At 41.1% G+C, this 63767-nt stretch overlaps 2 protein-coding genes across 4 annotated transcripts; both read left to right on the forward strand.

Moving 5' to 3' along the window:
- The first annotated feature begins 5817 nt into the window (after positions 1-5817).
- Positions 5818-53817, forward strand: LOC138748377 (heterogeneous nuclear ribonucleoprotein L-like). 3 transcript variants are annotated; one of them, XM_069908465.1, is made up of 14 exons: positions 5819-5922; positions 10320-10441; positions 13185-13416; positions 15891-15976; positions 17896-17992; positions 20042-20114; positions 31113-31172; positions 34680-35005; positions 36864-36988; positions 40105-40306; positions 41464-41521; positions 49235-49258; positions 52139-52234; positions 53454-53817. In XM_069908465.1, the coding sequence occupies exons 1-14, from the start codon at positions 5881-5883 to the stop codon at positions 53498-53500; spliced, it is 1590 nt and encodes a 529-aa protein (XP_069764566.1). In that variant the 5' UTR covers positions 5819-5880; the 3' UTR covers positions 53501-53817. The 3 variants fall into 3 exon arrangements, with proteins under 3 accessions (XP_069764568.1, XP_069764566.1, XP_069764567.1); XM_069908466.1 differs by having other exon boundaries at positions 49238-49258; XM_069908467.1 differs by lacking the exon at positions 49235-49258 and having other exon boundaries at positions 5818-5922.
- LOC138748378 (uncharacterized) lies at positions 21566-24142 on the forward strand. The gene has a single exon (XM_069908468.1). The coding sequence runs from the start codon at positions 21644-21646 to the stop codon at positions 22196-22198; it is 555 nt and encodes a 184-aa protein (XP_069764569.1). The 5' UTR covers positions 21566-21643; the 3' UTR covers positions 22199-24142.
- Positions 53818-63767: the final 9950 nt, after the last annotated feature.

Consider the following 63767-nt stretch of genomic DNA (forward strand, 5'->3'; position numbering starts at 1 on the left):
GTTTGGGGCATTGGGAGCTTGGTTGGGCGGGCGACCGGAACTGGGTGGTAAATCTGGGTTCGGGGCGCCGGGAGCTCGGATGGTCAGGTGGCCAGGGCCTAGGCGAATGTCTGTGGTCGGGGTGTCAGGAGTTTGGATGGGCGGGTGGTTGGGACTAGGTAGTAAGTCTGCAGCTGGGGCATCAGGAGCTTGGATAAGTTGGCAGCCAGGGCCTGGGTGAGAGTCCACTGCTGGGGCATTTTGAACTCAGATGGGCAGGTGGCCAGGGCCCGGGGGAGGGTCCCCAGTCACATGTCGTTCTTTGACATATAATATATATGTATTGGGAAGGGTTGTGGCTGTCATGTGTCAGCACTGCCCCTACCAGTCAGAGGACACACCAGCTGCCAATCAAGGTTTGGTTCCGCCCCACCCATTAGTGTCCATCTTGCTGTTGGATCCATGTAAATTACCTGGTCTGCACTCTCCAGCCTGCCTGTACTTGGCCTTGGGCCATTGGCTGTTGTAATTAGTTTAACCCTCCTGCCACTGAGCTATTGGTCCCCAGTAAATGATGTGGGCTTGTCCCTCCAGCTCTATAAAAGTTCCATGTGCTCTTTGTTCTTCCTCTTTGCCAGCTTGGGACCACCCTGCTTCACTCCAGGCCTAGAAATGTGGAAGGGTGCTGGAGAAACTGTTGGTAAGATGTGCACTGTTAAAAGGGTTGGGAGCATTTAATTAGTGTCCCTTGTAGCTTAGAGCTGTTCTGGCACTGAGTCAAGGGGTGGTGGGGTGTCATAGTGATTTTTCCTGATCATTACATGTACTAGTTCTGTGTGTGTGTGTGTGTGTGTGTGTGTGTGTGTGTGTGTGTGTGTGTGTGTGTGTGTGTGTGTGTGTGTGTGTGTGTGTGTGTGTGTGTGTGTGTGTGTGTGTGTGCGCGTGCGTGCATCAAATGCCATTTTCCGAGACTTGCCTTCACACCATCCTCTGAGTGAAGAAATTCTCCCTCATGTGTCCCCTAAACTTTTCCCCCTTCAATCTTAATCCATGTTCTCTTGTTTTCATTTTCAATGGAAAAAGCCTGTCCACATTGACTCTATCTGTCCCCCTCATAATTTTAAATACCTCTATCAAATCTCTCCTCAATCTTCTACACTCCAGGGAATAAAGTTCCAGCCTGTTCAACCTCAACCTTTCCATGCAACTAAAACCCAGAAATCCAGGCAACATTCTTATAAATCTCCTCTGCACTCTCTCTATTCTGTTTATATCTTTCCTATAATTCGACGACCAAAACTGCAAAACAATATTCCAAATTTGGCCTTACCAATGCGTTATACAACATAAACATGATATCCCAACTCCTGTACCAAATGCTTTCTTCACCACCCTATCTACGTGTGACTTTGCTTTCCGGGAATTATGTCCGTGTCTCCTAAATACTTTTGTTCTACTGCACTCCTCAATTGTCTACCTTTAACGTGCATGACCTTTTCTGATTAGTTCTACAAAAATGCAACACCTCACATTTATCAGTATTAAACTCCATCTGCCATCTTTCAGCCTACTCTTCTGATATATATCCCACTGCAAGCTTTGAAACCCTCCTTCACTGTCCACAACACCACCAATCTACCTGCATACTTACTAATCTAATTTACCACCCTATCATCCAGATCATTTATATATATATGACAAACAACAATGGACCCAGTACCGATCCCTGAGGCACTCCAATTATCGGCCTCCAATTTGACAAACAATTTTCCACCACTACTCTCTGGCATCTCCCATCAATCCATTTCACTACTTCAACATTAATACCTAATGTTTGAACCTCCCTAACTAACCTCTTATGCAGAACCTTGTCAAAAGCCTTTACTAAAGTCCATATAAACAATATCCACAGTCTTTCCTTCATCAACCTTTTCGTAACCTCCACGAAAACCTTTATAAGATCCGTTACCCATGATCTACCACTACTCCTAATCAATCCTTGTCTTTCCAAATAATTGTATATTCCATCTCTAAGAACACTTTCCATTAATTTACCCATCACCGACGTCAGACTCACAGGCCTATATTAATTTTGGAGCCTTTTTTAAATAGCGGAACAATATGAGCACCTCCGGCACCTCCCTCGTGGTCAGTGACATTTTAAATATTTCCGTCAGAGCCCCCACTATTTGTACACTAACCTCCCTCAGAGTCCCAGGGAATACCTTGTCAGGACCCAGAGATTTATCCACCTTAATTCTCTAGCCAATACTACCTCCTCATTAATCCTTATTATTCATGACCTCACGACCAGATTTCATTACTTCACCTGCCTCAATATTCCTTTCCTTTGTGAATACTGAAGAAAAAAATCATTTAAAATTTCCCCCATCTCTCCGACTTCTCACATAACCTACCCCTCTGATCCTCAAGGGGCCTAATTTTTATCCTTTTCTTTTTAATGTACCTGTAGAAACCCTTTGGATTTATTTTTACCAAAGCAGCCTCGTATCTCCTTTTGGCCTTTATAATTCTTTCTTAAGATTTTTTTTGACACTCCTTATATTCCTCAAGTACCTCATCTATTCCCTGATGTTTATACCTGGTGTCCACATCCCTCTTCCTCCGAACCAAATTCCCAATATCCCTTGAAAGCCAAGGCTCCCTTTATTTTCTAACCTTTCCTTTAATCCTCACAGGGACACACTGACTCTGTACTCCCAAAATTTCTTCTTTGTATATCCTCCATTTATCTGTTACATCCTTGCCAGAAAATAAATTCTCCCAAATGACACCTTCTAAATCCTTTCGCAAATTTGCCTTGTTCCAGTTAAGAATCTCAACCTTAGGCCCAGCCCTATCCTTCTCCATTATTAACCTAAAACTAATAGTATTATGATAACTAGACCTAAAGTGTTCCCCAACACAAACCTCTGTCACCTGACCTATCTTGTTCTCTAATAGGAGATCCAATACTGCCCCCTCTCTAGTCGGTTCTTCTATGTATTGATTTAGAAAACTTTCCTAAGCACATGTGACAAACAACCCCTTTTACAGTATGGGCGTCCCAGTCAATGTGTGGAAAGTTAAAATCTCCTGCAATCACCACCTTATGTTTACTAATGTGCAGCTTGTACGAGTCCTGTCTCAGCCAACATAATTCCACAAGCCACACCTTCATGTCAGAGAGCCGCACGTGGGTCGCGAGCTGTGATTTGGCCACCCCTGAGTAAGATGCTTCAAAATTACTTACTGACTGCAAGGTGCCTTAGGACAGCTATTCTCAGCAGGGGCCATACCCCACCCAGGGGGCACTGCACATCATTTATATGTATGTTACCTCACGTAACTTAAATATTTTAATTTTAAAAAAAAATGTAGTTGGAAGGAGAAATGTACGGAATAAACCATCTAAACTTTATTGCTTCACAGGGAAGGGGACCCATAAACTTTGAGCAGACTCCCAAAAAGGGTTGAGAATGGCTGCTTTAGTATATCTTGGAAGGGATGTGAAGGGCAGTTTGGGAATAAACATACCTTTTTATGAAAACGTTTTACTTTTTCTTCAGATGCCTGATTCACTTTACAGACATAATATATTAATGAGAACGTTATTCTCGCTGGGCTCTTGAGGTGTCTATCAGATTTCTGCCCACAGGTCTCTAGAGTGAGACTCGAACAAAGAACCAGCTGAGCAATGACAACACTACCGAATACAGTAAAACCCCTGGTATCCGGCACCTACAGGAACTAGGAGATGCCGGATATACACATTTTCCATTTGCTTGAGACTCACTCTTACAATGCCTAACTAAGACACCAGTATTAAGAATAAACAGTTAAAAGACAAGATTGTGTGAAATGTAAAGTAATTTCAAAAATAATCAGTATTGTCGTCCTTAATTAGTAAGTCTGCATTCACTTTAATCAGGTAATTCCCAAAACTTAAAAAAATTTAAATTTAAGTTCGAACACAAGAGAGTGGTTTGATCCTTATCTAGCTCTGTTGAGTTACTGGAGCTTCACCACTTGAACATAGCTTGTCACCTGCTGAGCTCCTGATGGGACGTAGACTACACACCACACTTCTCTCCTCTGCAGACCCAAACAAGAACAGAAACAAAACAGAAACAAGTCAGGAAGAAGCTTTGGGCTGCATTTCCATGTCTTTACTTTAGTCACTAACCTGGTTTTCAAGAGACATCAGAGCAGTAGGCTTTCCTATCATTCAACCATGAGCTGATCCATTCTCCCACTCAGCCCCACTGCCCGGCCTTCTCCCCATCTTTGATGCCTTGGCTAATCTCTGCCTTAAATATAACCAATGACCCAGCCTTCACAACTGCCCGAGGCAACACATTCTACAGATTTACCACCCTCTGGCTGAAGAAATTTCTTCCCATCTCTGTTCCACGCAGACGCCTTTCAACCCTGAAGTTGTGACCTCTTGTCCTAGGCTCTCCCACCATGGGAAATAACCTTTCTACATGACTCTGTCTTTTTGATTTTTCATGTACTATTTTTATTTATTTTGTAAGGTGGTTTATATGAAAGTTTGCCCAGTGATGCTGCCACAAAACAAAGAATTTTGTGACTTGTGACAATAAAATCTGATTCTGAAATGTATGTAGGCGCCCGAACAACGTTTTGGGCTTGAGACTGAAACATTGGTTCTGTCTCTTTATCTTTGTTATATAAAGGACATCATTTTACCTGCTGAATTTCTCCAGCATCGGGTTTCTCCTAAAATGTTGACTGACCATTTCTACCTATGAGTGCTGACCTGCTGAGTCCTCCAGTGATATTTTGATCCCAGCAGGTGTTGTGCTCAAGTTTATTGTCATTTGATGGTACAAATACAACCCGAGGGAACAGTGTTCTCCAGTCCTCGGTGCAAAAACATGCAAACAGACATACAAATGATGCATATGCAGAACATACATAATAAATAAATAAATAGTAGTGTAAAAAAGGGTTTGTATGATCATTCAGTCGTTCAGCATTCTCACTGCCCGTGGGGAGCTTCTGTTCCTCAGCCTGGAGGTCCTGGCTCGGATACTCCTGCGCCTCTTCTCCAGCGGGCGCAGCTGAAAGATTCTGCGTGCAGGGTGGAAGGGGTCCTCAATGATCTCGTCTTCAGACAAGGATCCCAGTCGATCGCATCGACGGGGACGGGGACACTGCAACCATACCACACTGCGATGCCGCCTGCCAGGACGCTCTTGCTGGAGCTGCTGTAGACAGTTGACGGGATGGTGGCCAGTGGCCTCGCCCCCTTTAGTCTCCTCAGGAAGTGTTGCGCCTTCCTGACAAGTGAGGAGATGTTGAGGGTCCGCGATAGGTGACTGGTTAAGTGAAGTCCAGGGAACCTGGAAAACGACATGATAATTAATGTGTTCTCTTTCATGCCAGTTGCCCATGGGCCTCAATTCTCACCCCTGTTCCAATATCTAAGCCTATGCTGGAATGGTTCCAGGGAGAGATGGAGGAGAGGAGGAAGGTGTCCTCCAGCCCAGGTGAACACAGGTCCAGGCACCTGCCCAGATTTTGCTCATTCCTTGCTGAGGAAAGGTGGGCTTTGCCCGCAGAGGACCCTCTGCGACCGGCTGAGTTGCTCTAGGGTGGTGCATTTCGATTCTCTGCAGATCCTCCTCGACTCCACGTTGACTCCCATTGACTTCAGCGCCAGATTTTCATGAATGAAAACCCGCGCCCTCCAGGGTCCGGCCGGCGGGCAGGCGGGCGACGCTGATTGGAGGGCGCGCCCTGACGGACGTGGCCTCTTCCTCTGAGGGGGGGGAGGAAGGGGCGGGACCGGCGGCGGAAGTGGGGTTGGCGCCGGCGCCATCTTTTTTTCGTCCTCTCCTCGTCGTCGGCGTGTGCGAGGAAGGGAGCGGCGCGATGGCGGGCAGGCACCAGGCCAAGCGCTTCAGGCTGGACAGGGTGAGCGGGCTCCCCTCCCCTTTCTCCCCACCCTCTCACGTGGCTGCAGCGCGCGCGGGGGGGGGGGGGCGCCGGGGGAGGCCTTCCCCCCCCTCCCCGGGGAAGGGGCTGAACAAAGGGGCTGTGAGGCCTAGTGGTGGTCCTGAAGCCTGGGCCTGTCCCGTGGGAAGAGACGGGGCCCGCCCGCGGCCGGTTTGTGCCCCCCCCCTTAAATATTGAGAGTTTGGTTATTAAACTGATTGCTCTGCTTTAATAGAGAGAGAGAGAAGCCCCACAACTGGAACTTTGTGGCAGAATAATTTGAGGACTCCTAGAGCATGGACTAGATTAGTGCCCCCCCCCCCCCCAACTCTAATCTCAAAGACCATCCATCCTATGCCACAGGTGCTCTGTGGTTGGTTAGGGTTAATTAAGTGGGAGTGGGGGGGGGGGTCCACTGGGATGGACCCATGAGCGTGAAAGGGCTGCAGGCATCTCTTGTCTGGCGCAGGCAGCGGGGTTAGTTGAGAGATGTGGGCCGAAGGGCCTGTTCCTATGGCCATAACTGCTCTGGGGTTAGTAAGAGATTACTTCAAGGTGGAATGTGAGTGGGCGGTCAAGACAGGATGTAGATTGTTGGGACGTTGTTGGATCACAAGAGACAGGACCAGGAGGCGGCCATCCGGCCCGTCAAGCCTGCTCCACCATTCATTGTGATCAGGGCTGATCTGATGCGACCTGCCTTTTCCCCTATATCCCTTAATTCCACTAAGATGTAAAAATCTATTCAACCTTGGACTTAAATATAGTTACTCCACTGCTTCATTGGGCAGCGAATTCCACAAATTCACCACCCTCCTCATCTCTGTCTTAAACCGACAGCCTAAATCTTGAGGCTCTGTGTCCTAGTTCTGGTTTTCCCCCACCAGTAGGAACAACTTGTCTTATCTATTCCTATCGTAGTTTCACGTTTCTATAAGATCAAGATAATCTTAACTGTAGCTGGAGATAAGCCGATCATCAGATCAGCCATGATTTCATTGAGTGGCGGAGCAGGCTTGACAGGGAGGCAAAAGAGATGGGGGCGTTGCACTGTTGATCAGAGTGTCACAGCTGCAGAAAAGGTGGACATCGTGGAGGGAGTGTCTACGGAGACCCTGTGGGTGGAGGTGAATAGGAACAGGGATATCGAGGAACAGATAGGGAAATAGATCCTGGACAGGTGTAGTAATAACAGAATTATCGTGAAAGGAAATTTTAATTTTTCAAATATCAATTGGCATCTCCCTAGAGCAAGGGATTTAGATGGGGTGGAGTTGATTAGGAATGTTCTGGAAGCTTTCTTGACACAATACGTAGATAATCCTACAAGAGGAAGGATTTGGAATTGGGAAATGAACCTGGTCTGGTGGCAGATCATAATAGTGATCATAATTCTACCTCCTTTATTGGAGAGAGTTAGGTACAGATGACTTAGAAAAGTGTTTAATTGGAGTAAGGAATTATGAGGCTGTCAGGCAGGAAATGGGAAGCTTAAATTGGGAACAGATGTTCTAAGGGAAAAGTATGGAAGAAATGTGGCGAATGTTCAGGGGATATTGGTGTGGAGTTCTGCACGGGGATATTATGGTAGGGTACGGGAACCGTGATGTACAAAGGCTGTAATAAATCTTAGTCAAAAAGAAAAGAAAAACATAAATGATTCAGAGAGCTAGGTAACGTTAGAGATCTAGAAGATTATAAGGCTAACAGGAAGGAGCTTAAAAAGGAAATTAGGAGAGCCATAACGGCCATGAGAAGGCCTTGGCAGGCAGGATTAAGGAAAACCCCAAGGCATTCTACAAGGATGTGAAGAGCAAGAGGATAAGATGTGAAAGAATAGGACCTATCAAGTGTGACAGTGGGAAAGTGTGCATGGAACAGGAGGAAATAGCAGAGGGACTTAATGAATACTCAGTATTTACTTTGGAGAAGGACTTTGGTGATTGTAGTGATGACGTGCAACAGACTGAAAATCTTGAGCATGTAGATATTAAGAGAGAGGATGTGCTGGAGCTTTTGGAAAGCATCAAGTTGGATGTCACCGGGACCAGGTGGGATGTACCCCAGGCCACTGTGGGAGGGGAGGGCTGAATCTCTGGTGATGATCTTTGAGTCATCACTGGGGACGGGAGAGGTTCTGGAGGATTGGAGAGTTGCAGATGTTTTTTTTTATTCAAGAAAGGGAGCAAATATAGCCCAAGAAATTATAGACCAGTGGTCTTAATTGAGTGGTTGGTAAGTTGATGGAGAAGATCCTGAGAGGCAGGATTTATGAACATTTGGAGAGGTGTAATATGATTAGGAATAGACAACATGACTTTATCAAAGGCAGGTCGTGCTTTATGAACCTGATTGAATGTTTTGAGGATGTCACTAAACACATTGAAGGAAGAGGGGTGGATGTAGTGTATATGGGTTTCAGCAAGGCATTTGATAGGAGCCCCATGCAAGGCCTATTGAGAAAGTAAGGAGAAATGCAATCCAAGAGGACATTGCTTTGTGGATCTGGAACTGGCTTGACCACAGAAGGTAAAGAGTGGTTGTAGACAGGTAATTTTCTGCATGGAGGTCAGTGACCAGTGGTGTTCCTCGGGGATCTTCTAGGACCCTTACTCTTTACGATTTTTATAAATGACCTGGATGAGGAAGTAGAAGGATGGGTTAGTAAGTTGACTGATGACACAGGTTGGGGTTGTTGTGGATAGTGTGGAGGGCTGACAGAGGTTACAGCGGGTCATTTATAGGATGTAAAATTGGGCTGAGAAGTGGCAGATAGAGTTCAACCCAGATAAATGTCAAGTGGTTCATTTTGGTAGGTCATTTATGATGGCAGATTATAGTATTAATGGTAAGACTCTTGGCCGTGTGGAGGATCGGCGAGATCTTGGGGTCTGAGTCCATAGGACGGTCAAAGCATGGGTTGATTCAATGGATAAGAAAGCAGACGGTGTATAGGCCTTCATTAATCATGAAATTGAATTTAGGAGCTGAGAGGTAATGTTGCAGTTACATGGGGCCCTGGTCAGACACCACACGGAGTACTGTGCTCAGTTCTGGTTGCCTCACTACCATAGAAAGGGTGCAGAGGAGATTTACAAGGATGTTGCCTGGATTAGGGAGCAGACCTTATGAAAGCAGGTTGTGTGAACTTGGCCTTTTCTCCTTGGAACAACGGAGGATGAGAGACTTGGCCTTTTCTCCTTGGAGCGACAGAGGATGAGAGACTTGGCCTTTTCTCCTTGGAGCGACGGAGGATGAGAGACTTGGCCTTTTCTCCTTGGAGCGACGGAGGATGAGAGACTTGGCCTTTTCTCCTTGGAGCGACGGAGGATGAGAGACTTGGCCTTTTCTCCTTGGAGCGACGGCGGATGAGAGGTGACCTGATAGAGGTGCTTATGATAAGAGCCATTGGTCGTGTGGATGGTCAGAGGCTTTTTCCCAGGGCTGAAATGGTTGCCATAAGAGGACAGGGGCCGGGGAATAGCTACAGAGCAGATGTCGGTTAAGTTTTTTTAACGCAGAGAGTGGTGGGTCCATGGAATGGGCTTCTGGCAACTGTGGTGAAGGCAGATACGATAGGATCTTTTAAGAGACTTTTGGATAAGTGCATGGAGCTTAGAAAAATAGAGGGCTATGGGTAAGCCTAGTAATTTCTAAGGGATGTGTTCGCCACAACTTTGTGGGCTGAAGGGCCTGTATTGTGCTGTAACTTTTCTAAGTTAAGATCGCCTCTCGTTCTTCTAAATTCCAGTGAGTACAGTCCCAGACGACTCAATCTCAACCCCTTCATCCCTGGAATCAATCTGGTGAACTTCCTCTACCACTTACTTTTCACTTGGGTGTTGATGACATGGCATCTTGGCTGAATTTCTTCACAGCCAATTCAGGATTCAGGAACTGTACTTTTCTATTTTTTTTTTTGCCAGTGGATTTTTCTTTGCTTTTGGATTGAATGAAAATGTACTTTTGACTACGTCTTTTATCATCAGTTTAATAGCTAAATGTTGAGTCTATTGCAAATGTCATCGGTTACTTAGTTTAGATAGACTTGCAGTAATTAAAATATCTTTATTCACATGGAACTCTTCAGACACTGATTGTGGTAAAGACAAAAATTCTGGGGAATCTCAGCAGATCCTACAGCATCGAAACTTGGTAAAGATGTATAATTGATGTTTCTGGCCTGAGCCATTCATGATATCTTTATTTTTGGGCAGTGAATATTTGTTAATCTCAGGTGACCATTCTGGAGTGGTTTTAATTATGTAAGCACACCTGATAGTGTGAACATGCACGTAGATTGTTGGAAGTCCTGTCAATTTACAACTAGAATTAGCTGGTTTGATCTGGCAATAGTTGTGTCCTTTTCGTTTCAGGATGGTGGAGCAGAAAACCACAATAAGATTCTGCCATCTGCTGTGGTCCATGTTCGGGGCCTCTTGGATGGAGTAGTAGAAGTGGACCTCATGGAAGCTCTTCAGGATTTTGGCAACATCAGGTATGTTGAGGTGATAGAAATATGATGCAAGGTGTCTTTTGCTAAAAATTAAGAATATTTTAATTATTGGTGAAAAGGTCATTTCTTCAATTCACTCTTGCAAATGCTGATTGTTTTGTGCATTACATAATAAAAAGAGGAAATAAAATTAAAATAAATAAGAATAAATTAAAGTGGGCATTAGAGTCCTGAAGTTAACAAAATCTGCTGATGCTGGGGTGTTCCTTCATCACCTTTGTGTATTGCATTAGAATCGTGAAAAGAGCTTGCACTTTTCTGGCTCGGAGATCAGCTTGTCCCTTTTGGGAATTGGCTATGTATCAGGAGATTGATGGGCCTAAGTGGTTAGTGGCTGGTGGTTCTGGCATCCACCATGAAGTGCTTTGAGGGATTGGTCTTGGCTGACGTTAACTCTGGTCTACCAGCCAGCTTCACTGCCACAATAGATCCACAGCTGATGTAATCTCCATGGCTCTATACTCAGCCGTGGAATACCTGGGCAACAAGGCCACCTATGTCAGACTGCTACTTGTCAACTATAGCTGTCTTCACATTAGTACCAAACATCCTTAAACTGGGATCTTGGCCTCAGCATCTCACTTCCACCTTTGGACTTTCTATTTGGTAGGCCACAATCAGTGAGGGTGGGTAAACAATGCCTCCTCTGCAATCATCGTCAACTCTGGGCTCCTGCAAAGCTGTGTACTCAGCCCCCTGTTGTGCTCCTTGAACACCCGTAACTGCAGGGCCAAACCCCACTATCGTAGGCAGGATCTCTAACAATGACAAGTTGGAGTACAGAAGAGGTAGAAGGCTTCGTGCTTAGACAACAACCTCTCCCTCAATGTCAACAAGACCAATGATCTGGTTTATAGATTCAGAAGAGTGGTAGAACATTCTACATTATCCTGGCCAACTGTGATGAGATAGCTTTAGTGCTCAGTGTAATGTCTCCAGTGAACTTGTACTGGCCAAGAAAGTACACCTGTGCCCGTGCTTCCTCGAACCTGATGAAATGTGGCATGTTACCTGCACCCCCTTAACAACCAATGTAGGTTTCCTGTCAGGGGGCATCGCTGTGTGGTGCAGGAACTGCTCTGCCTGAGGCTGCGAGAACCTGCATAGCCCCATCAGGAAAAGCTGTGAGTGAGTGAGAGAGTGTGTGTGTGTGTTGATATAAATATATTCTTGGTATAGACCTGCTGAGTGGGGTATGCGACATTAAATCAAGAGTTTCCTAATGTTTTGGAATCTCCAAGGTGCTTTCAAAAGCCAAGCATGGGTATTATCCCAGTATTTCGACTAACCTATTGTCCAAATTGATCTTGTGGTTTATCTGATGGTGTTTGTGGAACTTTGCGTGTATTTCGTCCATCTTCCTCTAGGCCAAATCTTGTGATGAACAGTTTAAATCTATACCTCACTTGAAATTGCATCTCAGTAGATTTGTGAAAATTCCTAGCTCCTTTTCAATTAGTTTTTAAAACAAATGTAGCGATTAAAACATTGTGCAGTGGAGTTCAACTGTGCAATTTCTTTAGTTGTGGATGTTGCTGATGTGATTTTCCACGTCGTTTGAGGCAGCAGGTAGCTACTGCTTTTGACAGCTGCATTCTCTTTCACCGTGCTGCTTAGGAGGGAGTACCAACATTTGTGCCACGTGACGAGTGCTGTTCCGTTTTCAAATTGGATGCAGTTAGGAGGGAATCAGATTGTTGTTGCCATGTGACTTTTCCATATTGGCTTTGAGGTGCTCCTGCAGTGCTTTCTTCCAAATGATGAACACTAGCTATGGTGTAACCGAGGTAGAGGGAGTAATTATTTAGTTAATGGGTGCTCTATAGTTGTTTTTGTTGGAGTTACATTGGTCCAGGTAAGTGCTGTGTGATTGATGGAAAGGGAAGGCATCTAGCCGTGTTAGCCTTCTATCATTCTGAACACGGCTTGGTTGAGACTGTTGCTAACACCCACCAATCAGCCCCAGACACAGTCATCCAATCACAGTGTATATTGGGTTACCCCAGTTTAGGTTTCGGTCAGTGGTGAATCATCACATGGTGGGGGATTTGGAAATGGTAAAACCATTGAATGCCAGAGATGGGTGGTTGGAGATGGTCTTTGTCTTGTGCTTCTGGGCTGCTTCCTGTATGAATTTTGTGATAATTTATCGCAAAGTGCAAGACTACTGACTAAACTGATTCATCTTAGTTTCTTAGTCTGTGCACCAGTTCACACCAGAAAATTCTATTTAAATCAGTTCAAATTGAATTACTCCTTTGAACTCTGTGTCACTGTTTCCGGGACTGGTTTTATACCAAACCACCAGCTGGATCATACTGATTTTTTTTTTACCTTTCGTACCCATGGGCCCAGTTAGGGGTATATATTAACAACACGGCTAGATGTCTTAGAACTGGGTTGCCCAATTAAACCATAAACCCTTTCCATCAATCACAAAGGGTTAAACCACAAGAGAATGAACACAAGCTTTGAGAATCTTAAGAGGATGAGGGCTGGACACTAATGGATGATGGTGTTAGTCTTGTTCTAGCAATGTTCAGTGTGGGTGTATGAGCTAGTACTGGAATGATTGAACGTTTTTAGTCCCAAGACGTGTTGATTGTGCTATTGTGTGTTTTACTTAAAGCTATGAATTAGGAATGTGCTCCATGGATGATTCAGAATGTTAGTAAAGAAAACTCCAGTCCTCTGGTTTTATGATCTTTGTGTATTTGGATTACAGTTGCGTAATGCTGATGCCAAGGAGAAAGCAAGCGTTGGTGGAGTTTGAAGACATCGGTGGAGCATGTAGCTGTGTCAACTATGCGGCTGATAACCCCATTTATGTGGCTGGGCAGCTGGCCTATATTTGCTTTTCCACAAGTCAGAAAATTGCCAGGCCAGATGATGATGACTCCAAATGCAATAATGTCTTGTTGATCAACATTGCTAATCCTATTTATCCCATCAATACAGTAAGTTGAACAGAAGATGGATAGAATGTGAAAAATGTGTTCCTTCATCTCCCTCTCCACCCTCTAGCCCGGAATATCGAGGCAGCCTTTTACCAATCTTGATAACAGATTATGTTCAAGATGACAAGCACTGTATGATTGTTGCTAGAAACTGTCGCAGCCCTTGGTTCATTCCCACATCCTAAAGAGCCCAGCTACAGCTGGAACGTGACAATATGTTGAGCTTCACATCCCACACTTTCTCAACGCCACAGAGCTTTGCCTAGTTTTCAGATGATCGTGTGGGAGCTTGGTTTTTTGATTTGTTGGAGGTTAGAATCTGACCAATTCCAGGCTTTGCTTTTGAACCTCCAGGGCATTGCATGTATGTGACCAAAAATAGACTCTCTGCTATCATGTGTCTTTTAGAGAAAAGATCATTTTTCATTCATCAGTGTAGAATTGCTGGCTTTTAACAATTGTATTCCCAGCACACTTAAAGGGCAGAAACTGCGTCAGTTTCTTTCAATTTAATTTCTTCCTGGCACGTTACAAAGTATTTTAAATGAATGGGTTCTGGTATTAAACACCCACGGGTTGAGTGTAGCTCTCATATTTGGATGATGTGGGGTTCATCTATTCGACATCTCTCTCTTCCTCATTAGTTGGAGTGGATTCCACATCACAAGAAAACATGATGTGGTCCATTGAGGCTTTTGGAGCAATCCTATTCCCTCCTATCTCAATTCCAGCAATGGATGAGGGGACAAGAGCACACATGAGAAACCCACACTGTCACAAGGGGAAAAAAACCAAATTCCAAATATCACCATTTAGGGCTGAACCTGGGTTGTTGAAGATCTAGATGCAGCTCAGCTCCATAATTTTACTTTCAGATGAAAAAATTGATGCTCAGAATACTTCCATAGATATTAATGTGAGTTTAAAGCTTGTACAATAAAATCCCCGGTATCTAGGATTCAAGCAACTAGCAATAAAAAGAGGAAATAAAATAAATAAGAATAAATTAAAGTTTAGAATTGTAAAAGTATTGTTCTCCGAAACAACACACAACCCCTTTGTGAAAATGAGAGCAAAGATTCAACCAGCGGAGAACCACGGTCAAGCCCTCGCCCAGCAGCAGCTGTTTGAATAAAATGGCAGCACCCAAGATGAAGAGCCAGTTGATGCTGCTCGTCGCTGGGGTGACTCCCCCAAAGTATCTCCCTAACCCTGCCTAGTAAAGACTTTTAGTATAAAGTATATTAATTATTAAAGCTCTATCTGTAAACTGGGGGGGGGGGGGGTTTTAATTATGTCGGAGATGTGGTTAGCGCAACGCTGTTACAGTGCCAGCGACTGGGAATCGAATTTAAATTTTGTGTGTTACGGGAATTACCTGATTAAAGTGATCTTTACATAGTTAAGGACTACAATATTGATTTTCCAAAATGCTTTACATTTTTAACTTTTTTTTTGTCTTAAACTGTTTATTTTTTTTTTTTTTTTTTTTTTTTAAATTTTTTATTTTTCACACCATAAATCACAAGATCAAAAGTTTATGCAAGATATCTTTTTGAAGGTAGCTAATACGCAAGGGAACATACTAATAGGAGGGGATTTCAACCTTAATTTGGATTCAAACATGGATAAAACTGGGAAAAAAATTAACAAGAAGAACAAAGTAACCAAATTTATAATTAAATCGATGCAAGAAATGCAACTTTTGGATATATGGAGGAAACAACACCCAAAGGAAAATGAATATTCATATTATTCGGGTAGACATAAAACATACTCAAGAATAGACCTATTCCTGTTATCAGCCCACATACAAGGGAGAGTTAGGAAAACGGAATATAAAGCTAGACTATTATCGGACCACTCACCCCTGTTATTGGCAATAGAGCTAGAAGACATCCCTCCAAGAATGTATAGATGGAGATTAAACCCCATGCTACTTAAAAGACAGGATTTTAGAGAATTTATTGAAAAACAATTAAAAATGTACTTTGAAGTAAATACGGAATCAGTGGAAGATAAGTTTATACTATGGGACGCAATGAAAGCATTCATTAGAGGGCAAATAATAAGTTATGCAACCAAGATGAAGAAGGACTATAATCAGGAAACAGAGCAGTTGGAAAGGGAAATAATAAACATAGAAAAAAAATTAGCAATAAAGGAAGATACAACCAAAAGAAGAGAATTGGCGGATAAAAAAATAAAATATGAAACATTACAAACTGTTTATTTTTATGCAGATGTATTTGTTAGACACTAAGTGTGTGTCTCAGGCAACCAGAAAATTATTATATCAGGCATCTGCAATCCTGTAGATGCTTGATACCGGTCATTTTATTTATTTGATGTGGGGCTTCATTAGTATTTATGCCCTCAGATTTTTATAGACAGTTTTACGTGTCTGCTTTGTGGGTGCTAATGTGTTTAATTGCAATCTATGGAGTGAGTGTTTGTTTACTGCTGTTTTGCAGGATGTTCTGTATACAATCTGCAATCCCTGTGGGCCTGTTCAAAGGATTGTGATCTTTAGAAAGAATGGAATTCAGGCAATGGTGGAATATCCTTTGCAAACTTGAAATGCATTTTTTATTTGCCTTTTTGTTCCTTTAAAACACTCCTAAAGGAAAACTTAAATAGGCTTAGAAGCTAATCAGCTCTTGTGCAGACAGAGTTGCTGGAAGAACTTGACAGTTCAGACAGCATCTGTTGGTAGAAATGGTCAGTCAACATTTTGGGTATTGTTAGGTCTGCTTTGTTCATGAATGAGTGAGACAAACACCAGACTGAGTCGAAATCAGGGTTCTTTGTTCTTTATTACCGGATTGTAACACTTGCGACTAAACATGTTAGTCGGAGAATGCATTCTGCCGTTATCAGCAAAATGGTGATTTTTTATACCCTTGGATATGTGCTTAGAACATCATCATATCATTACTTGTCCAATGACTAAAACTGTTGCTATCCTTTCCCTGCTAGCTTCCTGCCTCTCAATCCATCAATGTCTCTCTTATCTTGTAAGTACAAGGATGCATTCACATCTTGTTACAGCCCTGTACATTCCCATCTCATGATGTTTTACCTAACAGTATGAACCCTTGATTGAGACAAGAGGGATGAGTAACCTTCTGTATGTAAATAGGAAAGAAGCTGGGGAAAGACCCAGAGGTGATGGGACAGAATTTTAAACTTGCTACATCTCCATTGCAAGGGTATAATTTTTTGTTAGCATTTCCAATGACACCTGACTCAATCTTTCTGTCATTTTCTAATCTTATTGTAGGATTGTATTTTTTAATGTAAAAAATAAATTAGACATGTAGCCCATGCTGCCCAATCGACCTATATTCCCCGTAAGTTTCGAAAGGGAGGAACCTAGAGCACACGCAAGAAACCCATGCAGACATGGGGAGAACATACAAACTCTTTACAGTGCAAGATTTGAACCCAGGTGGCTGGTGGTGTTAACACCGTTGTGCTAACTGGTGCTGCCCTTTTGGTCAAAAGGCCAAGAGATTTCTTCAGAGGGATCTGGAATAACATCATTGGGGTGCAACTATTGAAATTGCCGGGCCATGAAAAATCTGTGGAAATGCTTAAAATTTCCGCTACCTGACTCTTAATTGGGGAACATTGGAGATGTAGCAAGTTTAAAATGTAGGAGGAACCATTGGATGATAGAGAAATGATTAAAAAGGTTAATGATGCAAGCTATGAAGATGGTAACGTGGCGAGAAACGAACGTGATCTTGAATAAATGGGAATGTGGAGTCATCAGAAATGGTTTAGAATTTTGAAATGCAGAAAATGAGTGTGGCTTTGATGTAAAGTGTCTCATTAATTGGTTAATATAGAAACCTCCTTTGAAGAAGACCGCAGAGCCCACCTCACTGACAAAAGACGAAGGAGGAAAAACCCAACACCCAACCCCAACCAACCAATTTACCGCTGCAACCGTGTCTGCCTGTCCCGCATCGGACTTGTCAGCCACAAACGACCTGGAGCTGACGTGGACATTTACCCCTCCATAAATCTTCATCCGCGAAGCCAAGCCAAAGAGAGATAGAAATAAATACAAACTGGAAAAGTAATCAGATGAAACGATTAGTGTACTTTTGTAACTGTTTTAAACTCTTATTTCTCCATCCTACATTACAAATGGAATACAAAGTTGGTGATTTTTTTTCATGTTCCATTGCTAATTTGGTAGTTTTTCAGTCAACTTGAAATTTAGCTTTGTCTTGTTTGACTTCTGTGACCCTGCTTTCAGCCAGTTTTGGTAAACAATGCATCTTTTTGTTGATTATTCACCAATTATAGGCCTCCCTTGTACTCCGTAATTGATGTAGTGTCAGGTAGGAATTGTTTTACAATGCTGCATTTACCCAAAAAACACATTCAGTTTTTGAGCACTTGGTGAAACTATTGTTGTTTGTTTTGCATAACGTGTGTAATGGCATTTTTCTTAATTCACCATACATTTGACTCTATTCAAAGTGCGCAGAAGGCCAAAGCATCTCTGAATGGTGCTGATATTTATTCTGGATGTTGTACTTTGAAAATAGAATATGCAAAGGTAAGTTTGCCACCACTCTTTTCTGCAGTTATAAATAATGTACCTTTGTTCCTTTCTCTCCTGTGACGTCTAAATTCCTCTGACGTGGATATGGTTCTAATGGAAATTCTCAGCTTCCTTACACAAATAGGATATTCTATTCTCATAAACCTAAACAATGAGGATTGACAATCTATTTGACTGTTGGCCAAAGTCAACTATTGAAGCTCTATCCTTCCTTCCAGCACCCACGTTTGTTTTGCAATTGGTTGCTGGAGTAAACTTTTCAAAATGTCCTTGAAAACACTAATGCCAAGTAACATTCTGAAAGGCCTACATTTGTTAAATGCTATTGTTTATTCGTTTGCAAGATTTGATTATTGCTGCCAAGGCTAGCGTCTATCTCTCGTTCTAATAGCAGCAATAGTTCTTCCTGGACTGCCGTAGTTGGGCGGTGAAATTACTTTGAATAGTGCCAGTGGTCAGGGTCCTCCAGTATTTAGAGCTGGTGATAATGGAGAAACAGCAGTGTGTTTTTAAATGGGATGTTATTGACTTTTGAATTTAGTGATCTTCACCTACTCTTGGTACCTTGGTCCTTCCATTTGTATAAACGAGGGCAGAATTGTTAAAGCCATTGTGATTTGCAGTGATGTAAATAATAGGATGATGGACTGCAGACATGGACAGACGACGAAGTGATTACAAATGCTTCAATATTAGCCCCAGAAATGGGCCCTTCAGCCGTCTATGTCCATCCACACTGATCTTTTTCTATTCCCATATGCTAATCCCATTTGCCTATATATCATGCCTATTTAAATGCCTCTCCAAATGTCTAAAAATTGCATCTGATTCTTTCACCTCCTGGCAGCATCTATAAATTTTAAAAAATCCCTTGGATCCTTTTTAAAACTCCTTCCTCTCATTAACATATGCCCTCCTGTTTTTGATACCTCTATCATAGCAAAAAGATTTTAACTATCAGCCTTCACTCCAGGGAAAGCTCGTCCAGACAGTCCACTCTCTCCCGACATCTCATCCTCTAATCCAGAAGAATCTCCTTTGCTCTGTCCAGTGCAATTACATCCTTTCTATAGTGTGGCCACCAGAACTCCACAGAATACTTCAAGGGCAAGAGTCCATAAATAAGTCATGGCCGATGACAGCAATTGAATATCATTTGATGTGTTGCCAATTGACTGGTGAGGCCTCACTTGGAGTACTTTGTGCAGTTTTGCTTATTTAAGAAAGTATGTTCTGGAATTGGAGAGGGTTCAGAAAAGATTCACAAGGGTGATTCCTGGAATGAAGGGAGTAGCAGAGGAAGAACATTTGATGGCTCTTGGACTGTATTCCTTGGAGTTCAGAAGAATGAGGGAGGAACCTCATAGAACCATTTTGAATATTGAAAGGCCTGGACAGTAGATGGGACAAAGTTGTTTCCAATGGTAGGGGAGTCTAGGACGAGAGGACACAACTTTAGGATTGAAGGGCACCCATTTAAAACATACGGAGGAATTTCTTTTGTCAGAGAGTGGTGAACTTCTGGAATTTGCTAAATTCTACATTACAAATGTATGGCCTGTGGAGGCTAAGTCATTGGGGGTATTTAAAGCCAAGATTGACAGCTGTCTGAATAATAATCAGGGTATCAAGGGTTATGGGGAGAAGGCAGGAGAGGGGCTGAGAGAGAGAATGGATCAGCTCATTATGGAATGGTGGGGCGGAGCGGATTGATGGGCTGAGTTACCTACTTCTGTTCTGATGTGGACTATAATGCTTAGCAAGTAAGGATCTTCCTGTCTTTGAAGGAGGGCTCCATGAATTGTGGTTCTTGTGGAAAAAATTATCTCACACACGCACAGTCTCAATTCCATCGAAAACTGCATTGAGCATTGAACCATTTGCTTCAATTAAACCTGAATGTTGTGTTGTTGGGTTCTCTTGGGATTTGGTCACTGGAGTGCTTTTGATGTTACAAAATTTGTAAATTGGCTCAGTAAATGTCGAACTATTGTCATTCCAATGTACTTAGTGCAGGTGAAAATGACTTGTATTCCATTGCAGCCAACCCGTCTGAATGTTTTTAAGAATGATGCAGATACTTGGGATTATGTAAACCCTAACCCTGGAAGACCAGGTAGGATCATATATGCACGTTGCTGCTATTTCTTCTTGCACAACCTGTCTTTGCTTCTTTTATTCAATTTTATTTTCTCTTGCAAACCTATACTGGAACCTCTGACCTTCAGCCATTGTCAATTAGTGTGCAGGGCAAGGAAGTCTTTATATAAGAAAAAAATTAAATTGGGTTTGTGCATAAAAATTGTCACTTTTTTTTTTAAGCAAAATTTGACGTTAGTATGTCTTTAACCTTTTAAAGGTTAAGTTTTCCAATTTATGGTCTTCTGCCATTGCTGGGTCTAAATGAACAGATTTACATTGCAATTCCTCAGTGGTTTGTCTATTGCTGCATTCCTAGGAAAACTATATAACTGCCTCTGGGATCTTTTGTATCCCCAACCTCCTTATCCCTACCAATTGCAGATAAACTTTCAGCTCTAAGTAAGCTCTGGAATGTTCTTCTTGTATAAATGTTCTACATCGGAACTGGGGAAATCTCTTGTATTCCAATGTGATGCAGAATCTATGGAAACTCCATTTAACCGAGGTTTTATCTCTGGTTAAATATAACCAATACATTAAATCAGTTAAGAGATGTTTTCTTTTTCCCTTCCTAAATTGTAACTAGTATTGCTTTTTGGTATCTCTGGTGTGTTAGTGGGTTCCAATCTTTCATAGAACATTACCAAGCTCTTCAGTCCACAATGCCTATGTTGAACATGATTCCAAAATTAAACTAAATTTATTCTGCCTGCACAAGATTCATAACTCTCCATTCCTGGATATTCGTGGGTCTATCTAAAAGCCTTAAATGCTGCTATCATATCTGTTTCCACCACTACCCTGCATTCTCTTCCAGCACACTTGACCCAGCACAGCTTTAAACTTCCTCCTCACCTTAAATGCACATTAAGATTCTTTTTTTTTAAATTGTCATGTCATAAGACAGATGTAATGTCACACAAAATTTCATTTAGTCTGCTCTAAGGCATAGATTTGGCATCAGCAGAAATTACCCAGTGCCTCTTGCAGTCAGGGAAGGAGAAGAAAAAGACAGTCCCTTATGAGTTGCCGAGTGCCCATAGGTTCGTTTCCAGGGCTCCTGCAGCCTCTGCCAACTGCACAAACTTCAGTCCAAATCATCGGCCACCCGAGCTCCAGATCCAAGCCTCCAACGGAATCTGGAAACCCTCAGCCCCTTCTCATAGCCTGTTTCTGGTACCAGGTGCCCTTTTAGCCAGTCCTCTAATATTTGCTGATTTTATCCTGGGGGAAAAAGAACCTCTTGCCCGCATGCTTCCAGGCATCAAAATATAGTCACACAAAGTGATGGGTTTACAGAGGAAATTGGAACTGACAAAACTGTGGCTGCTGTGGGAGTTCTTCGGTCTTAAGTAATTTAAAAAAAAATCACCTTCACTGGGAGAAAATGTTTTCTTATTCACTTGCTCTTTTTGATTTGAAGAATCTCGTCTTTGCCGACATAGCTGATTATGCAATGGGAGAACAATAAAAACCACGACTGCAATAAAAACCACGACTGCAATGAAATCCACGACTGCAATGAAATCCACGACTGCTATAAAAACCACGACTGCAATAAAAACCACGACTGCAATGAAATCCACGACTGCAATGAAATCCACGACTGCAATGAAATCCACGACTGCAATGAAATCCACGACTGCAATGAAATCCACGACTGCTATAAAAACCACGACTGCAATGAAAACCACGACTGCTATAAAAACCACGACTGCAATAAAAACCACGACTGCAATAAAAACCACGACTGCAATAAAAACCACGACTGTAACGAAATCCACGACTGCTATAAAAACCACGACTGCAATAAAAACCACGACTGCAATAAAAACCACGACTGTAACGAAATCCACGACTGCTATAAAATCCACGACTCCAATGAAATCCACGACTGCTATAAAAACTACGACTGCTATAAAAACCACGACTGCAATAAAATCCACGACTGCAATAAAATCCACGACTGCAATAAAATCCACGACTGCTATAAAAACCACGACTGCAATAAAAACCACGACTGCAATAAAAACCACGACTAACGAAATCCACGACTAACAAAAACCACGACTGCAATAAAATCCACGACTGCAATAAAACCACGATTGCTATAAAAACCACGACTGCAATAAAAACCACGACTGTAACGAAATCCACGACTTAACAAAAACCACGACTGCAATAAAATCCACGACTGCAATAAAATCCACGACTAATAAAACCACGACTGTAATAAAAACCACGACTAATAAAAACCACAACTGCAATAAAAACCACGACTGCAATAAAATCCACAACTAATAAAATCCACGACTGCAATGAAATCCACGACTGCAATGAAAACCACGACTGCAATGAAAACCACAACTAATAAAATCCACGATTAATAAAATCCACGACTGTAATACTGGTACTTCCATTATCATTCTTGTTATTTTGCTTCTCCTTGGAATTCAAATTCTGTAAAGTGAAGAATCTCCACAAAGATGCACTGTTCAGCTAAGTACCAGGGAGCCTGAATGACATTTTTTTTGAGCCATTAAATTTTTATCACTTGATAATTTTGGCTCTTAAGCTTTTTCATTTGTCCTAGCTGAGTTTTGACCTCAAGCCTGTTAACTCATCAGTCTTGATAATCATTTCACAGGCATTCATTAGTAATTGTATTTTCTCCTGAGCCCCCTACATGTCGTGTAAAAGTTGAAATTATTTCCTTCACTCAGAATCCATCCTGTAATTTGGTTTCATTTGGATATATTATTGGTAGAATGTAAATTGAGTAACAAGTAATATTGATCTTTTTTTGAAGGTCTTGTCCCTGGTTTGCAGGTTATCACTATAATTGGTTAAAGATTTTATAAACTTTGGCCCTAATCTCTTAGATAATGGTTGAAGGTCAAAGGTTAAATCTAGAATCTTCACTGAGGTAAGCTTCCAGCACTGGTGATATTGGTTGTCTGGTCCTGCCACATTTGGGAGGGGGGGGGGGGGGATTGGTGGAAATAGCTTAATATTTGTGTGAGCAAGGTGATAATCTAGCAGGTAGCCACAACACAACTTCAGGTTCTTTCCTTTAAAGCCTTTTGTTTGTGGGCACACACTTGAACTTTAATACTTCGATTCACAAAAATATCTAAATACATAAACTGCACTGTAAATTCTTGCACTGAATTGTTCTTGTCATACTTGGAATTGCCCTGCCCAGAAATAAAGCATCGGTCTCTGCACAACAATATTTGATTCCTTGGATGTTGTCACTCGAGACAATTTGCGATTAGCGTTCAAACCACCATAATTTAATATTTGGCTCAGACTTGTTACATTTAATTCACAATTTCAAATGTTTCCAAACAGTGACAGGTCAATATCACAAATCTTTAACTCAAAATGTTCTGTTGAGGCAACTGAATATTGGCAAGAATTGGAAACATTTTTCAGTTTAAAGTTCGATTTTACAACATTTTGCACTCAATATATTCGACAGGAACTTGAGTGACAACACTACACTTGGAATGGTGTAACTGGGAATTGATTAATAAGATTCAGCTTAACGACTGAATCTGTTTGGTTTCATTTCTGAAAGGATTTGTCTCTTGAAATTCAAGGTTTTATAAACACACCTCAATGGACTTTCTGATTATTGAGATCTTTTAGTATATCTGTGGAGGCTTGATGAAAACTTGTACATTTCCATGTAGGAATGCATTACTAAATACATTTGTCATATTTATTCCCTACAACCAATTGATTAACCCTTTTCATTTAACAAAGTTACAAATGAATGAGTTTTCAGATGTTAGCATAATGCACATGTTATTACCTTGCCACCAACTTATTGTTTAAAAGATCTCTCCGCTATTTCATTAGTTTGATATAATGTTGATTTGTAGGCTTAAGATAACAATGAAATACACTTGGTATTTGCATCTGTCATTTCCTGTTTCTTGCTTTGTAAACATCCCCTATGAATTAAAAAGCTTTGAAGCCATAGAATGGTCAATAGCAATGTGTTCCTTAATTGATTCATGATTTAAGACCTACTCACTTTAGGGACAGCAACCAATATGTTGTTCTGAGATTCAAGTCTCTTGCATTTGATTACAGTTACAGACACCTCCACAATATCTCAACATGGTTATTGTACCTAGATGTACTTCGTGACTTGCAACCTAACTTTGTTCTCTATTTTTAACCATTCACTGGTTCAGTGAATTGAGAGAATTCATTTTGTGGTCACCTCAGTTCTTCGAATATTTATTCTCATTAAACCTGAATATGGAATTCAACAAAGACTCCAGACTACTGTCAAATTTTCTGCTTATTCGTCGGAGCATTAAATTCTCACCTCATTGCTAATCAGAGCAGAGCTGCACTTTGTTGCAATTTCTTTTTCATATATTGCTCTGTTCACCTGAGATCTTCAAGAATCCTGAAGGGTGAAAAGTCTACGTTAATGTATGTATATTTCTGTCCTATGTTACCATGTCAAAGTGGGGGAGTTACAGAGCCATATCTTTAATTCTGCTTCTTGCCCAGTTGTTTAGTTTCTCAAGTTTTCCTCACCTGCACCCTGCCCTTCTCAGTTTTCCCAACAGCAAGTTTGATGTAAAAATGGCTCTAGGTTGAACAAAATCATCAGATTTAATGCCTAGGAGTTTTGAATGTTTCTTTGCAGAATGGAATCTGCCAAATACTCTGTTTGGATCACCTTGTTTACACTGCCCATTGAATCATCTCCTATTAGAGGTAGCCTCAAGATTGGAAAGACTAATCTAAATGGGGATTAAGCAACTGTTGTCTTCATTTAGTGTTATCACCTTCAACTGTTCACTTCCAGTAATCCAGTAGTAGTATCCTCTTAATATTGTTGATTCTTTACTGTAATGAAAATCTCCCTAGCAATTGGAATGTGGTCCCGGAATTGTTTCTAGATTTTTTAATTGTGTTGAAGCTTGGATTTCTTTGAGGTGCCAGCCAATGCCAGTGTGCTAACCAGAAATTGAAGGTTGCTGGAAGCTTATCCTCTTCGTACAGTGAACCTTCAGCCTTTCCTCAGCAGCCTCTATTCACTGACTACAATACAAGACGCTCATTTGTATATACATTTGCAACGGTGGGCGTTGCCAACGCTGGACGTCGGCAGCACGCACAGCTGTCACGTAGCTAGCACTGCGCAAGAGGGGAGAAATAATCCATGGGAACAACACTACTCACAAGAAAACACATGAGGATGTTCTTCAAGTTGACAAGACCATGAAATACCTGAATAATTCACCTCAAATATTTCCCCTCTTGTAAATCTACCTCACGAATCTCTAGCAAGGCGAAGACACTGAAATAATTCATCTGCAAAACCTCCTATCCCTATTAGCTGCAGAAAAATGGGACACTCTCTCATGAGCACAGAAACGTTGTAGGTTTTTTCCACCGGTACAGATGCTATTTTGCATTAAAAATACTCCAGTCATACAGAATCAATGAAGGTTCCTTCCACTTGGCAGACAATTCTACAGCCAGAGAGCCAGTCAGTTCTGCAGAAGAAGTCTTTCTGATACCATCTGTGAGCAGGTACATTCAATTCTAAGGGTATACAAGGAGAGCATGAGGGCAACTAAACATTTATTTATTTTTTTAAAAATGAATGATCGATACTTTTGGCATTTCAAGTGTTTTGTCAACCTTTTGAAACGCACGGAACAGCATGTCACAATTCATTTGTTGTAGTTTGAGTATCAAGTTTTGATGGGACTGTCCAAATGCTCTTGAGAGGGTACACAATTGTGCCTATGAGTTCATTTGAAACAGAAAGCAACTTTTCACTCTATTTCAGTTTAAAAATAAAATAGGGCAGAACATGGAAAAGGGAATAGAATAAATATAAAATGCAAGAGTTATAATCCTGGAGAGAGTGGAAAGTGTAATAGAAATTAAGAATTAGAATGGAGAAATAGTTCTACACATGGTTAAGCAGGACAGAGTGTTCCAGATTAATAAACAATAAGGATCTGGAGCAGAGGTGACCTGTGCAAGAGAGATTACACCTGAACTGGAGGGGGTGAACAGTATTCTGGCAAGGAGATTTACCAGGTACACTCAGGAGAAGCTTTAAACTGGTCTGGCAAGGGTTGGCATCTAAAATGGAGAGGGAGGAGCAAAGCGAGGAAGGCAAAAGGAGTGAATTGAAGCAGAACAGGATGGCGGAGGGCAAGTGTCGAGGGAAGATGGATAAGCTTCATTGTTTAACGCAAGAAGTTGACTGGAAAAGCTGTCAAGCTTGGGATTGGACAGTGGGATGTTGAGGCCATGACGGTGCTGTAGTTGGAGAACCAGGACTAACAGCTCAATGTTCTGGGGTACTGTTGTCACATATGTGATAGGAACAGTGGGAAAAGAGGTGAGGGGGTTGCACTACCAGTCAAAGAGAATCTCACAGTAGAGAGGATGTTGATGAAGAGCTATCATTTGGATGGAATTGAAAAGGAGTAGTCACTGGGTGTACACTGACCTGAACCAGAGCGAGAGGATAAATGTGTGGAGAGATTGCTGATGTCTTCCAAAATAAAAACAATCCATTGCTGTTATTGGAGGCCATTTCAACTTTCTCAGCATTATCTAGGAACACCAAAGTATGAGGGCATCAGGTGGAACTGTGTAAGTAGGTCCAGGAGAACTTCTTCCAGCAAAATGTGGATAGATCTACTAGGGAAGGGGCAATATTGGACAATGTACAGGGAATGAAACTAATTGTTAGGGGAACATTTTGGGACCAGTGGTCACATTCTATTAGCTTTTAAGATGGTCTTGGAAAAAGATAACACAGGTCTTCAAGTGAGAATGCAAAATTGGGCAAGGCCAAGTTCAACAAGATTATGCAGGAGTTAGTAGTAGTTGATTGGGGACAAATGTTAGGTAGTCATTTAAGGGTAATAATGAGGGTCTGGGATGAACCATGTACCCTGAAGGATAAAGGGCAGGGATGGAAAGTTGATGGAACCCTAGTTAATGCGATGTAGAGGCACAGATCATAAAGGAAAAGGAGGCATATTATCAGATGCAGGTAGATGAGTTCAAGGGAATTCCTTGAGGAATAGGTTGGCATAGACTAGAAGGGCCAAATTGTTTTTTTGTGCTGTAGTGCAAAGCATATAAGAACATACTGAAAGGAAACGAAGGAGGGCTAAAAGAGGTCTTGAGATGGCTTTGACAAACTATCAGGGAGAGACCAGAACATTTTATAAGTATATTAAGAGCAAAGGGGTTATTAAGAGGGAAAGAAGTGGAATGCCTGCGGGTTCAGTACTGGGACTCTTGCATTTTGTAATATACATAAATGATTTGGGCAAGGATGTTTGCGGCAAGGTGCAGAAAGTGAAGATTACCCGGGTTTGCAGTGGGATTTGGATCCGACGGGGGAACTCAGCTGAGGAATGGCGATGCAGTTCATCTTGGGAGAAGTGCAAGGTGCTGTGTTTTGGTAAATCAAACCAGAGCACGATTAGCTTTGTTCATGACAGTTAAGCAGCCAAGGGTCCAGGTAGCATAAGTAAACAGTAGTTATGAGAGTGTTTGGGGTATGGAATACAAGTGTTAAGATGTCATGTTGAAGTTATACAAGGCAGTGAGGCCACACTTCGAATATCTTCTGCTGTTTTGGTGGCTTAGCTATGGGGAACTATAAAGTTGAAGAGGTTATAGAAGTTTGCAAAGTTAAGTTATTGTGAGAGACTGGAAAAATTGGCTGGTTTTCCTTGGCATGTCGGAGGTTGAGGGGACCTGACTGAGATTTATAAAATCAAGAGGGGCACAGATGATGTGAATAGTGGTGATACATGGAAGGCAGATCTAAGGCGGGAGGACTTAACTAAGGTGAGGGACATGAGGGGGCAGTTTTTCCACTCCAGTGGTGGGCATATGGCACGAGTTGCGAAACAGGAACTTTAGCTTTAAGAAACTCTTGGATAGCTCCATTGGATGGGAGAGGCTTGGAGTGACCTACACAACTGCCTTTGGCAACAAATTCCACAGATTTGTCACCCTCTGGCTGAAGAAATTCCTCCCCGTCTCTGTTCTAAGTGGATGCCCTTCAATCCTCCACTGCCCACTCGGGCACAATGTTCCATACTGTTTGGGTGGGGAGGGGGGAGTCCTTGATTTCTCCTCGTATTTCCACTTGATCTCTCTCCCTCAGTCATCATATTTTAGGTATCCAATTTTATCCTTCATTGAAATCTCTTAGCAACTTTTGATCCTGAAGATTAAATATTCCCCTTTATTTACAATTATAATTGGTTCTTCTTTTGCCCAAGTCAGTGTAGAGTTTGGCATGTAATAACCTTTCCAGATCTCGACTTTGCAAAATCTTTACCTACTGAATTTAAAAAATGCAGAAAATACTAGCAGGTTAGGTTACCACTGTGGAGAGAAAAGCAGTTACATACAAATAGTTAATTTTTAACATTCAAGTAGATGACTGTTAATGTAGTCCAGATTCTTAATGGGAGCACTTTTCTATCCGTGTACATCATGAATATTGTCAAGTAGCTAAATGGCATAAAGGAAGGAAATAGTGACATGGTGCTCCCATAGCAAGAATTTGCACATTTTCATTTCACTCCCGACCGTGGGTTGTGTTGTAATTTTCTGTCCATACCTGTTTTATACATTGTCACCTCAAGTCCCAAAAATGTGTGACCAGTTCTCCCCCCACCCACCCCTCCTGAGCTGCATTCTTTGGGATACCACAACATATTAATCCGACCTGGTTCAAATCTTCCACATTCACGTATGGGTACGGATGAGCTTTTCCCTGCCATTTGCTCATTTTCCCTTCTCTGATAATATTTTCTAATACATCTCTCCAATTGATCTCTGGTTCAAGGGCCTTTTAAGCATTTAGTTTGAATGGAACTTTGCTATCAAAAGTGCCTTGCAAGACACACGAAGGAGTACAATCTTGCAAAAAGTTGGTGTTTGGGATTTATATGTGCCAACTTTATAAAATACCATTTCTGACATGGCAAACAATGACCTTAACTAAATAGTAATCCCCTGACCGGTTTTGATCTTGTAAGATGCGTCAGAGTTTATATAGCCCTTCATAAATCACACAGTAGTGCTGTTGAATGCATGAACAGAATTCAAAAGTTCAGCCAAACAGTTTGTTGATATGTTAAATGCTAGAGAATATCTTGACAGTTGGTCCTAGTGGTTGGAGCACAAACGATCAGGACCTGGTTTGAAACCCGCGCTGTTTGTACGTCCTTCCCGTGTCAGCGGTGTTTTCCCAGGGGCTTCAGTATCCTCCCACCATTTGAAATGAACCAGGAATTGGAGGTTAATTGGGTGTAAATTGGGCGACAGGCTTGTGGGTCAAAGTGGCCTGTTACCATGCTTAAATTTAAAATAAAAACTTTTAAGTGTGCAACTTAAGAGCCCAGATGGAATGGAGAAGAGGTATTACTGAGCAAATGTACTTTCCATCTGTAAATCATCGAGCAGTAGTATAGAAATGAGAAATAGTGTTCCATCAAGGGAATGTGTTAGTGCAACTCTCAACTCATAAGGTATGGACTACTTTGGCTGCATTTTCTTTAGCTCCGATATGACATGGACTTTTACCCCCTCCATAAATCTTCGTCCGCGAAGCCAAGCCAAAGAGAAGAGAAAAGTCTTCATTTCTGTCCTGAATTTACTGAATGGTTGAGCCTCTAGAGCAACCTTGAGTACTGGATTCCAAAGGTATATCTATTATTTAGTGATTAGGTTCGAGGTGGGGGGGTTACTTGGATAGAGAGCTGTTTGAGCTCCCTACTTGTCACATCAGTACTTACTGAAGGGTGGGTGCATTAAGTGTTTTTGGATAGCCCACAAAAGCATCAATCTGCACATGAGTTTTAAAAGCCAAGAGACACATGCAGAGAAACGAATGGTTTTCTGACATTGAAACCAACCGTCATCTTGTCCTCCAGGCTTTCACCAGAAAAGCATCATGGAAAGCCTTTCCGTGGCAGCTTTCTCAGTGTGCTCCAATAAGTTTAAAACAAAAGATTGAACCCACAAATTGAGCTAGATAATTTAGAAGCTTTCCTGTTGATGTTTCAAAACTGCCCTAATAAATTAGTTTGGCTGAACTTGAATTCAAGCTTACTGCAGATGTGTCCATGGTCTAAGTTAGATCAATTTAAAAGAGAAAATATATTGCATCCTTCAATTTATTTGGCCTTAATATGTTAGGTGCAGGCACATTAGCATTTTTTATATTAATTTGCAGATTACATTTCAAATTGTATCTGTGTATCAGAATCTGTTCTGCAATACATCTCGCAATGCCAGTGGTCCACAATGGGTGAAGTTGTATTTGCATAAGACGGTCATTTTTAAAAAAAAATGTACTTGGACACTTCAGGATATGAACACACAAATTTCCAAATGAACCAACAAAATTAAGAACGTTGCTACTTCAGGGTTCAAACGCTGAACAGCTTTTCTTGCATGACTTCTCAGGATCAAATCTTCAGGCTTTCATGTGTTAATGTGTTTCTTCTGTAATTTCCTCTGTGTGCTGTAAGCTTAAAATGCAAATAAAGGTTGATGATGTGTGGAGAATTTTCTAATTGTAATCTTTTGTTTCTATGGTCATTTACTGTAAAACCTATGATGCAGGGTTGAAGTTTCAAGCCTGTGTTGAATCTTCTTGCAACCGTATGTTTGATGGAGAGCCATCTTTCAAACCATTTGTTGCTGTTGAGGCATAAAAAGTGGTAAGATAATGTTCACTTGGACCTTGTGCCCTAGCACTGCTGTAAGTAGACATTTATGTATTAGTTCTGTCTTAATACTTCTAATAACTTTGTTATTGTATCCTTGGGGATCCTTAATCTTGTGCTGAAAGTGGGTCGTGTGTAATAATTTTAAGCTTTATCCCAATTAATGTAATTTTGTTTTGTTAGTTTGCTATTATTTTCTATTCCAGAGCCTCCAAGCAAGCGTTCAAGACCGCCTGCTTTACTTGGTGATGCTCCATCCAGCTTTGGTAAGTAAAGTCCTGAGGTGGGATGTGCCAGAGAGAAAAAAAAATCCCAGTACTGATCAGCTGTTCCACTTTGCATTGTACTTCATTTAGAGCGACCGTCCCATTTTGAATTCAAAAATCTTTGCATACCCAGTACCTTTGATAGAGCTTGATATTCAAGACAAGATGGATTCTTTGAGTTCTGCATGTTATCCTATTTATGCTTGACCTTAAAATAGAAACACAATGCTAGAGGAACTCAGTGGGCCTGTACTTTAATAGTATAGATAACCAACATTTCTGGCTTGAGACTTCATCAAGGTATGGAAAAATGTCAGCAGGCGCCCAAACAAAATGGTTAGGAAGAAGGGGAGGGCACACCAGCAAATGGGGGGGAGGAGGGATGGCTCTGTGAATGGAGAGGGAAGGGGGTGGAGTACTCGAGGAAAGAAAGGGAGGGAGAATGGAGAGTAGACTAGCAGAAGCTGGAGAAGTCTATGTTAATGCCATCCAGTTGGTGAGTGCCCAGACAGAATATCAAGGGTCGTGCTTTTAGTGGGATGGCATGAAGAGATGTGAGCATGGAGAGTGGGGTGTGGAATTGAAGTGGATGGCCACTGAGAGATCCTTATCACTGATGCAGACAAAACGAAAGTGCTCAGCGAAGCGATCTTCCAGTCTTTGTCCGATCTCTCCAATGTAGAGAAGGCCACAAAAGGAGCACCGAATGCAATAGATAGCGGTGTGGAATGAGCTTCCAGGAGAAATAGTGGCGGCAGAGTCAATTTTATTATTTAAGAAAAAGCTGGACAGGTATATGGATGAGAAGAAGGTGGAGGGTTATGGTCATTGTGCAGGTAGGTGGGACTAGAGAGGAGTGTTTGGTTCAGTGCGGACTAGAAGGGCCTAATGGCCTGTTTCCGTGCTGTGATTGTTATGTTATAGTTCCTGCAGATACACAAGTGAAGTGTTGCTTCTCTTGAAACATTGGTGATGTATTTATCTTTGCTATATAAAGTACATTATTTGACCAGCTGAGTTTCTCCAGTATTGTGTTTTTACTTCAACCAGGTGACTGCAAATGTTTTGACCTTGTCAGGAAAGGAACAAATCTGTGTGTACTGAAAAAAGCCATAAACATAAAATGAGATTCAACTGCACTGGCACCAGTGCAGTTGCCCATTTATTCTCCCATTATCAAAAACAAACCATATAACTACTTACAGCACAGAACAGGCCAGTTCGGCTCTACTAGTCCATGCCGGAACAAATTGTTTATGTTAATCAGTTGTACATGTTCATGATGCCCCAAATCTTGTACATAAATAATTCACAAATACCCGCAGATATGCAACCGACCTCCCACTCCCTGAACACCTTGACACCTTTGCTGGCAATATCTTTGTTACATGAATTCAGCCACTGAAGTTGGAATTCGAGGGCCAAACCCATCGGGACCATTGCCTGAAGAAGGCGCACAAAATCAATGACCCATTACCGATTGTTCGAGTACAAAACTCTCGCATTTATACATTTATTCCGTAAGTTCTCATAATTCAGCAAAATATCACAAGGTTGCCATATATGGAAAAACAATTCCAATGGACCCTCTTAATGTTCATTTGATTTTGTCCAGTTTAATTAAAAAAATTGATGCCCTTTGTGTGATGGTAAGGCCAGCTATCAGAATTCCATTGCAACAAGCTTGGCTAATATGGGCAGGGTTGCAAATTAACGTTAAATATTTTGGATAGTGTGCTAAAGACTCCAGAACCCCATGTATTTTGGGGCACTGATAAACATGTGACTTGGCTGGCAAGAAGAGCCATTACACCTCTTGCATTTGTCCTCTATTTCAGGATAAATGATTGCCAGTTTGGGTTTAGAGAAGTAGGCCCTGTGCAGCACCTTAAATTGAACAATTGGTATGTCCCAACTGAGCACAGGAGGTGGTAGAGTAAGTTCTATCAATAGCCTCTTCCCACAGTCTCACCTCAATTTCTGTTCTTCCTCCCATTCTGACTTTATTTTGAAGAGTGGAATTGCCTGCTTCTGTCCCAAGAATTTTTGTACAGCATAGAGCAGGCCCTTCGACCTAACATGTCTAGGTTGACTGACCTGTGTTTCATTTGTCTGCATTTGGATTGCATTCTTTTAAACCTCTGGTCCAATAGGGATCTGGTGTCACCTTGTATACTAGGTGTAGCACTTACCTGCTTGGTACAATATAAAACCAGCCAGCTATTTTAATACTCATTTCAAGTAACGTTTGAAAATATGCATGTCTTGCCTTTAAGCTCAAATTTGGAAAAGCAAAAAAAAAAAATCCAAGTTTGGTTCTTTCTTCGCAAGCTGCTACACTGATGGTAATAATGTGTTGAGTTCCCATACAACAGGTAGAGATGGGCTAGTCAGCCCATTGAGTCTGACCTATCATTCAATCACGAGATGATCTATTTTCCTATTCAACCCCATTGCCTGGCCTTCTCCCCATAACCTTTGATGCGCTTGCTAATCAAGAACCTATCAATCCCTGCCTTAAATACCCCCAATGTTTTCCTTCATAACCACATGACAACAAATTCCACAGATTTATCAGCCTCTGGCTTAAAGAAATCTCTCCGCGTCTCTCTTCTAAGTGCACGGCCTTCACTCCTAAAATTGTGCCCTCTGTCCTAGAATTTCCCATCAGAACTCATTTCTTGTAGCTCTGTGGTACTTTCAGGGTGTTTTAATAAATTCTCAGGTGTGATCCTCTGTGTACTGCAGTATGTAGTCCACCTTGATGGAGAGGTAGCTGTCTGAACAGATCGCAATGACAACTTCCTTAGTCATTTTAAAAAGGCATCCCAAAAAGTGAATATTAGGTTGTGCATGCCCTTGTGTTAAATCTTTCACATTTTCTGTTCATTTCCTTGAGGTACCTTGTTTAAAACAAAAATGTGGCATTGATTTAGGGGCGGCACGGCTAAGTGATTAGTGCAATGCTGTTACTCCTCCAGCGACTGGGGTTTGAATCTGGTGCTGTTTGTAAGGATTTGGACGTTCTCCCCATGTCTGTGTGGGTTTCCTCTGGGTGCTCCGTTTCCTCCCACTCTTCAAAATGTACAGGGTTGTAGGTGAATTGGTTGTGACTAGGGGGCTTGGGCTCATGGGCCGAATAGGCCTGTTACCTTGCAGTATGTCTAAATTAAAATTTGTCAAAGCTTGGATCTGTCTTTTAAATAAGATAATTCGTCCAAATATTGTAATATTGGTAGAGCCCAGCTTGGGCATCACCTTCTGTCAAAGTCTATTAAACACTGGCTGTTAATATGTCTTTCCATTTAAAACATTCAAAATGATCATTTTAATTAATGCTCTAATCAAACTGAACGAAGCTAATCCACAGTGGCGATCGTGTGGTTTCCAAAAATCTGTTGCGTTGCCCAAAAAGTACAAGAGTAATGTTGTCGCTTTCAATCTCAATTGCATATCTTTTGGTTGAATGACTTGTCTTTCTGCCAATGGCTTGTTTTATTGGGCCAGGTCACAACTATCCTCCTTCAACATACCATGGTTTCTACGATGAAGAAGAAGACGACGACGACTATACTCCTCCACATCGTTACGAGGGCAGGGGAATGGGTCCTCCGCCACCGCCTTCAGTGACAGGTCCTCGTAGAGGTCCACCTTCACGCCGCTACACACCTCAGTATGGTTCCCAACTTCAGGCACCTCCACCACTTGCACCACATGGTGATTATGGGCCTCTTGCTGATAGTCCAGTCCTGATTGTTTACGGGCTAGATTCTAAGAGAATGAACCCGGACAAAGTCTTCAACATTTTCTGTCTTTATGGAAATGTGCATAAGGTATGTTTGAACTGGACTTGGCATTAGTCTTTTTTAAAATCTAAAATGGTTTGAGAGTTTACCAGAGTTAATCTTGGTGTGCCGTGTCTTTAAACTGCTGTGACATCTTGATCATTGAGAACCGATGACTGCACAGAATCCTGTCGATCGAATTATTGATCCTATCTGTGACCTTGAGCCTGCAGTGCCCTCCATAATGTTGAGGACAAAGGCACTTTTTTCCTTTATTTGCCCAGGTGCTCCAGTTTTAAATTTACAATCAAATAACTCACAAGTGATTAAAGCTTGGAAGCGAGACCAAAGCTCTTTTACTGGAGCAATGAAAGAAACCTGAGTAATCGCAAACACCTGTGAAGCGAATGTCACGAACCTTATGGTGCCCTGAAATGGGGGAATTGTGTATAAAAGATGTGATGATTTCCACATGATCAAACCAAAATGTATGCAAGTAACCTTTTAATAAAACGTTACTTTTAATAAAATAAAATGAAGAAAACTGAGGTCCTCCATCAGCCAGCTCCCCACCATGACTACCAGCCCCCCCACATCTCCATCGGGCACACAAAACTCAAAACGGTCAACCAGTTTACCTATCTCGGCTGCACCATTTCATCAGATGCAAGGATCGACAATGAGATAGACAACAGACTCGCCAAGGCAAATAGCGCCTTTGGAAGACTACACAAAAGAGTCTGGAAAAACAACCAACTGAAAAACCTCACAAAGATAAGCGTATACAGAGCCGTTGTCATACCCACACTCCTGTTCGGCTCCGAATCATGGGTCCTCTACCGGCACCACCTACGGCTCCTAGAACGCTTCCACCAGCGTTGTCTCCGCTCCATCCTCAACATCTATTGGAGCGCTCACACCCCTAACGTCGAAGTACTCGAGATGGCAGAGGTCGACAGCATCGAGTCCACGCTGCTGAAGATCCAGCTGCGCTGGATGGGTCACGTCTCCAGAATGGAGGACCATCGCCTTCCCAAGATCGTATTATATGGCGAGCTCTCCACTGGCCACCGTGACAGAGGTGCACCAAAGAAAAGGTACAAGGACTGCCTAAAGAAATCTCTTGGTGCCTGCCACATTGACCACCGCCAGTGGGCTGATAACGCCTCAAACCGTGCATCTTGGCGCCTCACAGTTTGGCGGGCAGCAGCCTCCTTTGAAGAAGACCGCAGAGCCTACCTCACTGACAAAAGGCAAAGGAGGAAAAACCCAACACCCAACCCCAACCAACCAATTTTCCCTTGCAACCGCTGCAATCGTGTCTGCCTGTCCCGCATCGGACTGGTCAGCCACAAACGAGCCTGCAGCTGACGTGGACTTTTTACCCCCTCCATAAATCTTCGTCCGCGAAGCCAAGCCAAAGAAAGAAGAATATGTACTTACATCACACGTGAATTGTTTGATTACAAATTTAAAACCGTGGAGCACAGGGGCAAATAAAGGAAAAAAATGTCTATCCCAAACATTATGGAGGGCACAGTATGTTATTGGGGTGGTTAAGAAAATGTGGTGACTGATTTGCAAATTGAAAGGCCCATCAAATGGAAATCACCTTGCACTATTCTATTTAAAATATGATTTGGTGAAACATGTCATCCTTTACCTCCACAGATGCTGCTTCTTGTTCGTTCCACTGATTTCTTCCAGAAGTTCAACTTTCGGCATTTGCTTATTCTGATTGAAGGACATTTTAGCCAGATGAATTTGACCTCTGATATTTCCTCCCCACCCACCTGCTTCATAAAGCTTTTCTGATGTCATCGCGATATTACCATAGTCTTTGTTTTAGGCCTTTTAAAACAGTTGTGAACTTTCTATTTAACAACCATAAATGTTGTATTGGCAGGTTAAGTTCCTGAAAAGCAAACCTGGGGCTGCCATGGTAGAAATGGGGGATGGATTTGCAGTCGATCGAGCCCTTACCTGTCTCAACACTGAAAACTTTCTGTTTGACCAGCATATAAATGTTTGGTAAGCAAGCTGTGCTGGATGCAATAAAGCTGCTTAGTGAGCAAATCACAGAATCGGGATCAGGTGTTTTTTTTTTTTTTTAATTTTTTTTTTTTCACACCATAAATCACATTAGCCATGACATACACAATTTCTTTTTCACACATATACAGTGACTTTTTCTCCCCCCCCCCTTTCCTCCCAAACCACCCCCCCACCCCCCCTCTCATCCATTTTAGGTATACAATCTAGGTTGCATTAATCCAGTCAGACAATGTTGTCATTCAACAAAATTACACCAGAAATTCTACTGAGTCCATTCTTTTCTTTCCTTCTCCTTCCATCAACTTAGGTAATGTTTGTCCCCGGTAGGTTTTCGCTATTGTATTTAATGTAAGGCTCCTATACTTGTTCGAATATTTCAATATTATTTCTTAACCAATATGTTATTTTTTCTAATGGAATACATTTATTCATTTAAATTTGGTAGTTTATTCCTTTTAATTTGGTTATGTATTCCATTAATATTTAAAGACATATAGTTCAGCGTAGCCCTTTTATATTTTGTTTATCTTCTCTTTCCGTTTTTCCATCATCACCTTTCCTCCTTTTCCATTTCTGTTTTCTTATTTTCAACTCTTTATAAGACAACATTCCTACAACATCCAACATTTTCCTTATTCTCCTATTTCTATCTTATTTATCCCCAATCTCCCATTCACCTCCTGAGTTGTCCTTTATCCCTTGTCGGACAACCACATCTCCCCTCTCCATTTGGATTTGCGAATCCACTCGCAAGCGTCAACTGATTTTGCAGTGACCGCTATTTCCCCCCACCCCGCCTCCCCCAGAAAAGATTTCACTTTTCATATGTCACAAAGGTCACTCTTTTAATTCCCTCCTTATTCTCTCTATTCCATTACCTTCCCTTATTAATTCTTGTCTATACTATCTATATTTTCCTCTAAGTACAGATACATTCACGTATGCTCCTTGTCTCTATTCACTCTTATACCTCTTTACCCGCATACATATCAATCGTGATCATTTTTACTCTCATTACCCGTCTTCATCCCTCAGTCTATTTTTGTCTTTACCCACATACATATCAATTGTGATCATTTTAACTCTCATTACCCGTCTTCCTCCCTCAGTCTATTTTTGTAATTGTTCTGCAAATTTTCGTGCTTCTTCTGGATCCGAGAATAGTCTGTTTTGTTGTCCTGGAATAAATATTTTCAATACCGCTGGATGCTTTAGTATAAATTTATACCCTTTCTTCCATAAAATCGCCTTTGCTGTATTGAACTCTTTTCTCTTCTTTAGGAGTTCAAAACTTATATCTGGATAAATGAAGATTTTTTGCCCTTTATACTCCAGTGGTTTGTTGCCCTCTCTTACTTTTTCCATTGTCTTCTCCAGTACCTTTTCTCTTGTAGTATATCTTAGGAATTTTACTACAATAGATCTTGGTTTTTGTTGTGGTTGTGGTTTAGAGGCCAATACTCTATGTGCCCTTTCTATTTCCAATTCTTGCTGTAGTTCTGGACATCCTAGGGTCTTAGGGATCCACTTTTTTATAAACTCCCTCATATTCTTGCCTTCTTCATCTTCCTTAAGGCCCACTATCTTTATGTTATTTCTTCTGTTATGGTTTTCCATTGTATCTATTTTTTGAGCTAGTAGTTCTTGTGTCTCTTTAGTTTTTTTATTAGATTTCTCCAATTTCTTTTTTAAGTCTTCTACCTCCATTTCTGCTGCTACTGCCCGCTCTTCCATCTTGTCCATTTTCTTTCCCATTTCTGTTAAGGTCATCTCCATTTTATTTATTTTCTCTTCTGTGTTGTTTATTCTTTTTCTTAAATCCTTAAATTCCTGTGTTTGCCATTCTTTAAATGATTCCATGTATCCTCTAATAAGAGCAAGTATATCCTTTACCTTGCCTTTCTTTTCTTCTTCTATTTCACCATACTCTTCCTCTTCTTCTTCCTCTGGGTTGGCCATCTGTTGTTTCTTTGTTGCCCTTTCCTCCTCTTCTTTCTTGTTTCTATTGTCTTCTGTGGTCTCTTCTTGCTGCAGGTGTTCTGCAGCTGTCGTTGCCGGCTGTGGAGATCGACTCCCCAGCTGGTCCCCCCTCCCGTCGGTGTGTTTCTTTTCATTCGCATCGCGCATGCGCGAAGTTTCGCGCATGCGCGGTTGCGCACTTTTACTCGGCTCTGCGAGCCATTTTTGTAGTCCATTATTTACCGACCTGAGGGAGCGGGTTTCTCTCTCCGCAGCGGGCCTCTTCGGACAGGTAAGGCCTTCACCTTTTTCCTCCTTTGTCTTCTCTTCCTCTCTTCTTACCGTTGCTTTCGACTTTTCTTTTTTTGTCGCCATCTTCTTTCCACCTTTATACTCACTTTTCTGTAACTTTTATTTCTGTGCCTTTGTGTTTTCTCTTGTTTTTCCCGACTTTTCTGGAGAGGGCTGGAGTTCACCGTCCGGCCACTACTCCATCGCGTGACTCCTCCCCGGGATCAGGTGTATTGTTGTGAACATATCATGAAATTTGTTTTGTGACAGCAGTGCTCCTGCACCTCCTGGTGGTAGCAGTGAAAAATGGGCATGGCTTGGGTGGTCCTTAATGATCGAAGCTGCTTTCTTGAGGTACCACCTCTTGAAGATGGAGTGAAAATTAATACCCATGATTGCGCTGACTGAATTCCTGTACGTCGACACCACCGTAACAGAGAGTGTTGCAACTGGTCAGAATGTTCTCCGCGGTGCACCTATAGAAATTTTCAAGTCTTTTATGTTCCAAATCTCAAACTGCTCACCAGGTATAGCCGCTGGCAGTATTATGGAAGATGGAGGTTGCTGTCAAAGCCATTTTAAAAAAAAAAGCTGATCCTGATTGTCCAAAAGCTAAATAATGAGGAAATTTTATTGGGAGTATGAGGTTTACTATGGATCTTCAGTGCTATTTTAGTCAGGCTGGGTAACAATATATTACTTGCAATCACTACTTTGGATACTTACTTTTTATTTAAGTATAAATGGGAGTGAGACTTGTAACAGTCCCAGGAGTATCAGTTAGGATCTCTACATTGGTAATTAATAGCTTAATCTCTACCCTTTTTCTTCTCTCTCTGCAGTGTATCGAAACAGAAGGTCATTGTTCCTGGCCAATCATTTGAGTTGGAAGATGGCTCTTGTAGTTTCAAGGGTTATTCAACTAATCGAAACAATCGGTTCACAAATGTGAAGCAAGCTGCTAAAAATCGAATCCAGAAGCCGAATAACATGCTGCATTTCTTCAGTGCTCCTCCGGGCATTGGAGAAGAAATATTCTATCAGGTTCGTATTTTATTCTTCTCCAAAATAGCTGTTCTGTTGTGAAGTACTCAAGAAAACCATATTCCAAACTTTGCAACAGCAAAATAATTGGAAAAGCCTCAGCCATCCATGCTTTTGTGGTACTGAAGAATTGAGGTGATCATTGATAGGAACAGGCATTGGTCTTGTAGATCCATGAGCTGACTCACTCCTAAGATATTGTCCACTTTCCTCAAGGGTAGAGGCTGCAGGTTTGGGAGATGTTTGATCGTCTAGGTGAGTTACTGGTAGTGGGGTTTGTGGGTGGCATGTACTTCAATCAATGAGTTGGTGATGGGGAGAATTCTGTACATGTTGGAGTACAAGGCGGAATTTGGACCATAAAAATGTCACCAAAACCAGGGTTCATTCTGTACGTCAAATATAAAATCAGAACCGTAATATCCTTAGAGTATCCTTGATGGCAATGGAGAACAGCTTAAAACACTCAAATTACTTAATTTCAAGTAATTGGTTAAATTATACTCAACGCTCTTTGTTCCTGTAAAAGAACTGGTGCCTAAGTGACATTACTAGTGTTTGCGTTGCACCAGCTAGAAACGTTTGATGCATATTATGGTAGATAATTTACAGTATTTTGCCCTTACTTGAAATTAACTGGCTAAATTTTAAATAACCAAAACTGTATTGCTTAGTAGTATGCTCAACAGTGTCACTCCATTGGTCATTGGGATGGTTGGGAAAGGATTGTTGGGGCAGTAAGCTGTCAGGGGTAAGTGCCAGACTTGGGGTAGTCTTGTATAGTGAATGGGAGAGGTTCATCTTCTACACCCAGTTGGCTCATACGCCAACATGTACGGTAAATCTCAGGTGATAGGCAGGGCTCTAATCAATCAGGCTGCTTTGACCTGTGTGTTGTTGAGCCTTTTGGATGTTGCTGGAGTTGCACTTGTCTGAAGAAATGGATTCTATTCCATTGCGTTCTTGACCTGCCATTAGATGGTTGAAAGGCTTAGGGGCATTGGAAGCGAAGTAATTTACTACAGAATACCCAGCCCCAGCTTTATTTTTGGTTTGTACTTCATTTTAGTTCAATAGCTGATTTCCTGGGTAGGCCATTTTGCAAATAATTTTTATATTGGCAGAGGACAGCCTTGTAAATGTGAACTGTTTTCCAGATTTCGGACAAGGTTGATGTGAAGAGACCCAAAAGTGTCATCTTTTTCAGTGGGAAAAGTAAGTTAACTTTACCTCCAAGCAAATGTTGTTACTGATTCAATGAAATCTAAGGGATGGTGTGAAACTGGCATGTTCTCAGAATACAGATCTGATATAACTGGGGCAACTCTTGCCAATTCTAAAGTTTTCTCCTTTTGTGTTCCACTTTCACTTGGGTGAAATTCGTTTCAGCGCGTCAGTTAAAATGAGGAAGGGAATTATTTACATTTTTTTTTTTTTTTTTTTTTTTTTTTTTTTAAATTTTTTTATTTTTCACACCATAAATCACAATAGCCATGATATACACTTTTTCTTTTCCACACATTTACAGTGACTTTTTCTCCCTCCCCCCTCCCTCCTCCCAAGCCACCCCCCCATCCCTCCCCCCTCTCATCCATTTTAGTTATACAATCTAGGTTGCATTAATTCAGTTAGACAATGTTGTCATTCAACAAAAATACACCAGAAATTCTACTGAGTCCATTTTTTTCTTCTCTTCTCCTTCCATCAACTTAGGTAATGTTTGTTCCCGGTAGGTTTTCGCTATTGTATTTAATGTAAGGCTCCCATACTTGTTCGAATATTTCAATATTATTTCTTAAACTATATGTTATTTTTTCTAATGGAATACATTTATTCATTTCTATATACCATTGTTGTATTTTCAAATTATCTTCCAATTTCCAGGTTGACATAATACATTTTTTTGCTACAGCTAGGGCTATCTTAACAAATCTTTTTTGTGCATCCTCCAAGTCAATTCCAAATTCTTTATTTTTTATGTTACTTAGGAGAAAGATCTCTGGATTCTTTGGTATATTGTTTTCTGTTATTTTATTTAATATCTGATTGAGATCATCCCAAAATTTTTCTACTCTCTCACATGTCCAGATTGCATGAATTGTTGTTCCCCTTTCTTTTTTACATCGAAAACATCTATCAGATACTGTTGGGTCCCATTTATTTAACTTTTGCGGTGTAATGTATAGTCTGTGTAACCAATTATATTGTATCATACGCAGCCTCGTATTTATTGTATTTCTCATCGTTCCAGAGCATAACTTCTCCCATGTTTCCTTTTTTATCTTTATATTTAAATCTTGCTCCCATTTTTGTTTAGTTTTACCATTTGTTTCCTCATTTTCCTTTTCTTGCAGTTTAATATACATATTTTTTATAAATCTTTTGATTAACATTGTATCTGTAATCACATATTCAAGGTTACTTCCCTCTGGTAAACTCAAGTTGCTTCCTAATTTATCTTTCAAGTAGGATCTCAGTTGGTAATATGCCAGCGCTGTATCTCCCGTTATATTGTACTTATCTCTCATTTGTTCAAAGGATAAGAATCTACTTCCTGAAAAACAATTTTCTATTCTTTTAATCCCTTTTTTTTCCCATTTTCTAAAGGCAAGGTTGTCTATTGTAAAAGGGAGTAGCTTATTTTGCGTCAATATTAGTTTTGGTATTTGGTAATTTATTTTATTTCTTTCTACATGAATCTTCTTCCATATATTGAGGAGATGGTGTAATACTGGAGAAGTTCTATGTTGTACCAATTTTTCGTCCCATTTATATAATATGTGTTCAGGTATCTTTTCCCCTATTTTATCTAATTCTAGTCTCGTCCAGTCTGGTTTTTCCCTTGTTTGATAAAAATCTGATAGGTACCTTAATTGTGCGGCTCTATAATAATTTTTGAAGTTTGGCAATTGTAAGCCTCCTTGTTTATACCATTCTGTTAATTTGTCTAGTGCTATCCTCGGTTTCCCCCCTCTCCATAAAAATCTCCTTATTATTTTCTTTAACTCTTTGAAGAATTTTTCTGTCAGTTGTATTGGCAATGCCTGAAATAAGTATAGTATCCTTGGAAAAATGTTCATTTTAATACAGTTTATCCTTCCTATCAGTGTTAGTGGTAGCTCTTTCCAATGCTCTAAATCGTCCTGTAATTTTTTCATTAGTGGATTGTAATTGAGTTTATATAATTGGCCTAGATTTTTGTTTATTTGCACACCTAGGTATCTTATTGCCTGCGTTTGCCATCTGAATGGGGATTCCTCCTTAAATTTTGAGAAATCCGCGTTATTCATAGGCATTGCTTCACTTTTATTTACGTTTATCTTGTATCCCGACACTTCTCCATATTCCTTCAATTTCTTATATAGTTCTTTTATTGATAGTTCTGGTTCTGTTAAGTACACTATCACATCATCCGCAAACAGACTGATTTTATATTCCCTGTCTTTTATTTTTATTCCTTTTATATTATTATCTCTTCTTATCGATTCTGCTAGTGGTTCTATAGCTAGCGCAAACAATAATGGTGATAGTGGGCATCCCTGCCGCGTTGACCTGCTTAAGTTAAATTGCTTTGATACATGTCCATTTACTGTCACTTTCGCTAACGGTCCCTTATATAATGCTTTAATCCAATTAATATACTTCTCCGGTAAACTGAATTTTTGCAATACTTTGAACAAGTAATTCCATTCTACTCTGTCGAAGGCCTTCTCTGCGTCTAAAGCAACTGCTACTGCCGGTGCTTTATTTCCTTCTACTGCATGAATTAAGTTAATAAATTTACAAATATTGTCTGTTGTGCGTCTTTTTTTGATAAATCCAGTTTGGTCTAAATTTACCATTTTCGGTACCTGTTCTGCTAATCTGTTCGCTAATAGTTTAGCTATTATCTTATAATCTGTGTTTAGCAAAGATATTGGTCTATATGACGCTGGTGAGAGTGGATCTTTCCCTTGTTTTAGTATCACTGTAATTATTGCTGTTTTACATGAATCTGGTAAGTTTTGTGTCTCATCAATCTGGTTGATTACATCCAGGAGGGGCGGTATTATTAGGTCTTTAAATGTTTTGTAGAATTCTATTGGGAGTCCATCCTCTCCTGGTGTCTTATTATTTGGTAAATTTTTTATTATCTCTTGTATTTCTACTGTTCCAAATGGTTCTGTTAATTTATTTTGTTCCTCTATTTGTAGTTTTGGTAGTTCAATTTTAGTCAAAAATTCATCTATTTTCCCTTCTTTCCCTTCGTTTTCGGTTCGGTATAATTGTTCATAGAATTCTCTGAAGTTTTCCTTAATTTCTTTTGGATTATATGTAATTTGTTTGTCTTTTTTCCTTGTTGCCAATACCATTTTCTTAGTTTGCTCTGTCTTAAGCTGCCATGCTAGGATTTTGTGTGTTTTTTCCCCTAGTTCATAATATTTCTGTTTTGTCTTCATTATATTCTTCTCCACCTTATATGTTTGTAATGTTTCATATTTTATTTTTTTATCCGCCAATTCTCTTCTTTTGGTTGTATCTTCCTTTATTGCTAATTTTTTTTCTATGTTTATTATTTCCCTTTCCAACTGCTCTGTTTCCTGATTATAGTCCTTCTTCATCTTGGTTGCATAACTTATTATTTGCCCTCTAATGAATGCTTTCATTGCGTCCCATAGTATAAACTTATCTTCCACTGATTCCGTATTTACTTCAAAGTACATTTTTAATTGTTTTTCAATAAATTCTCTAAAATCCTGTCTTTTAAGTAGCATGGGGTTTAATCTCCATCTATACATTCTTGGAGGGATGTCTTCTAGCTCTATTGCCAATAACAGGGGTGAGTGGTCCGATAATAGTCTAGCTTTATATTCCGTTTTCCTAACTCTCCCTTGTATGTGGGCTGATAACAGGAATAGGTCTATCCTTGAGTATGTTTTATGTCTAGTCGAGTAGTATGAGTATTCCTTTTCTTTTGGGTTTTGTTTCCTCCATATGTCCACAAGTTTCATTTCTTGCATTGATTTAATTATAAATTTGGTTACTTTGTTCTTCCTGTTAATTTTTTTCCCCGTTTTATCCATATTTGGATCCAAATTCAGATTGAAATCCCCTCCTATTAGTATGTTCCCTTGCGTATTAGCTACCTTCAAAAAGATATCTTGCATAAACTTTTGATCTTCTTCGTTAGGTGAATATATATTAAGTAGATTCCAAAGCTCTGAATATATCTGACATTTTATCATAACATATCTCCCTGCTGGATCTATTATTTCCTCTTCTATTTTAAATGGCACATTTTTGCTAATTAATATAGCCACTCCTCTTGCTTTTGAATTATACGATGCTGCTGTTACATGTCCTACCCAATCTCTCTTTAATTTCTTGTGCTCCAATTCAGTTAAATGTGTTTCTTGGACAAATGCTATATCTATTTTTTCCTTTTTCAGTAAATTTAGTAGTTTCTTCCTTTTAATTTGGTTATGTATTCCATTAATATTTAGAGTCATATAGTTCAGCGTAGCCATTTTATATTTTGTTTATCTTCTCTTTCCGTTTTTCCATCATTACCTTTCCTCCTTTTCCATTTCTGTTTTCTTATTTTCAACTCTTTACCAGACAACATTCCTACAACATCCAACATTTTCCTTATTCTCCTATTTCTATCTTCTTTATCCCCAATCTCCCCTTCCCCTCCTGAGTTGCCCTTTATCCCTTGTCGGACAACCACATCTCCCCTCTCCATTTGGATTTGCGAATCCACTCGCAAGCGTCAACTGATTTTGCAGTGACCGCTCTTTTCCCCCCACCCAGCCCCCCCCAGAAAAGATTTCGTTTTTTATATGTCACAAAGGTCACTCTTTTAGTTCCCTCCTTATTCTCTCTATTCCATTACCTTCCCTTATTAATTCTTGTCTATACTTTCTATGTTTTCCTCTAATTACAGATACTTTCACATATGCCCGTTGTCTCTATTCACTCTTATACCTCTTTACCCGCATACATATCAATCGTGGTCATTTTTACCCTCCTTACCCGTCTTCATCCCTCAGTCTATTTTTGTCTTTACCCACATACATATCAATCGTGATAATTTTTGCTCTCATTACCCGTCTTCATCCCTCAGTCTATTTTTGTAATTGTTCTGCAAATTTTCGTGCTTCTTCTGGATCCGAGAATAGTCTGTTTTGTTGTCCTGGAATAAATATTTTCAATACCGCAGGATGCTTCAGTGTAAATTTATATCCTTTCTTCCATAAAATCGCTTTTGCTGCATTGAACTCTTTTCTCTTCTTTAGGAGTTCAAAGCTTATATCTGGATAAATGAAGATTTTTTGCCCTTTATACTCCAGTGGTTTGTTGCCCTCTCTTACTTTTTCCATTGTCTTCTCCAGCACCTTTTCTCTTGTAGTATATCTTAGGAATTTTACTACAATAGATCTTGGTTTTTGTTGTGGTTGTGGTTTAGAGGCCAATACTCTATGTGCTCTTTCTATTTCCATTTCTTGCTGTAGTTCTGGACATCCTAGGGCCTTAGGGATCCATTCTTTTATAAACTCCCTCATATTCTTGCCTTCTACATCTTCCTTAAGGCCCACTATCTTTATGTTATTTCTTCTGTTATAATTTTCCATTATATCTATTTTTTGGGCTAGTAATTCTTGTGTCTCTTTAGTTTTTTTATTAGATTCCTCCAATTTCTTTTTTAAGTCTTCTACCTCCATTTCTGCTGCTATTGCCCGTTCTTCCATCTTGTCCATTTTTTTCCCCATTTCTGTTAAGGTCATATCCATTTTATTTATTTTCTCTTCTGTGTTGTTTATTCTTCTTCTTAAATCATTGAATTCCTGTGTTTGCCATTCTTTAAATGACTCCATGTATCCTCTAACAAGAGCAAGTATATCCTTTACCTTGCCTTTCCCTTTATCTATTTCACTGTACTCTTCCTCTTCTTCTTCCTCTGGGTTGACCATCTGTTGTTTCTTTGCTGCCCTTTCCTCCTCTTCTTTCTTGTTTCCATTGTCTTCTGTGGTCTCTTCTTGCTGCAGGTGTTCTGCAGCTGTCGTTGCCGGCTGTGGAGATCGACTCCCCAGCTGGTCCCCCCTCCCGTCGGTGTGTTTTTTTGTATGCGCATCGCGCATGCGCGAGGAGTCGCGCATGCGCGGTTGCGCACTTTTACTCGGCTCTGTGAGCCATTGTTGTAGTTCTCTTTCTACCGACCTGAGGTAGTGGGGTCTTCTCTCCACAGCGGGCCTCTTCGGACAGGTAAGGCCTTCACCTTTTTCCTCCGTTGTCTTCTCTTCCTCTCTTCTTTCCGTTGATTTTGATTTTTCTCCTTTTGTCTCCATCTTCTTTCCACCTTTATACTCACTTTTCTTTAACTTGTATTTCTGTGCCTTTGTATTTTCTCTTGTTTTTCCCGACTTTTCTGGAGAGGGCTGGAGTTCACCGTCCGGCCACTACTCCATCACGTGACTCCTGGGAATTATTTACATTTGATGAAAAACAAACTTGGGAGACTGATGCTAAGAAGTCTGAACACCGTTTAATCACAAACAAGGATCTTTCATTTACATGTAAGGGGAGTCACAACAGGGCATCAGAGACACTAGGGCACAATTCGTGCCCATTGGATGCGGGGTAATCATTGATATTTTAACCTCTCGATTGTGGAACAAGGGTTAAACAAACAGTACCCACCACCCAGAGGCACAACAGTCTTTTCTAGGTATGCACCACAATAGCCCCCCACAATGTTCTGGCTCACACCTTACAATTGATTCTCAAGCAGCAACCTGGAACTAGGGTTGTCCTCAGGGGAAACTGAAAGAGAGCTGCTCCATATGGTGGAATTTTGCAGCAGCTGGCCGGCTCAAGTATGCCCAAAAGAGGGAAGGTGTGTATACATTCAAAGGAGCCAATAGCAAGGTGTAAGCTTACCTGTGGATGAGCTAATCTTGATTGACATGGAAAATGGCTTTGACCTGCCTGGTCAGACGACTTTCCAGGAGCAAGTATGTGCATTATCCTTTGTTCAGAACAGAGTCCTGTCGGTTAATCTTCCGGATAACAAGGATGTTTTGGGTCCAGACCCTGCATCAAGGTTGACGTGCAGAGGAAAGAGGGCCAGTGTAAAGAGGAAAGGATGAGGAGTGAGTTCAGACTGGTAGGTGGGTGATGGGTGGGCCAAGGAGGGCGGGCAGTTGGAGCCAAGATGTGCAGTGGGAGGAGGGTGCAGATATGGAGGCGGCTGCTAGCGAGTGATATGTGGGAACGCGAAGGCTTCTGGAGCTGATAGATTTATGGTAATAATAGGACAGGTGGTGATAACCATTAGTGAAGAGCTGAAGGTCAGTTTAGAGTGGATCTGCTGGGTGGATGGGTGGTAGGAGGAGATGGAGGTAAAAATTAGTGATTTGGGGGTAGGTATGAGGATTGGAGCAAAATTGGGATGGTAGGTGAATTGGAAAGGGAATTTAGGTTATCTGATCTCCTTCCTATCAATTTCCTCCCAATCTGGTTCCATTCACCGACTACTTTAATACTAGACATCTCCTCCACTCAGTCCTAATGCAGGATCTTGACCAAACCATTGACAATTCCCTCCTCACCCAGATGCTGCTGAACACTTGAATTTCCTCTAGCCCTTAGCTTTTTTCTCCAGATTCCATTATCTTCAGTTTTTTGTATCTCCATCTACATTTGTCATTTGGGGAGACTAGTAATATGTGTTTGGAAGTCCTTTAAAGAATATACCTGACAATATAAAATGCCGACGAGTGTCATTAGATGAGGATTTTCCTCATCTTTGTGTGGTAGTAATGCCCCATGTAATTACTTTGGGCAACAGTAGGTTGTGGGTTGTAGATAAATTTTCTTGGAAGGAGAAAACTTAATGAACTATCTGTTTGTCTTCTCTTTCTTCCTTTGACAAATTCAAACCTGGAGCAGGTGGATCGAAAGGAAATCAAGGTAGGACCCAAAATATATAGATGTTTTTCTTTCATTGGAATTGGAGTTTTGAAAATAGTATCCATGAGATGGTCTAAAGGCAATGGCAGATCATGCCTTTTTAGTTAGGATAGCTTTTCTTGAACAAATTGGGTTAAGGCACTGGTGAACCTCACTTGGAGTATTGTGAGCAATTTTGGGCTCTGCATTTAAGAAAGGATGTGCTGACATTGGAGAGGGTTCAGAGGAGGTTCCCAAGAATGTTTGACAGCTCTTGGTCTGCTCGTTGGAATGTGGGAATATGAGGGGGGGGAATCTCATTCTCATTGAAACATTTCAAATGTTGAAAGGTGCAGAGTCGATGTAGAAAAGGTTGTTCCCCGTGGAGGGAGAGTCCGGGATAGGGGTGGCCAAACTTAATGCAGAGCCACATACGATAAACTTCAGATGTTTGAGAGCCAAAAGACATGAAAACATATTACATACATGGTTTTACTCTTGGACATTTTGTTAGAAAAATTTTGTATAAATATTAAATACATGCATGTAACTATATATATTTGTATATAATTTTTAACCTGGTCATTTGTATTAGTTTCAATTATCAAAAAGTACACATAGTGTATATACTCATGTAATAGTCAAATTTTAAGGGTAAAATTTTGGGGATGGCTATTCTATGCGTACTACTTTTGACCGTGGTAAGTACCTGCATCGTTCAAGGCGTCAGGAGCTCAGGTGGGTAAGTGGCAAGTCTGCATTCAGGGCGTCAGAAGCTTGGGTAGGTGGACAAGGCCTAGGCAAGAGTCCATGGTGGAACCATTGGGAGCTCTGTTGAGCGGGTGGTTGGGGCCAAAATGGGGGATGGGGGGGTGTTGACTTGCATGCATATATTTCAATTGCAAGCCACGCCCAGTGGTACGATTAGTGTCTTGTATGATTTCTGACTTAGCCAACATATTTCCACGAGTCGCACATTATATGTGAAAGAGCCACATGTGGCTTGCGAACTGCGGTTTGACCACCCCTGGTCTAGGACAAGAGGGCACAACTTCAGGATTGAAAGGCATCTACTTAGAACATGTGGAGGAATTTCTTCAGCCAGAGGCTGGTAAATCTGTGGAATTTGTTGCCACAGACAGTTGTGGTGGCGAGTTCATTTAAGGCTGAGATTGATGGGTTTTAATTAGCCAGGACATCAAAGTTTATGGGGAGAAGGTCAGGCAGTGGGGCTGAGTGGGTAAAATGGATCAGCTCGTGATTAGATAGTGGGGGGCAGACTCGATGGGCTATTTCTGCTCCAATGTCTAAGAAGGGGTGTGTGTCCCAACATTCATACTGATGGCAAAGGTCCGGGCTCTTCTTAGAGCTCGTGATGCTGCCTTCAGGACATAGGACAAGATGGCACTTGTATCTTGATTGAAACCTTGGATTCCAAAGATCAAGGATCACTCTTATTTTTTCCCTTAATTCTTCTGTCCATCTGTGAACTAATTTATTATTTTGCCTGGAACTCTTGTGTATTTGACTGCTCGGGACCAGATAAGTTTCTGTAGAAAGGGAAGTTGAGATGAAAAGTACGCAGTGTGTGATCTGCTTTCCATGTCAATTTGTTGTCTTGAAGATGACATTCTGCCAATAGCTACAGCACCTTTCATAAATTTTTATCAAATATAAAATCCATTGTTGCCTTTTAATGGAATTTGTTCAAAATAAATGGTTGAAATATTAGAGTTAACTCACATTAGAGTTAATTTGCCAGTCATTCAGAACCAAAATACTCACAAACAATGTTATATTAAATTGCTTTTAATCTTATTTTTGTGGTTGACTGGTGCAGAAGCATTGATTCTTGTTTTCTTGGGTTGATGCGAGACTATTTTAGCGTGAACCAAAGTAATGAACTTGCACTTGCTCAATCTGGTTAACTATCCAACAGTAACTAAAGTGGGGAGATTCTTACTTTAATGGCAGCCTCACAGCCCGGCCTTCTCCCCATAACCCTTGATGCCCTGGCTAATCAAGGAATCTATCAACCTCTGCCATAAATACACCCAATGACCTGGCCTCCAGAACACCCTGTGGCTGAAGAGATTCCTTCACATACTCTCTGGATGCTCTTCAATCCTGAAGCTGTGCCCTCTTCTTGGTGGGGGACGTTGCATGCAGTAGACATTTGCGTAATGTGTGATACCCAAAATGGAACTCAAGGGAGTTTGGAGATGAAGCCATCTTAGAATCACAATGAAATTGCCTGGTTTTGGACCAGAGCAGGAAATACAATAATTTGTCAGAGGGTCAGAAAAAGGGCTATGAATGTTGGATTGTGGGTTTTTGGATACGATTTGTACCACAAAGGCTGGTGGTATTGGAAACTGAGTCCAACGTCATTCCACTTTCTCTTATCTTCCCTATTGGTGTTTTTGGGGGGGGGCAAAGGAGAAAAGAAACTATGCAGGTGATTCAATGTAATTCAGCCCTGAACCGTAGAAACTCTATTCTTGGAGTAACTGAGATATTTCACACAATTGGCCACGAATATGGAGTTCAAATACTGAGTTTCTGATCATGGGCTATAGTTCCAAATTTTTTTAGTATTTTAAATGCTTTTTTGAGGTGCACAAATTGTTTCGGTTAATAATTATTTTTTTTTTTTAATTTTTTTTTTAAATTTTTTTATTTTTCACACCATAAATCACATTAGCCATGATATACACTATTTCTTTTTCACACATATACAGTGACTTTTTCTCCCCCCCCCCTTGTTTCGGTTAATAATTGAGGATTTTCTTTTTAGGCTACATTTTTACCCCCCTTCAATACATTACTCGAGGTCAGCAATGAAATTTGTATCTCACCAATCCTAAAAAGTTAACTTTGTCTAAAATTCTAATTTTGTAGGTGAGAAAAGTTCTTCTGGGCTCCTGGAGTACGAATCGAAGAGTGATGCTTTTGAGGCACTGGTCATGCTTAATCACTACAGGATAAAAAATCCAGGTACGTTCTTTTATTGTAAACTTTGTTATTGATTCCACAATGTGTGACAATGTAAGGGATACTTGAATTTGTCTCTTTGTTCTGTTTATTGACATTAACACTAAGTAAAGAATCCAGAACAAAACAAGCAATTTAAAAAAAAATGTGAAGTATGGTTTTGCTGTCTGCCCCACAATAGCAGGTGGGAATTGGAGAAGTAAATCTGTAGGGAGATTGCAGATTGCTGGAAGAGTAACAGGGTTGTTTTCGTGGGTTATTGGTATTTAAGCTTAAAACAAGGCATATTAACAAATTCAATACCCAACATAACTTGGAAGTATATTGAACCGTCATTTGTTTCTTCAGAAGAGTGGCCTAAGGGTGAGGCAGAGGGGGTGGGGCTTTGTATTTAATAGGTTCCATATGGCAGATGGAGAGATTTCTATTCTTGGAAGTGAAAGAGTAGTGGTAATTTGGGAGAACGTTAAATTGTGGGAGGTAAATACTGCAAGAATTGTGGCAAATAGTGCAGATAGCGTATGTACAAGTGAGATAATGTGGAGGGGAAGCTTCTTCCAAGAAGTAGCTAATGGGCTAAAGAACTTGGTTGTAATTTGTATATAAAGCTCGACCAAAAAAAAGTATTGGAATTTCCAGTCTTTGAAATCTTTTGCTGCTTGGGCTGTTGGGATGGGTTTTAGTCCTGCTGGGTTCAAGTTTGCCTTTGGGAAGTGATATTTGTGGAGATGTGTGTTTAAACCCTTGGAACTTGCATTATCAGAGGAGTTAAACAGATGGGTTGTTTGGGCTATGAAGAGACAGTAATGGGGAACACTCATAATCTATGATGACAGAGTTTTCACACTGTGTCCATTGGGTTACTGATCGCAGCAAGCAGCTTAATGTTGAGAGACTATCTTCATTGGAGGTGCTGAGAGAGGGAGTTTCAGGCAGTGGCCTTTTGCTGAAAAGCTTTGCTGGAGTGGATGGTTAGTATGCTTAAGAGAACGTGCTCTGTCAAATTACTTTGTGCAGAGACCTGTCAAACAGTGAAATAAAATAAAATGACAGATTGGACCCGTTCCCAGCCAATCTGCAACTTTATTTCACTATGCAACACTTACTGTTCTTGGACTTTGCATTCATACATGGGGTGCGTTGTTTTGGAAATGGACATTAGTCAGATTTGACAGTATGTGTGTTTTTTTTAACATCTACAATGTTTTGGAAACTTCAACAGATGGGCCTGACCTGTACACACTGAAGCTGTGTTTCTCTACCGCCTAACAACCATAATCTGGGAACAGACAAGGCCGATCATTGCTTTTGATGTATCTAGTTTTGTTTCAACTGTTTTTTAACTTTTAAATGCTGTAACATGTGACCCATGAAATGGAATTGTAAGTTCTCCAGTTAAAGAACAGGTTTTTTTTTTAGTTTTCTCATGAATGAATGGTTAGTAAAGCAGTGAAATGTGACAGTGTTAGTTGTTAGTACTGTATGTACTGTTTCAACATGTTTAATTATTGGAAAATCCCTGCACTGCATTATACTGTACACTATTTATGTTACAGCTACAAAGTATTAATAAAACAATTCCTTTATTCTTTTGAGTCCTTGTAATCTTTCTTTGCAGGATCATCTTAGTCTGGAAGAGGGTGTTACTGTGGCTTAGAGTTGTGTGAAAGATCCTAAATGAGAAAGACCAAACGATGTAAAGTTTAAGAACAGTTTAAAAGTGAGTCTAAAAGGGCAGGAGAATCAGTAAATCAGAACAGTGCAAAGAGCTTGCACAGTTTCAAGCACGGAGTGTAAGACACAAATGTGCTGGAGAAACTCAGCAAGTCGAGCAGCACCCATAGAAAGCACAGGGTGATCAATGCTTCAGCGTGGGCCCTTTAAATCCAATATCTGTTCCTTCAAATCTCCAGTAAGGCTTTCTGGGGGGAAGAGGGAAGGGATGAAGACTGAACGCAGGAGTCACAGTCTCAGACGTACAAGAATTTTGTACATCCTGCTACATGGAATTAAAGGTTGTTCAGAGATATTTCTTCACCAATGGTTTGGAGCAACATTGAATTATCCACTGAAGAGGGCTGTGGCAGCTCAGTTGCTCAGTCCGTTCTAGACAAAGATGGGTAAGGGTCATCGAAAGTAGGTGACACCGACCATAATCACCATGAACAGTGGAGCAGACACGGAGCTCTGAATAGCCTACGTTGGTGTTCTTATCTCAAATGTAGTGGAGCTTTATCATGATCTTGGGCTGAAGGACTAGCCGTAACAAACTGATTCTGCTGAGAAAACACGACTACAGAAATAACTGGCATTGAATATAGGAGGAGGGAGGTTACGCTGCAACTGTACAAGGTACCAGTGAGGCTGCATCTGAAGCACCGTGTGCAGTTCTGGTCTCCTGACCTGAGGAAGGATATATTGACTTTGGAGGCGGAGGAGAGCTATACAATCCAATGATCATTAGGGGATCAGAAGTGGAGAGGTTGAACAAATTTAGGTTATTGGGAGTCACTATCGAGGAGGATCTTTCCCAGACCCAACACACCAATGGCACCATGAAGAATGCACATCAGCACCTCTACTTCCTCAGGACACAGCCCAAGACATTACAGGCAAAACCCTCCCTACTATCGAGTACCTCTACAGGGAACACCGCCGTCAAAAGGCAGCAGCGATCATCAAAGATCCACGCCACCCAGCACACCCTCTGTTCTCTCTGCTGCCATCAGGAAAGAGGTGTAGGTGCCACAAAACTCGCACCACCAGGTTCAGGAACAGCTGCTCCCCCTCCACCATCAGACTCCTCAACGAAAAACTGAGACTCAATTAAGGACTCTTACTTGTGAACTTAATTGATTTTTCTTCACTCTCTGTATTGCAGTCAGTTGTTTACATTTGTTACCTGTTAACGGTTCTTTTGATAAATGTTTATGCTGTGTACAGTTTACTTTTTTGCACTACCAATTAGCTGCACCCACAGGGTAAAGGAATCTCGGTTGTATATGATGTCATGAACAGTATGTATTCTTTTGACAAGAAATCTGAGGAGCTTCAGGTTGATTCAAGAGATGAAGGGGGTTAGCCCATGAGGAGAGATTAAGTTGTAAGAGACTGGTACTTGCTGAATTTAGAAGAATAGGGGGGGGGGGGGGGGAGAGGGAAATCTTGTAAAAATGTATAAACGTAAAAGGCATAGATAAGATCGAGGTCGAGAAGTTGTTCCCATTGATGGGGGAGTCTAGAACTGGGCAACACAGCCTCAAGATCCAGGATAGAAGTTTTGGGACAGTTGAGGAGGAACTGCTTTTCCCAGAGGGTGGAATTCGCTGCCCATTGAAGCAGTGGAGACGACCTCAGTAAATATATTTAAGACAAGGTTGGGCAGATTTCTACATAATAAGGGAATGAAGGGGTATGGGGGAAAAGGCAGGTGGGTGGGATGAGCTGATCGTCAGATCAGCCATAATCTCATTGAATGGTGGACTCGACGGGCCGGATGACTGACCCCTGATCAGAGGGATGGAGAGAGCTGATGTGATGGCGCTGATAAACTTTAGTGTAAAAGAAGAAGAATAGTTCAAGGTTCCTTTATCATGTAGATAAATAGACCAAATTTGTTGTTCAGGTACACTGGCGCCACAGAGTGTCTGGATTTCCCTCCTGCCCCCCAATCACCTTTACAGTTGCACAGTTTGTTGACTCTTCCAGTGGTGAACTTGAGCTCTTAGTTCCAAACCTCCAGTAAGGTTAGGAAGCTGGTAACAAGAGAGACCACCTGGAAGCCCTGCCTTGGGACCCTCAGAAATCCCAGTCCCCAAACCTTGATCCCATCAGCTAGTCCCTTGCAGCCTGGTGCGAGCCCATCGGCCTCTGAGCCCCTTGCTGATGTGCTGCTGTGGTGTCCTTCTGGGTGGTGTCCTCTCCCACACTTCTTGGTGGGATGGTATCCTACCTACTGCTTTAGTGCCCTGCACCAGTCTGCTGATCTTCGAGAGCAGCACCCTTCATGGTCGGCTGCAAGCACAAGCAAGGTCTCTGTTTGGCAACGTTTTTTTTTAAAAAAGGTCAGAGTGGGAGGGTTTTAAATTTAGTCATTCTGCACAGTGACAGGCCCTTCAGGCCCATGAGCCTGTACCCTAACAATACACCAATTAACCTACCATCCCTGTATGTTTTTTAAAGATGGGAGGAAAATGGCATCTGGAGGAAACCCACTCAGACACTAGAATTCCTTCTAGACAATGCTGGATCTGAACCTGGGATGCTTGCACTGTAGTCCTTTAACACTTAACTGTGCTATATATGGCCACACTTCCAGAGAACAGGGATAGACAGAAGGGGAACTCCAAATTAATATTTATTGTCATTAGTTTAGAACTAACTGCACCATGCACAATGAATACTGCCTCCCAGAGTAGAGGAAGCATTCTGAATTGTTCTTGTAGGTTGGGAGTGCTTGCTGCTACCCTGGTTGAAGGTATAGGGATTGTTGGATGTGAAGGTGCTAGTGGAAGGCAGAACTTCCATATACTAGCTTCCAAATTTTAGATTTGTCAGCAATATCACATTGCCTGAGATACTTTTTCCTGGAGGCGAGGCAGAATTACCACTTATTTATAGTGCGAAAAAAATTTTGACTCAACATACACATATAAACAAAGAAATGTAAACAAACTGCAGTACAGAGAGGGAATAAAATGCACAAGTAAGAATTTGTGGTTGAGGAGTCTGATGGTGGAGGGGAGCAGCTGTTCCTGAACCTGGTGGTGCGAGTCTTGTGGCACCGATACCTCTTTCCTGATGGCAGGAGCGAGAACAGCGTGTGCTGGGTGGTGTGGATCCTTGATGATCGCTGCTGCTCTCTGACGGCAGCGTTCCCTGAAGATGTTCTCGATGGTGGGAAGGTTTTAACCTATGATGACCTGGGCTGTGCCTACTACATTTTTGCAGGGCTTTTCACTCGGGGTCATTGGTGTCCAAATACTAGACCGTGATGATCTGAATGAGCTCGATTTTTGTCTTGAATGAAGGAAACACATTATAGGTCTAGTGTTGTATATTGGCTGGATTAGGTAGAGTGGAAAATTTCCCTCCAAAGAAGATATCAGTGAACCATATGGGTTTAGACTAAGCTACAGACACTTGTTTTTTTAAGTGTCATATTTATTTTGCAAATATCAATTCTCCATTTACTATAACCCAGTGGTTCTCAACCTTTTTATTTCCACTCATACCACTTTAAGTATTCCCTATGTCATAGGTGTTCTGTAATTAGTAAGGGATTGCTTAAGGTTGGATGTGGGTGGAAAGAAAATGTTTGAAAACCATGGTTTTAATCGTCCCTCATGGACTCGTTATGTGCAGGGTTTCAGTGCTCCACAGGAAATGGGCCAATGACAATTTTTCTCAAGCAAAATATTTCAATATCAATTGGGTTTAGAGCAGTGATTCTCAACCTTCCCTTCCCACTCACAACCCACCTTAAGCAATCCCTTACTAATCACAGAGCTTCGATGGTAAAGTTGAATGTGAGTGGAAAGAAAAAGGTTGAGAACCACTTCTATTGTGGGATTTGAATTCTTGCCTCTTGATCATTGATCCAGAACTCGCTGCCTGTCTGGTTCACACAGCAGTAAGTTGCCTCCAACTCAAATTTTGGTATGTTTGTAATTTGTATAATGTGTGTGACATCTCATTAAATCCAACTAAGCCAAGTTCCTTAAGATTGAATTCAAGTTCATTGTCATCTGACTGTAGACAGACTGACTCTCCAGACCATGGTGCACCCACAATACATAAAGATCGTAAATATTTTGAGCTGATTTACTCAGTTACAAGACAGTGTTCGTCAATCTCACAGCCTGTGGGAAGAAGCTATTCCCCAGCCTGGCCATCCTGATTTTGGTGCTCCTGTACTTCCTTCCTGGATTGAAGCTGCTGTGTGTTAGCTCTTCCATAATTCCCTGAGCCCTATTTAGACGCTCCCAGTGAGTGTTGAGTATAAAGGAAAGGAAGACTCCAGCGATCTATTTGGATGTTTTAATTATCCTCTGTACAAAGGATGAGGTTAGACTGCCACATGTCCCTTCCCTCTGTATCTCTTTTTCTTTCCCTGCTTGTTTTTTTTTAACCTGAACTTTTCTCTTTCCCCCATAGCTCCCTTCTCTTCTCCCAACTCTTTCCCCAGCCCTCTCTCAAATACTGCCGTTTCACCACTACAGGGATGAGAGCATGCCCTATTTTGGATTCGAACTCAGACTGTGCTTTCTCACCTCTCATTTTGGGATATCGAGGCAGTGGGAACAGGAAGCCCTGCAGTAAAATAATGTGGCTACGGGATGAGCGACATGAACAGGTTCATTGTGACAGTTTATTCATTCGCAAATACACTGCTTCATTTATCAAAATGGGCAGTTTTAAAGTTAACACGATAAAAATTTAAACAAAATTTACAAAGTGTGTAATGCTTGAAATTCTGTTTAAAAATGAACATTATAAAAGAAAAATACAGCATAATAATGATAAGATATCCTGTATTAAGTGTGGTCGTTTGTTGCCGTTGGCATAAACAAAAGCCTGCTAAATTTTTTAATCTTTGAGAGTTTTTTGAAAACTCAGGATTCGCGGGTGTTCTGGATTTCAGGGATCTGAATTTTTGGACTTCTGTTTTTAATTTTCAGGACCACTTTGAGGGACATTCTTTGGCTAGTAATAGCATACTTTGTCTGGAAATTGAGCATCTGGTCACCCGGCAGGGATTAAAGTGTTTCTTGGGATGATTCATATGCAACATTAACTCTAGTTTTGTTTCCACAGATACTGCCTGACCTGTTCAGTATTTCCACAGCTTTTTTTTGGTATTTCCAGCTTCTGCAGTTACTGCTTTTCAATTAAATGTTGACATACTGCATGGTAACGGGCCCTTTCAGCCCATGAGCCTGTGCCACCCAATTAATGTACATTTTGAGTGGGAGGAAACCGGAGGCCCCGGAGTAAATGCACGCAGACACGGGGAGAGCGTACAGACTCCTCGCAGACAGCGCTGGATTTGAACCTGGGTTGTTGGAGCTGTAAGTGTATTAATTGTACTGCCCCTCTTGTTGAACAAGAACATAAGAAACAGGAACAGGATGTCTACCCTGTCTAACCTTCTCTGCCATTCAAAAAGATCATAACTGATAGGGCCATGAACTCAAATTCCTCCTACCTTCCTTTTCCCAGGAATCCCTTAATTCCCCCACTTTGTAAAATCTAACATGCATGAAAATATTTAATGAGGCAGCTTCAACTGCTTCATTGGGTGGAGAATTCCATGTATTCACTACTCTGGGGAAAAGCAGTTCCTCCTCATCTCTGTCCTCATCCCTGACCACCATCTGTTCCATTTCTTGTTTGCTTTGAGAATACCTCTGCTGCTTTTGCATTGTCAAATGCTTCTGAGATGTTTAACGTGTGTTAGATTTAGACACGGCAATTCTAGAGCAGCTGGTGGTTTCCCTGTGCATGTCTCTTAATAAAGTGAAATAGGCAATCTGTCAAGTCAAGTTTATTGTCATCTGATTGTACAAGTATAACCTGACAAAACAGCGTTCTCCGGTCCTCAATGCAAAACACGCAGACACACAACCAGACAAAACACGCATACAGATAAACAATATGTATGCAGGATAAATATTCATATCTGCAAATAAAAAATTAAATATCGTTTCATGAATATGAGGTGTTTAGTGTGAGCAGTTCCTTTCAGCGTTCTCATTGTCCTGAGGGAAGAAGCTGTACCTCACCCTGGTGGTGCTGGCTCTATCTCTTCCTGACGGGAGCAGCTGAAAGATGCTGTAAGTGGAGCTGAAGGAGACTTCGGTGATTTTTTTTTTTACCCTCTCAGACAATCCAAGTAGATCACGTTGATTAGTGGGGGATTTGTATAATTTGTATAATTTTGTGTAATGTCTAAAAATGTCATTAATTTCTTTTTGCTTGTATATAATAGCATCTTTCTGTTTTTATAGCATTTATCATTTTTGATGACTCCTGTTTTAATTTGCCAAGCTAAAACTTTGTGCGCCCATTCACCCAACTCGTAGTGCAGTTTCGTTTTTAACATAGCTTTTTGTGCCCTATATGTTTGTATTGTGTTATATCTTTGCTTTTTATTCTTCAGTAATCGGTATTCTTCTGATAGTCCAGTTCTTTGATTTTTTTTTCTAATTCTTTAATATCCACACTTCTGCCATATATTCCTGTTTAAGATTCTTCTTATAGGATATAATTTGTCCCAAATCAGAAAACTGTTATTAGTAGACAGCAGATTTGTTGCACACGGTATTTCTATCTGTCTCTTTATAAATTTGCAGAAGTCTGTTCTTTCAACCTATGTGGTATTGAGGCACCATCTGTATACAGTTATCTCTTTACCTCGTCAAATTCCTTTCTTTGTTTGACAAAGGCAGGGCTGAAGTCCTGGAAAAACATTACTTTTGCATTGTCCATTGCTAATGGGCCATTATTATTTTCCATATGGTCGATTATGTCCATCAGTCCTTTCTTTCCTGTGTCCCATATTTTTCCAGTGCCTTCAGCCTGCCTTTTGTCCAACTCAGCTTCTGAATTAGTCATTCGTTCATTTAAGTCTTTCTTTAATTTCCGTTACCTTCTCTGATATATCTCTCATCGCTGACTCCACCCTTGTGAAACAACTCTGTAAAGTTTCCATCTTGTTCAGGATGGAGATTATATCTTGGGCCAACTCCTCCTCCCCCCATTACTTCAGTTTTGTTTTTGCTTGCCGTGGTCATTTAGCACTAACTTAATCCATTTTTTAAAGATACAATTCTTTTTTGAGGGTTTAAACCATCTTTTTAATACTTTTTTGTGGAGGGCTCTTTCAAAACACCTGCTCAGCTCTTTAGCATGGCCATACCCCCTCTGAAAGGCTATTGACCTGAAGATTTGCTGTCTGTCCAGTGTTTGGATCATCAAAGACCCCCCCCCCACCACCCAGGCCGGGCCCTCTTCTCACTGCCTCCATTGGGAAGGAGGAACAGGTACCTGAAGGCACACACTCAGCATTACAGAAAACAGCTTCTCTTCCGCCATCAGATTTCTAAATGGGCTTGTGAACATTTAAAAAATCCTTTTGCACTAATTATTTTTAAATATTGTATTTAAGAACCATAATTTGTTGCAATTTTGCTGCAAAACAAATTTTGTGGCATTCATGACAATCAATCTGATTCTGACCTAGCTCCTGGATATAAGGCGGCAGGGTAGCGCGACGCTGTTACAGTGGCAGGGACCCGAGTTCCATTCCTGCGCTGTCTGTAAGGAGTTTGTACGTTCTCCTCGTGTCTGCGTGGGTTTCCTCAGGGTGCTCTGGTTTTCTCCCACCCTCAAAACGTATTGGGCTGTAAGTTATTTTGGATGTAATTGGGTGTTAGCTGGAATTGAACATCATGATGGACTTTATTTGTAGAGAATAATGCTGATTAATCCTGTTTGTATCTTCAACTAATGATGTTAAAATTGTGCGATAATACTAGCCAGAGTTTGCAGTTGAAGACTTGTGGTTGCAAAATGAACAATGTTCAGAATTACAGAAGCAAGGAAAACCTTCATTTAACTCAAGGCAGTAGAGAGAAATATACATGGTTTATAAAATAGAATAGACTAAATTTGGGTAAAAATATTAAATCACAAGTGGGAAAAATATTCCTCCATGCTGAAAATAAAATGAAAAAAAATCTAAGTTTTATCCCCAAGCCCCTCTGACATCAGAAATTCTGGCAAACTTCAACAAACATGGTAGAAAGTTTGCTGATCGGCTAGATCACGGTCTGGAATGGGGACACCAATATCCCTGAGTAGAAAGCCCTGTAAAAGGTCGTGGACACAGCCCAGGACGTCACAGGCAAAACCCTCCCCACCAACGAGAACATCTATGGAGAACACTGCTGTTGGAGAGCAGCAGCGATCATCAAGGATCCACACCACCCAGCACACACTCGATCCTCACTGCTGCCATCAGGAAAGAGGGATCGGTGCTATGAGACCTGCACCAGCAGGTTCAGGAACAGCTGCTCCCCCTCCTCCATTAGACTCCTCAATGACAAACTCAATCAGGGTCTCATTTAAGGACTCTTACTTTTGGGACTTTATTTTTTTTCTCTCTATTGCACAGTCAGTTTGTTTACATTTCTTTATTTGTTGACATGTGTACGTTGGGAATGGTATTTTTGCACTGCCAATAAGTGGTAACTTTGCCTAGCCTGCAGGAAAAGAATCTCAGGGTTGTATGTGATGTCATGTATATATGCAGGCAATAAATTTGAAATTGGAAATCTCTACAATCTCCAGGGGAGTAGTATCCTGGCATAGTTTAACCTGTAATATATTGAGAGCATTCTGAGCAACTGCAGCACCGCCTGGTTTGGAAACTACCACCTCAGATCACAAGACACTGCAGAGGAGAGTAAGTCAGCGGAAAACAATAAACATTGTGAAGGACCCCACACACCTCTCATGTAAACTGTTCTCCCTTCTGCCATCTGGCAGGAGGTGCCATAGCAAATGGGGCCCTTATAACCATATAACCATTTACGGAGTGGAAACAGGCCATATTGGCCTTTCGAGTCCACACCGGTTCACTTTTTTTCTTCCTTTGGCTTGGCTTCGCGGACGAAGTCTGTTAATTTCCTGTAGATTAGTTATGTCTTCCTTGCTCCAGAGAAATAGATTGGAGGCCAATGCATAGGACCCTTTGAGTGGCAGAGAGGTTCCATGGAGTCTCCCTCCCCTGTGCCACCCCCACCCCCCACCCCACCAACCCCATTGGTGTGATCTACAGGACATCACAATAAAATCAAAAACTGCAGTTGCTGGAAGTCTAAATTTAAAAACTGCTAGTCAGGCAGCATCTGCAGAGTTCAGATTAGGTAAGTTTCCCCCCGCCCCCAAGCTCTCAGGCTCCTCAATTTGCAGAACATGTGAATACAGCATGGACTTTTAATGTAGGCATCTTAACACTTCTATTTATGTAAAACTGCTCCGTGGTCCTGGAGAAGCACTCTCTTGTCTTTACCGTGCGAGCATGGGATGAATGATAAATAAAGGTGATGGCCGAATTAAATTTAAGAAGTATTAGGGTGGCACGGTTAGTGCAATGGTGTTACATCGCCAGTGGCCGAGGTCCAAATCCGGAGCTGCCTGGCCGGAATTTGCACCATCTCCCTGTGTCCGTGTGGGTTGTCTTCCCACCGTTCAATAACCCACAGGGATTGTACGTTAATTGTCCGGCACGGGCTTGGGGACCAGAAGGGCCACAACTTAAATTAAACTTAAAACCTGCAGATGCAGGAAATGCTCAGCAGATCGAGCAGCTTCTGGAATGGGACAGGATTTCAGAGGAAGGGTTCCATGAGAACTAGTTTCTCTCAATACTATCTGTAGGACCAGGAAGGGGAAAGAAGCAAAATAATCCTCAAAGAGGAGAACTTAATGGTCTTGCTCCAAAAAGGATGTCTTAAGATGTCTTTGGAAA

The sequence above is a fragment of the Narcine bancroftii genome, chromosome 13 (genome assembly GCF_036971445.1).
Source record: "Narcine bancroftii isolate sNarBan1 chromosome 13, sNarBan1.hap1, whole genome shotgun sequence".
Lineage (NCBI taxonomy): Eukaryota > Metazoa > Chordata > Chondrichthyes > Torpediniformes > Narcinidae > Narcine > Narcine bancroftii.

Coding starts and splice junctions, on each gene's coding strand:
- LOC138748377 (XM_069908465.1), top strand. CDS start 5,881: ATGGCGGGCAGGCACCAGGCCAAGCGCTTCAGGCTGGACAGG. Junction 20,115..31,112: donor CCCTAACCCTGGAAGACCAG/GTAGGATCATAT, acceptor TTTCTATTCCAG/AGCCTCCAAGCAAGCGTTCA. Junction 49,259..52,138: donor TGGATCGAAAGGAAATCAAG/GTAGGACCCAAA, acceptor CTAATTTTGTAG/GTGAGAAAAGTTCTTCTGGG.
- LOC138748378 (XM_069908468.1), top strand. CDS start 21,644: ATGAAATCCACGACTGCAATGAAATCCACGACTGCTATAAAAACCACG.